Raw genomic sequence first — 72,089 nt, 5'->3', positions numbered from 1 at the left:
GACTTGAAATTTGAAAGGTATATACATCTTACGCGCAACTAATAATATATATATATATATATATATATATATATATATATATATATATATATATATATATATATATATATATATATATGAAAAATACTACGCAACGCCTATAGGCGAAATGAACAATGATTTCTCCTACCTCCATCACCGTCCAAAGTTCATCACGCAGTCACGATTGTCTGGTAGTATTTTATTTCTTATTATTTTTTTTAAACTCAAAATAATCTGATATTTGGAGCGTGTGTTCATCAAAAATATGAGAATCTATGAAAAATATCAAAAAAATATTTTATATAAGATAAATTGACCAAAATACCCTAAAAACGTTTCAGGGGTATTTTGATAAAAAAAAATTTGTGAATTATTTTCTTATATTTTTATTAGGTACACCTCACTAAGATGTACACACGCTCCAAATTTCAGATCATTCTGATTTGTAGAAAAAAAAAATGAAAAATAAAATACTACCGACCAATAGTGATCATGCGATGAAGTTGGACGGTGATGAGGGTAGACGAAATCACTACCTATAAGCGTTGAGAAGAATTTTCCATATATATATATATATATATATATATATATATATATATATATATATATATATATATATATATATATATATATATATATATATATGATTTCGTATGTATGATTTTGGGGACAAAACCCTATTTAAGGGGGAATGATGTAAGGTCCCAGACTCTTTTGCATGAAATTCCTAACCATCGTGAGTGTAATTCCTGCCAGACCGTCGCGAGCGTAATACATGATCTCTCTGTGTATGTAAATTCTTGACTATTGTGAGCATTGTGTATGCGTTTTCCTGGCGCTATGCGTGTTCTGTCCAGCCACCGTGCGTAACGTTTTACCGCAGTGTGCGGTTGAATAGGGGGGTCCAGGGGGGACTTCCTCTTCATTTTCTCCCCCTTCTTTTCCTCACCCATGTGATGCCACCTCACACACGTCACCTCACCCATGTGATGCCACCTCATTGCCACCTCAACTTTATGCTGCCACCTCACTCATGTGCTGCCACCTCATTGCCACCTTACGCCATGCATGTGGCCACCTTCTCTCTCTTTTTTTTTGGAATACAAGCCACTTGGCCTCGTATGCAGCCCTCTCTCTCTCTCTTCCCCCCCCCCCCCTTAATTTATAAAAAGTCCTCCCCCAGCCCTTTCACATTTGGCCCTCTCTCTCTCTTTCTCACCCACGTTTTCTCCTTTAGACTTTAGAACCTTAAGCACTGAAGCCACTCTAAAGATCTTGACAAGAGAAGGAGTTGGAATCTCACGGTGCATGTAAGTAGGATCTTCTCCATGCTTTCATGCCTGGTGTGATGGATGTTCAATCTATTGCGTAAGTATGAAATTGATTTATGTTTTTGTTTTAGTGATGCATGCTTGATTTGTTGGTAAGAACATGAAATTGAAGTGTGATTATGTATATGTTTGTGAAAATGAGGGTGGAGTTATGTTGTCTAAATTTGGTTAAGAATGCCTGCAATTTTCCAGAAATCTGCATTCTCTGTAAATTACACTTTTCATCAACTTTATATGTCCAAATGAGTCCAAATTTGATTCAAATGAAATATGGGTGAGTTCTCTTCAATTGTTCTTAAGGTTGCAGAGTGATATTTTTTATGAATTGGGAGATAGGCTATATTTTCCAAAAGAGTGTCACCTGAAATTTTGAGATTTTTCAGAAAACTACACTCTCTGTACATTGTACTTTTCACTAACTTTTATGTGTCCAAATGAGTTTAAATTTGATGAAATATGGGTGAGTTATCTTCAATTTTTCTTAAGATTGTAGAGTGCGATTCTAAATGAATTGGGATATAGGCTACAATTTCTAAAAGGGTATCACCTGAAATTATGAGATTTTCTAGAAAACTACACTCTCTGTGCATTGCACTTTTCAAAACTTTTATATGTCCAAATGAGTGCAAATTTGATTGAAATGAAATATGGGTGAGTTCTATTCAATTGTTCTTAAGGTTGCAGAGTGAGATTCTTTATGAATTATGAGATAGACTATATTTTCCAAAAGAGTGCCACCTGAAATTCTGAGATTTTCCAGAAAACTACACTCTCTGTGCATTACACTTTTCACCTACTTTTATATGTCCAAATGAATTCAAATTTGAGTCAAATGAAATACAGGTGAGTCGTCTTCAAGGTTGCTTTTGGTTGTAGAGTGAAATTCTTCATGGTTTGATATTTATGCCACTGATATAATATATTTAATGTTTTTGGGTCGTAGGAGCCTTGGACACTTTTGTTAAACCTTGGAGCTTTAATGATGGTTTGGAATTAATTGTCTGGATTTTTTCGGGTGGTTGTGTGTGTTTGGTGTTTTGCTTTCTTTCGTGGTTTGCACTGATTACTCCAACCTGAGTGGCGCTCGCAACCTCATGATCACTCCCGCACCCTGTTGCCCTCCGGCTATTAAAAAAAAGAGGGGCAGGAGGCGGGGTCACCCATCTTTTATTTGAATCAAATTTGAACTCATTTAGACATATAAAAGTTAGTGAAAAGTGTTATTATAGATAATACAGATTTCTGAAAATTTGCATGAATTCTTAACCAAATTTAGACAACATAGCTCCACCCCCATTTTCACAAGCATATGCATAATCACACTTCAATTTCATGTTCTTACCAATAAATCAAGCATGCATCACAAAAAAAAATACAAATCAATTTCATACTTTAGCAATAGATTAAACATGCATCAAACAAGGCATGAAAGTATGGAGAAGATCCTACGTACATGTACCATGGGATTCCAACTCCCTTCCCTTGTCAATCACCCTCTCAAGAGTTTATACACTCTCTCTCTTTCTCTCCCACATTTTTGCCCATCAGCCTTTAAGAGCCCCAAGTTTGAGACTCTCCATTGGAAGCTTGACCTTGGAGGAAGTTGTGTAGGGGACTTGGAACTTTGCTACAAGTAAGTAGATTTCACTTCCATGCTCTCATGATGCATGTTTTTTGTTGATTCATCCAAATATGAAATCATGTGTGTGTGATTGTAAGTATGAGCATGAATGTGCATTGCATGAGGCTTAAGTTTGGTTATGGATGAAATCTTACTATGCATGTGGTTGTATGTTGCAAAACTATGCTTGAAGAGGGCCCTGTTTTCCAGAAAAATTGGGCCTTCATTGTATGATGATTTGGAGTAATGAAATTCTTTTGTTGGTCATGAAAAGTTGTGAATCGAAAAAGATGTGAGTCTAATCTGAGATTAAAGAGGATTCATGTGGTTGTCTACCATGAATTGGGGGTTATTGATTGTTCTTTGAGGTATGCCATGAATAACACTGTGAATTTCTAGGAAGTTTTCATGCTTTTGTAATGAACCCTTGAGTATGTAAATGGTCCAAACGATTCCAAATTACCACCATTTGAAATATATAGGTGTCTACTATAATGTTCATGTTTAAAACTTGTTCAAATTCTTTATAAATGAGAAGCTATGCTTCAAATTATGCAAACATGTCACTGTTGGCAGTTTTCACTAAAATTCATATATGTTGCATCTGTTTCCATAAGTTTTGACTAAACAAATAGAGTCCAATTTCTCTCAAACCACTACTATTTGAAATATCTATGTGTATACTTAAAGTTGCATGTTGAAATTATTTTGAAATACTTTCTAGATTAAACGTTATGCTTTGATATGTGAGGATATGTCACTGTTACAAATATTCAGCAGGTTACAGAAAATATATCCCTATTGTATTGAGTTTTTAACTACCCAAATGAAATCTAACTACTTTCAAACCACCCTCATTGAAAAGATACGTGTGTCTAGTGTAAAATTAATCTTGGAAGCATGTCAAAATTTTCTATAGTTGGGATATATATATATATATATATATATATATATATATATATATATATATATATATATATATATATATATAAGAAAGGATGGGATTAGCTCACTAACTCATATGAACATATGAGCCCAACAGCCCAGATTGAATATGGGGCGATGTGACGATCATGGATGTTTGGTAGTACTTGAATTTTATTTATTTTTCTACATATTCAAATTACTTGAACTTTTAGGTGTGTGTTCTTCTCATCAAGGCGCACCTAATTAAATATAAAAAAAATTTATTCGTAAAAATAATGACCAAAATACCCCCCAAATCTTTTCGGGGGTATTTTGGTCAATTTATTTCACGTAAAATATTGTTTTGAAATTTTTTGAAGATTCATCTATTTTTTATGAAATCACGACTAAAATTTTAAGTGATTTGAATTTGTAAAAAAAAAACTAAAATTCAAACACTATCAGACATCCGTGATCGTAAAATCAGCCCACAATCTGGGACGTTGGGCCCATATGTTCATATGAGCTAGTGGGCTAATCCCATCTTTTCCCTATATATATATATATATATATATATATATATATAACATACATGGCAAACACATATAAGTACACCTACTTCTCATTTCTTGGATTATAACTTTTAAGGCAATTTTTAGCACACATGCTGCTGACCCATATCAAATATCTTTAATATATATATATATATATTGAATAAAAATATTTTAAAAATATGTATTGAATATAGTGAATCTGCTCCATTGTCAAGTGTCTTCTGTAATGCATGTTAGATGTTAGCTTAGATAAGTACATAATCATCTCGTTTTCTTTATAGGAATGGTTCTCTAGAGTTCTCTGGAGACAATTTTTTTTCAAAAATAATTTCTATCACATCACTAGAAACTTCAAGAGTCTTGACTCTTGAGAAAGAATATATGAACTTATTTTAGATTTGCATCGCAGTAGCAGAGCTAGTGGGATTGGCAGGAAAGCATAGTCATGGGTTGGGCTGTCCAACCTTTCATTTGGAGCACCAGTATGTTAAGGGATTACTTGCAACCAATGGTTTAAAAAACGGATCAGTGACTCAGATCGGGCTTCCAAAAAAACGATCCGGATCTGCGAATCGACGATTCGGATCGGGAATCGGGTGAATCGGTCAGAATAAAGCTTAAAAAAAATCCGAAAAAATTATTAAAATTCATTATAAATATTGTTTTTTAGGAATTCAATAAGAAATGAGGGTACTCCATTAAGAATTTTCATATTTTTGAATGAATATGCGAATATTGATATGTTCTTTCCCTGCATGAACCGCCATTCAGCATTTAATTTACATCACACAAAAGGATAAACATATAATTATCATGGAATAAGTATATCAACATACTTGGACTACAATAAAGCATAAAATTAGTAACATATGATCTAAAAATAAAATGATAGACGACGTTATTGTTCTTCTTGGTCACACTGGTGCCATTAATTGAATTCGTTTAACAATTCATTGATTCGATCTAAAAACGAATCATCGATATTAGCAGGCGTCTGACTATTCCCAAATCCCTGAGTCTTAGTGTTTTGTCGTGTTCCCAATCTAAAATCCCCGAAGATTGTCCATCCTTCATGCTCACCTGCACTGTCGTGCTCATCCCTACAATGTTGTTGTTGAGACTCGATATGTGAATAATATGGCTGGGATAGTGTGGCCTCAGAATCATCATCTCTCTCATTTTCTCTTTGAAAAATATGGATTAAAAAAAAAATAACAAATTTTCAAAAAAAATCGATCATGGATTAAAAAAAAAAAAAATCACAAAATTTCAAAAAATTCTATCATGGATTACAAAAAAAAATTCGATCATGGATTAAAAAAAAAAAATCACAAATTTTCAAAAAATTCTATCATGGATTACAAAAAAAAATTAGATCATGGATTAAAAAAAAAAAATCGCAAATTTTCAAAAAATTCAATCATGGATTACAAAAAATTCGATCATGGATTACATAAAATTCGATCATGGATTACAAAAAAAAACAAAAAATTCAATCGTGGATTACAAAAAAAGAAAAAAACAATTTGATCATGGATTACAAAAAATTCAATCATGGATTACAAAAACTCTATCATGGGTTACAAAAAAAAGCAAAAAACAAAAAATTCGATCATGGATTACAAAAAAAAAACAAACATTTCAATCATGGATTACAAAAAAAAAAACAAACATTTCGATCATGTATTACAAAACATTCGATCATGGATTACAAAAACTTCTATCATCGGTTGCAAAAAAAAAACAAAAAACAAAAAATTCGATCATGGATTACAAGAAAAACAAACAAACATTTCGATCATGGATTACAAAAAATTCGATCATGGATTAAAAAAATTCTATCATGGATTACAAAAAAAAAAAAAAAAAAACAAAAAATTCGATCATGGATTACAAAAAAAAAAAAACAATTCAATCATGGATTACAAAAAAATCGATCAAGTATTACAAAAAAATCTATCATGGATTACAACAACAACAACAAAAAAAAAAAATCCGTACGGGCCTCGCCGATTCACTGTATGGACTCGCCGATTCCGTACAGTGAATCGGAGAGTCACTGTACAGAATCGTCTCCGATTCGATCCGTCCATGGCAATTCCCGAGTCGAACCGGGCGAGTCCGGTTCGACTCGGCGTTTTTTTAAACACTGCTTGCAACCAATTGTAAAAGTTTTTCTTTAAAAGGTGTGCCCATCAAATTAACGCGCACCTCCCAATTTTATTATAAATGTAATTTTGGTATAAAAATATCTTAGGATGACCTAAGAATCCATTTTCATATTTAATTATAAACTTTTAAACTTAAAAAAATAGTTCAATAGATATATAAACATATGAAAGTTTTGAAGATAGAGGGTCCGGATAATGTGTTATAAGATACGCTCTTTTTGGAACTCAAAATAATTTTTCTTTTCATATTCTTACATCTTGATGTTGAGATTATCAATTAGAGGGTTTGCCAACATCAAAACAACCTCTCCATGATGGATTTTTTAGTTGCATCTTAATTCTACATTTTAAGATTGCAACCTTATATAAAGTTTATCCTTTATTTAATGCCCCAATTATGTAAGAGGAATCTCACGGTGGATTTTTCACAATCCAAGATTTGGGTCCTTCCATCGTTTGGCATTTTCATAATCTTAGGTCGTGAAATCTTGGTTTAGACCAAAAAAAAAAAAAGGATTTCAGTTGAAAAAAATCCTCATAACAATATCCATTTGAAAATATTTTTTTCCGTAAATCTATAGCGCATTTTTTTGTTTTTGCGACAATTTTTTTTATTGTGCACAGTATTTCTATCTATTTACTTTTGCTGTAAAAAGAATGTACTTTATTGCCAAGCTTATCGAATCAGATGTATTTCTTCTTCTTCTTTTTTCGATATGCATAATAAATATACCGTACGGACTAAAATCAACTTTTCTGTTTTTTGTATAGACATGCTTTTAAAATGGATGGTTCTTGAAATTAGGTTTTAACATGTTGAAATGAAATTGAAGAATAGGTCCGATAAGCTTTCCAAATGTATGAGCTTTCATGGTGTGAATATGGTGTGAAGATTATTACTGGAAAGGGCTACTTGCTAAGAAAATACCTAGGGTTTTTTTATCTTCCTTTTCTATTTCGATTTTTTATACTTAAATATGGCAAATCTGGGAGAACGTTTTGGAGGACCGAGAAGCAATTACAACCCAAACATGGCATCAAGATGAACGCCACAGATACTGAACCCAAACATTGCACAAAGAAATGGGTAGACCAAAATGTCGGTAATAAAGCGATTTTATTTCAAATATCGGAAGAAAAAATCGGGTAAAAAATAAATATAGCTAAAAAAATAAGGTAAGTTATAGAATCGTGAATATTTTGGATCTAGCACCAAAAACTGTAGTGAAAAAATCGGATATATAAAGATGACACAAATATAGGATTATCATTTGCAGGTATTTTACATAGGAAAAAGTTTATACAAGGATGCTCCAAAAAATTCCATTGGAAAAGGTAGTTTTAATGTTAAAAACCCTTTGATTGATCATCTCAACATCGAGATGTATGACTATGAAAAATAAAAAGATTTTAAGTTTCAAAAATAGTGCATTTTACAACATATTATCTATACCATCCATTTTCAAGATTTTCATATGTTTATAGATCTACTTGATTTTAACCATTTTTTAAATTTAAAATTTCATAATTAGATATAAAAATAGATTTTGAGATAATCCTAATAACATTTTACATCAAAATTATATACCATGATAAAATTTGAAGGGCACCGTACCTCTACACCTACGGAAGCGTTTGTATGCCAACCACACCCTTTTACATATATATTAAACCATTAAACAATAATTTTATAGCCTTACAAGTGTCATTAGAGTAATACTTGATAATTATTTATTGAAACTTTCAATAAATCCGACAACAATGCTTACTATGTTGTCACAACACAAAACATATTGTAGATTTACTGGGTGCATAAAATAAAATAACAACAACAATACTAAATACAAGAAATAATTAACAAATAACAAGAACTATGAAACAAGGTATAGGATTATTTTTAAAAGAAATAAACAAAAAACACTCTCAAAATATGATTGAAGTGAATTAAAATAAAATGCAAAGACCCAAATATGAAACATAGTGGTCCATCCAAAATGCTATTTTGTATATACCAATGACGTAAAAAATAAAAAATAAAAAATGAAATTAATCAAATTTTTTATGCATAAAAAAAGCAACAAAATGCTTAAGCAGATTTGAATCTTGTACTGAATTCCTAGCTACCTAAATCTTTAGTATCATTGAATCTCCAGCTTGCTTTTTATAAGGACGCTCTGGGTTTAAAGAAAAAAAAAAATTCCGTTGGTTACGCTTCTACTAATTCTACCTATTATTCTGACATATACAAAATAATATACAGGTTATCATATATTCGCAATTCCACTAAAACTTGAGATGATTTCATAGAAACCATGGAGAATTTGGAGAGAAACCGAGAGAATTGGAATTGCAATATATATTTTGGCAAAGAAGTATGCCTGCTGCTCAGAGGAAGCAATATATAGAAGAAACATTGCACCCACCCAAAATTCTTGCATACACAAGTTGCTCCATGCGTTCATAGAACTATGGATTCTTTGAGAAACCTCAAAACGACAATTCAACAAAAAAAATATAAAAAAAAATTGAAACTCAGGCTCACCATGGAGCAGCACCAGAGATGGCGAAGAACACCACTGAAACGCATTGCCATCATCTCTCGAGGCAAAGAGAACTATACATTATGCCACGTCACATATTTGAAAATTTTATTGCAGACGTACTCAAAAGTTTGTGAATTCTAGCCCCACGAGGAATGGGACCAATTTTTTTGGTAAAAAAAATTAAGAGGGAAATATTAGGAAGACAAAAATTTTCATAGTTAGGGTTTCTTATAAAAATGAGCCTTTCTTATTTTTTTTTGTAGGAAGAGGTGAGCCAAAGAAATTATATGAAGATGTTGAAGTCATTTGTTTCCCTCTCTAGGTTTTTGATGTGTAGAAAAATTACAAAGGATTTTTCTTCCAAAAAGGTTTCGGGTTTCAGACTTCCCATAATAATTGAAGCTGGTGTTCTCCTATTAATGTTGGAAACAAGTGATTCATTCAAGGAAGGGAAGGAAAATTAAATTGATCCCACAAAGATGGCCCCATGTTTATACCTTTTTCATGTTCCTAATTATTAAGTTGGAATTTGTTAACTTGGGAAGATCTATTGTAAAAATAATAATTTACATAGTAGATTTCGATTGTGGTGTCCCCATGGTATTTTTTTCTTCCTTGAAGGGTTTTCACATATGATGTTCAGATTGTTTTCTATTTCATGTAAATCTGCATATTTTTATGGGATTGTATACTAGGAGACTATTTATCTTTCTCACAAGAATGTCACAATTACTTCTTGCCATTTGATGTCGAATTGAATGGCTAAGGTTTATCATGAGGAGAAAAAAAAATTTAATTATGAGTCTAGTCAATGACATGCTTACAACCGCATGATTTGAATTCTAAAGGACAATAATGACTTGACATCCTTGGGCTAAATGTAAATGGCCTTTGTATACTTGGTTTTGTCTTGGGTATTGTTCTTTGATTCCATGTTCGTGGGAAGGTACAGGCACCCCAACAATTATGCGTTTGTTCCAGTTGTGGCATTTTTACATTCCAATCGAGGGTTTTCTATTCGCCAAAATGCTGGATGTAAATTGTAATAGCCTGCGAACTCTCATACTCTTGTTGGAGTTTTGACTGTGATTTCGTGGATATCTCTGGTTTTTTTTTTCTTCAGTCTCAAATTTTAAAAAAAACAATCCATTAAATCCACGATTACACGCATCAGACCCTCTCTCACGTGCCTCTAATACTATCAGTTTATAAATCCCGAGTAAATTACGTACGGAACATGTTGGGTCTATTACCATTTGGTGCAACTCTAAATAAGTTATAAGTTCTCCCCTATCCAGTCATCTGATTTAGATCAAGTGAGCCAGTGACGGTTTGATATAGATCGATTTCAATTTTAGTGTTTTTTCTATAAATCATATGAATATGAAAGTTTATACTTGACATCATCTCAATGGGATGCATCTTAAAACAATATAAAAAAATATTCTCGATAAAATAAAATTATCAAAATATCTATAAAATTTTCAAAGATATTTTGGTTATTTTATTTTATATGGAATATGTATTTTATATTTTTTTGCAAGTGAGAAGTTAAGAGAGGAGTGGATGCCAAAATTTGGTATCGAAATATTTTAAAAATAAATAAATTAAAAATAAAAGAGTGTAGAGGCCGTACATTGTGATTGGGTCCATCTCAGTCGTCCTTTCATATAGGACAAATGGATTGGGGGATGTATATAACTTATATATAATAGAAAAAGTACGAAAATTTTTTCCTTATTTTAATTTGACAGTTCAGTACGAATGAAACTTCAGACATTATGTTATGACACCCTACCACGCCGACCACTAACGCTCAAAAGCTAATCCTCTTATACATTTTTTTTTTTTTTGACAAGAATTCCTCTTATAAATTTTTATATAGAAAAAAAATTTATTTAAGGTTGCAACTTTACATTATAGAATCAGGGGCACCTCAAAAATCCAATTAAAAAATAGCATTCCAAAATTGAAAACCTTCCAATTGATCTTTTCGACCTGAAATTGTATGGATATAGAGAACAAAAAGGATTTTAAATCCTACAAATAGGGCATCTTGTAACAAGTTATTTGGACCGTCTATTTCCAAGATTATCAAGTGTTTATAAATCTACTTGATCTGCATTAGTTTTGCAATTTTAAATGTTAGAATATGGGTTCGACATGGATTTCAAGCCATTGTAAGGTCTCTGACATTGGAACTATATCTTCTAGGAAAATTCCAAGGTATGCCTTACTTGTATAGTATAGGTGGGCACCATACATGAACCTCACCCTTTTTATAGGGTTGGCATTGCGTGCACGTTGTGGACACTTAAAAGGGGCACAAGCACCTTTTAATGGTTAAGAGTGGACCAACCCTCATCTAAGGGCAAAAAATGAATTTTTTTTTTTATTTTTTATTTAAAAATAATATTAATTTCAAATTTAGGTTTTAGTATTTTTTACAAATAGAATTAATTCAAAATAAAAAAATATTTTGAATAAGAATAGGACACAGTTTCTATGTGGCCAAGCCTGCATATGTAGAAATGCAGCCTATTAAACACTAGAAATATTAATTCTAGTAAGAAAACATTTGGACCGTTAGTTTTCATTGTTTTTAAATAAAACGCCTACTTGTATCCATATTTAAGATGGGTGCTATACACTTTTTGGACCGCATACATAGTTATGCAGTCCAGCCCGCATGAAACAATTTTCCATAAAAAAATCTTAGAGTATTTTAATTGTGGGTGTGGTTTCTATAAAGTTACAACCTTAAACAATCCAAATAAGGTGCACCTCTAAATCTTATCATAATGTGTAATTTTAGTATAAAATTTTTTAAGGTTATCTGAAAATCTACTTTCATACTAATTATAAAATGTTAAACTCTAAAAATGGTTAAAATTAAGTAGATCTATAAACATATGACAATCTTGAAATTGGACAGTCTTGATAATGTGTTGCAAGATGCACTATTTTTGGGACCCAAAATCTTTATTTATATATATATATAACATTAAAACAACCTTTTTCCGATAGATTTTTGAGGTGAGCCTTTAATTCTACATTTTAAGGTTGCGACTTTATATAAATTTTTCTTTTAGTTATTTTTATTTAAAATAATTTTTGTTTAGTTATCTTTTGTAAAAATAAACTTATGCCCTAAGGTTCCGATAAATATTTTATTTAAATAAAAGTAAAAAATAAAAAAACAAAATTAATTTATTGCCATTATAATTGGCCTTTTAAAATCTCAAACCATTAAGGATGCTCACCGTCGGGAAGGCACTCTCATTGCCATAGGATGGAGATTTTAGGTTTTTTTTCCAGGGCAATGTTTTGAATCTCAGATTGGTGGGGCAAATTGTACATCCCACAAATCCATATCAGATTATTAGATCAACGATCTGAATCATTCGAATCGATAATCCAATAAAATAAATAAAAATAAAAAGTAGGGTTTATGGGATGGGGATTTAAGATAACATAAAAAATCATTAAATAAGCTTAAAAAGAGAATAAAAAATATATATATAAAAAGGGGAGTCTTAGGGTGGAACTAGGTCATGGGCCATACCATCCCAGAATTGATTTGGTCCCAACATCTGAAAGAAATCGCAAGAATTTAAAAGAGTGGACTCTTGTTCCCTTTCCTCAAACTCCAACAAGGGAAATTATTACCTTCACAACATCACAAAGATTGGTGGCCTCCTCTCAGAATTTCTATCAGGGGTTAAACATGTCACATAGAGATTATTGAGCAAAAGAGTCCAGAAAAGCATTCAAATTCGGAAGAGGGCCTTTAAATGCATACACCACTCAGAAAGCGATGCCACATTTGGAAGCATCCTCTTTCGAAACAAAAATCCTTCATGCCATTATTATCCTGTCATTTCATTTCCTTTTTAAGTAGAAAGAACAAAAATGTAAAAAAGATCCAAGTTAAATACAATCACGCTCTAAAACGGGCCGCTCTTCTCCGTTTCTTTTATATCAGCCGTTTTAGCCAATTCTAGACAATCCGTTATAACGTGCCCATTACATTTGAATTTCCCGCCAACGCTCCATTGGGTCACGATCCTTTTCTATGGAAAGCCCTATTCCTTAAAAACCTTTTGTTTTTATCCGAAAGATGCCCGTTCCGTACACCATGGAGACGTGACGTTTTGCCACGTCACATAATAGACACGTGGGCCATGTCCACGGTTCACGAGCCTCTGCCAGCGAATAGCATCTCGTCACGTGAAGCCACGTGAACCGGCCGGCCAGGTTACGACCGTTACGCCAATTTTTTCTCTCTCCATGCCGGAAACTTTCTCTCTCCTTGAAGGCAGTCGATTTCGCGCCCCCCCCCCTCTCTCTCTCCCTCCCCCTAAGGGGTCACCTCATGTCCGCAATTGTTTCTCTCACAAGGGAGTCGAGTATCTCGCGCTCGATATCGAACGCGAGCCTCTCTCTCTCCTCGACGGCGTTTGCCGCCGTGACCGCCTCCATATCTCCGGCGATGATTCCGTCGACGTCCTCCATCGACAGGCACGCGCTCGCAGGAAAACCACAAACTTCCGACCATACCTGCCGGAAGAGCTCTTTCCCGGTGACGGGTTTCCTGCATGGCGAGACCCACGGCCTCAAGTTGAAAAAAGGCCTCAGCCTTCGTTTCAAAATCTCGTCCAACAACTGAAAGACGAGCAACCGAACGCTCCTATTAACCGGACCCAGGCGCGAGTGGGCTCGAGCAGACTCGAGCCGGCTGAAGAGATCAGGGTCAAGTGGGTGCGAAGGCGAGAACCAAGATGTCAGAGAAATTGGTGAGTCAGGGCTCACGCCTGATGATTCGAGGATGGCTTTGATGTAGTCGTAGTGAGGGGGGTTAGGGTTTTGGTTTCGGGGTTTTAGGGTTAGGGTTTTGGGGTTGTGTTCCACATGTATGGTGTCGAGGTGGAGGGATTTGTCGAGAACAGAGACTGGGCTTAGTTGTTGATGATTATGGTGATAGGTATCGTACTGTTGTGATGATACAAAATGTAGGTGGGAGAGGGGTTCTTCGCCACTCGATGTTGGAGATTGCTGAAATCAAAACAAAAAAAGACCAACATGCATTTTGGCTTCAAATACGAAAATCTTATTTTGGGAACAAGGATTTGCAGTAAAGAGAAACACAGCAAGGTTAGGAATAATGTAGAATTAAAAGACAAGAAAAATGTACCAAACAATTGGAAGAGAGAGAGAGAGAGAGAGACTATTAAACTTACAGAAATAAAAAACCAAGGAAAAATTTGGGTTGCAGAACCCTTGAAAGCAACAGAAGAAAAAACCACTGGTAAAAATACGTTGGTTAACATTTCTCAATGGTTGGGCCATATAAAAAAACGATCACAGGGAAATAGCAGGTAAAAAATGAGAGAGAGAGAGAGAGAGAGAGAGAGAGAGAGGTGATGAAACTTCTTACCAGTTTGAAAAGTTACAGACAAAAGAATTGCAGGACCCGTGAAAAAAGATCACATACCGGTTGAAAGGGCTCAGAAGAGCACTGCTTTCTGATGTGTAGCTTCTTCTTTACTGGAACAACAGGGCGCACAGTGAGAAGCTTGTCTTCTAATCTTTTCTCTGAAGTCGCAGGCTTTTTTCCTCTCACAAAAGTTTCCTGTATAGGATGAAGCTTGTTTCTTCTTGGATTAAGCTTCTCAGGCTTGGGTTTCTTGTTCCTCATGGCTACTTTCGATCTGATTTTCTCACCCTTGGATGGTTCGGAGAGCTTAGGCGAAGTTGGGTTTTGGAATTCAGAGAGTGAAAGTCCTGTTTTGCCCCTGATTTCTGAGAGAGACCCACCTTGTTTGTTGGGTAATTCAGAGACAGAATGTCCATGTTTGCACTGAGATGAGGACCTAAGCCTAGGTGAATTAGAATGGGTAGAATGCTTGCTTTCAGAGCTGCTGCTTAAGCTTTCATCCATGGCTTTTGAATTCAGTGATAGGTTTTGCAATCTAGGGCTCGTTCTTCCCGAGTTGCTCCCAGAAATGGCGTTTTTCTTATTGTAATTCTCTGCAATTTCTTGCCCTGTTTTTGTACTGATGCTTTCCCTCACTTGTTTTACGATCTCCTTGGAGTAATTGCCTGGGCTTCTGCTTTCTCTCTCTAACGCCATCTTCCTCCCCAGCCGTTTTGGCGACTCCAGTGAAGAAGTAGAAGTATTGAGAGGTGCATTAAGAGAGTTGGGTACCTCTAAATTTAGGTGCAGAGGGAGAAAATCCGATCTTCGTGTTGTTTTCGAATTGTTTCGCAGGTAATTGAAATCCACGTTTTCTTTGGGGATTTGGAGGGAGAGTCTTGGATCTGCATCAGACCTTCTCGCCGATGAAATTCTCGGTGTTTCAGGCAAAGAGCGAGAATGACAGCACTCATTGTTGAGATTATAGTCCATTCTAGAGCGAGAAACACAGCATTCACTGCCCAAATTATGGGTATGATTTCCAGATAGACAAGCGGAATGCTCATTGCTCAAATTGGGATTCCTACTCTTCAAGGCCTGTCGAAACTGGCACTTGAACTCTTTGAGCTGGTTCTCTTGTGGATGGCGCTTTTGTGTTTTGCTAGAGAGAGAAACATGGCGATCATGGCTCGATGCAGGGTTTAATGAAGGTGAGCTTCCATGGCGATCCATTGATGGAGTTATGGGCTCATCCGGTAAGATATCTAAGCCCATGAGGCGAGCCACCACATTTGAGCCTCTGGGTTTTTGCATCAATGGCTCAGAGAAACTTTCACTGTAATGGCGATGACCTCTGGTGTCCTTTCTCGTGGTTTCAAACCCGGTTACCTTCGAACACCGTATGATACCCATCTGGAAAGTTAAGGAACCAAGAGCTCAGTTAGAGAGAGAAAGAAGATGAGAGAGAAAGGAACACAATTCTAATTACATGATGAAGTGTAAGACACTGTAAACAGTGGTGACTCAAGAAAGTGTATGGAACAGTAACAAAGCAATCATTAAAAAGAAAGGTTTGGCGCTGCTTCTTATCGTACTTGAATCCCTTCTTCTCCTCTTTCTCTCTCTACTTCTTTGCTCAACTCAAGACTGTTCCTCGGTGCTTGAAGCCCTGCACATTTCACAAAATAAACCTAATCCCTCTTCTCTCTCTATCATTATCACAATAATCAAAATTTACAGTCTATTCTCTCTCTCATTACAACAAACATAAGCTCAAAAATAGATTTTTGATCTCTGTAGAATATATATTGTCTCTCTAAAATTGTTTTTCTTTGTGTAAGATTTTGCTCAGAGGGCTGGAATGAGCAGCTGAAGCAAAACAGGATACAGAATTGCTTAGAACCCAAAAGAGAACAACTTTTATTACGAAAAGTTTCATGTGGTACCTTCACAGGAGGAGCCTTCCTCTTCTGGTTTTTTGAACCCATCCCTAACTCCACTGCCATCGCTGCTACTGCTGCTGCGATTTGTGGCGCGAAGACGATGGAAATCAAACAACTGGAGCACAGCACTTATGCACCCCGGCCTACCACCCTCTCTCTCTCTCTTCACTGACCAGCTCCTACCCATTTCACTCTCTCTCTCTCTAGAACAGAAGAAAACCAAGAAAAAGAGCTCAAAATTTGAGTCTAAGAAAAACACAGGCTTCAAATTCGAATTCTCTCTCTCTCTCTCTCTATCAAATCCACGAAAGTAAACCTAAGGCTCTCTCTCTTCTGAAGGGGGAGAAACCCGGGAGGAAGAAACCAGTGATGGAGACGGAGAAGCAGAAAGAGCTTGAAATTGAAGATATGGAAGAGAAACAAAACCAGAAGAAGAACCTCAAAAAAACAAAACCCTTTCAATTGAAGCGGGTCTTTCTCTCTCTACACTACAAAGTGAAGCAAGGAAAAGGAGACGAAAATGGTGGGTGGGTAAGAAGGGCAAAAGCTTCTAATTAGAGAGGGGCGGATTTATGGGAATGGCGTGGCGGAAGGTTTGAATATAGGCACGTAACGGGTCTGAGAATGCGAACAGATCGGCGGGCGGCCGGCCGGACGTCTACATGCGATACACACATTTTGAAATATGAAGAGGCCGCCTTTAACCGGCCTTCCCCTTTCCAAAACCCCCTCTCTGTCTTTCTCTCTCTAGATCATGCATGCCAAACTATTATTCTCTCTCTAGATCATGCATTCCAAACGATTACTCTTAGCAATCTTAAAAGTATTATTCTCTCTCTAAATGGATACCAAGTTCGGTTTTTCCCCTCTCTAAAATCTCACTTTAAAATGTCGTGTTTCTCTCTCCTCTTTCTTTATGCATATTAAGGTGGCAGTAAAAGCGAGAGATCCTCACTTTCTTAAAAAGGGTTTATGCCCCCTCACTCTCTCTCTTAAAAAAGCGTATATACGATTCTCTCTCTCTCTAAAAAGGTTTGCGGAGACCATTTTCTCTCTCATAGTCGAGAGGGCGCATCGGAACTTGAAACCGCAGCCGGCATTAGAGGACGTATATATCGCACGAGACCCTATGCGCCACTCCCACTTCTGCTCCATCACTCTGTCTTTTCCCTCTATATATCCTTCTCTTATCTAAAATATCCTAGAAGTCCCTAGCTTTAAGATAAAGGCGAGGACTTCTAAAGCTAACGACGTCTTCAAAAAGAATGAATTGTTTCATGCGGGCTGGACCTCATTTCTATAATATGCGGTCTATAGTATTGAAACATCTATTGTAAAAATCGATGCAAATAGATAGTCCATCTAAAAAACAATTATAATTAACCGTTTAAATATTTTTTTAATATAATTATTATTTTTAATTTTCAAACTTTTTTCATATTCATGATCTTTATGTTAAAAATTATATATTCTCTAAAAATTAGAATCAAATAATATTTAAAAAATATGTGCCAATCCCGCATTCCTACAATATGCAGGCTGGTCACATGCTAGCCGCATCCTTCTCAAAAACAAGGAAAATGGTTTGATGGGGCACCAGCCCCATCAAAATAATTAGAGCCTCACCTTATAACTCATTGTAAATTGCAATTCAAGCGTTGAAAACTTTTTAAATCGATCATCTCATATTCAATATATGATTATGAACAAAAATTAGGATTTCAAACTTTACAAATAGTATATATTGCAAGAAATTATCTAGACTGTTTATTTCAATCTAAAAATAAGTATTCACTAATCCATAAAATCTCTACTATTTTTTAGTTTCAAATTTTATTGTCCTTGTTGAAAATTGATTTTAGGGCATCATGGAAATTTCGAGTGCCAAAAGTGCTTTCCAAACCAGGGATGAGGCTTTATTTTATTCTCATAAAACCTAGGCCTTATAAAAACTTGATCATTCTGAAAGACTATTTTGGTATCGCTAAAAAGCCGCTCGTGGAAGTGTTTGAAATTTCGGTTACAACTTGCAACTAATGAATTTGGTCAACCATATAATATAAAAATTCAGCTAATAATTTGAATTTTGTGGTAATAAAGATAGGGAAAGTTCTCTAAGCACGTGTCAAGGAAGCCTATACGCTTTTATATTCTTTTTTAAAAAAAGTGGTTTGATAGGGCCACAGTTCTATCAAAATAAGTAAAGCCTCACTTCATAACTCATCAACCATAACAATTCAAACATTAGAAAATCATTACATCGATCGTCTTGGCTCAAACATTATAGTTGTTGAAAAAAATTAGCATTTCAAGCTCTCAAAATAGTATATATTATAACAAGGGAAATGATCTTCTATATTATAGATATACTCATTACTAACAAATTATCTAGAACGTCAAGTTTTCCCTAAAAATTAGGTTTATAGATCCGCAAGATCTTTATGATTTTTTTAGTTTCAAATTTTATTGTTGTATTGGAAATTGAATTTAAAGCCCTTATAGAGATTTTCATTGCAGAAAGTGTTTTCCAGACAAGAATTTGACGTGAAGCTTTATTTTATTTTATTTTCATAAAACCTAATCCTTGTAGCAACCTCGCCCTTTTTTACGTATGAAAGATTTGCCTTTTTACATTAGTTTTTGTCCACATTAATTCAGTATTCAATTATTCACCGACTCAAAAGAAGCATTGATTGTTGATAAGTTTGGGTGCAACTTGGTCTGAATTCATAAAGAAGAATAAAAGGGGCACATTTTATAATTACCTCATTCACCTTTTTTTTTTTTTTTTTTTTTTTTTTTTTTTTTTTTTTCTTTTTTACAAGGTGTAATAAATGGTAGAAACTAGAACCAATGGTACTAGTACAATTGGTAAAAATTCTGTATGAGGTGTAAACCTTATAATTCATGTAATATGCACTTTAAAAAAGCAAAAGCTAATCAGAAAAGGCTGTTATGATATTGCTAAACCTTCCAATGAATCATATATAGGAATACATAAAGAGAAAAAAGAATTCATGTTAAAAATTATATATTTTGTAACGTAGTACGAGTTTTCGGCACCAAAATTATATCTTTTTTAAAGATTTAGATGACAACACTTGCCATCAAAAGAAATTCTAGATATACATTTAACCGTGAGTGAAATGGAAATATCATATCAAAGGATGTGGTTTGTATAGAGCCGAGGCTCTAAACAATCAAAGTAAAGTTCATCTTCAAATAGTATCGAGAAATATGGATTCAACATTATAAATCTTTGTAATAATAGCCTTGAAATATATTTTCAACTTTAATTATAAAATTTAAAGCTTTAAAAAATAGTGTAGATCGAGTAGATCTATAAAAAAACTTAAAAACCTTAAAAAAATATTAGTTAAAAAATAAGTTGTAAGATAAAGTATTTCCAAAACTTAGAAATCTTTTTTTATTCGATATTTGAGCATCAAATCAATGAAATTTTTGTGGTGGGCACTATAGCCACTTCTAGTAAAAACCTGTCCTTTTTTAATGGTAGGGAGGGGTGTTTTAGTCATGATAGAAAGAAACAAGAACACGGACACACGTGTCAACAGGTTGGTATGACTGAACGGCGTTTCCTACTCGTACCATAACTGACTACGATATTATGGAGCAGGGAACATTTATATATACGGTCATGTGACTACACACACTTATTGTTTGGCTTGGTCTTCTTGGGATAAGTTTGAACGCCACCATTGGTTCATATCCGTACGCGAATACGTAAGAGAGAGAAGGAAAAGTACTTTATGAGTCGGAGGACTCATAACCACATTTGTGTCCGCGTGCATCTCGGAGGACTCGTAACCACACTGGTGTCCGCGTGCATCACACACACATCCATCCGTAGAATCCTGGTGTGCATAAAAAAAAAAAGTAAAAAAATCAACTGGTTTGAAGATCTTTTTTCAAAAATTATTTTAAAATTTTTAAAATTTATTATATTATATATTCGTGATCTGGATTACATGTACCTAAAAAATTAGATTCAAAATCCATTTTAAAAACGGATTAAAAAAAAGGGGACGCATATCTAGTCCTATTGACTCATAAAACAATATCCATGAGAGTCATTTATAAGGCCCATAGATCCTCAGCTTTAAAGTCTACATGATATTTATGTGCTAAGAGAGTTACAAGAACACGTAAGGGTCATGTTATTTGCTCCCACCAAAGCATAAAATTTGTAAGGAAGATAAATAATCGTTTTGGTCGGTAGATCATCACATCTAAAGGTTAAATAGTGTCACCTCATTATTTCAAAACCCTAGATAGTTGGAGTGGATTACCTTTGTTTGTGTAAAATCAATCTAGATAGCTCCAAATTTACCATCTACGAAATATTTTTAAAAAAATTGAAATAGAGGTTTATAAGGAAATCTAAAAAAAAATATCAGATAAACTTAACAGAAAAAAATAAAAAAAAGTACTAATCGTGATGAGCGATACGGGTGCTACTGGAAGGAGTTAAAAACAATATTGGAAAGCTGATAGAATTAAAAGACAAAAATGAACCCTAATCTCCTAGTGGTGAATGGGAAAGAGTACATGGGACTAGGGTTGTTGCCTAAAGGACCGGCACGCGATTAATACTCGTTTCGTCATCATGTACAATTTGAGGGCACGCGCGCGATTTATACGGTCCAGGGACAATTTAGTCATTTTCGGAAAAGGGGTGTTTATGTAATTTCGATATTGTGGTATACGGACGTTTGAGGAGCGTCTGACGGCGTCAGACATAACGGCTTTTGATTGGGCGCGTTGTCTTCGAAAAGGGAATGATAAGAATGCGTGGGACAAGACGCCGGTTGGTGACGTATGCTGACGCCGTTAAACTGGCACTCAAACGTGGCCCGTAATAAAAGAGGGTCAAGGTTTTGCAATTGAATTTCCAATTACTACCCCGGAAAGGTCGGGGAGAGAGAATACGGCCAATCATTTGCGGGCTTGTTTAATCTCTCTCTACTTTCTCTCTCTTATTCTTCTTGTCTTTTCCTCTCTCTCCCCTGCATTTTGGCTTGCGCCCTTTTTTTGTAGTCTTTCCTTATTATTGTACGAAGCCATTGAATGTCCATGTTGAATCGATGGACGACCGACCATTCATGAGCATCGTATGGTGGGGGCTAGAATTTCAGGGAGGGGACTCTGTGTGCTCAAAAAGAGGACACACAGGTATGGCCCTTGGCCCCTTGCCCTACGGCTTGCACCATGGGCCCTTGCTCAGGGCTTCCACCAGAGTATGTCCCTTTTAGGGCTTAGAATGGGTCGGATCCGATTCGGATCTTAAAAGTCTACATAGGATCTAGATCCAGAGTGGGTTTCGATAGGAGATTTGGATCCAAATTCAAAAGTATACATGGATTTAAACCTGATTGGATTTAAAAATATTTTATATATTTTTTTACTTCCATAAAATACTATATAACAAAAAAATACTATACAACATATATGCCTATCTATAAAAGAATATATAATATTTTTAACAACTGGGTCATATTTGAATTGATTCCACCTATGCTCAGATACAATCTGAATTACCATTCAGATCCAAATTTTGGATAAGGATCCTACCTGTTGGATCCAAATTCTGAATCCATACCCGGATCTATATAGGGTCCAAAATTGGGGTTTCGGATTCAAACTAGGTAAATTCGGAGCGCTTGTCCCCTTCCCTAAAGGAACTTCAATTTAGGTTTCAGGCTTTGAGCCATTATGATTTGGGCTAGATTTACATAAGATTGCCTTCTTTAAACTGTAGAAGTAAGGCATGCTTCTAAATTTTGTTTGGAGATGTAGTTTGAGTGTTAGAAACAATATGTTGACTTGAGAATTTGTATTCGATCGTATTTTATAAAATTGAAAAGTTTAAAAATTGTACAGATCAAGCATATCTATAAACACTTGAAAATTTTGAAAATAGAAGGTTCATATGACTTGCTATAGATGCACTATTTTTTAGAATTGAAAATTTTTTTTTTCTTTATATTCATACATCCCGACATATAGATGAACTATTAGAAGGTTTTCCAACTTCGAAACACTCTTTTCTACAAGATTTTTGAGGTGCACCTTACTTGCATCCTTATATAAAATGTTTCCTTATAATTTTCCCTAGAGATAATTCAACTTAGTTACTTTAATTGGTTATATCCCCCTAGAAATTGATACTTGGGTCTGAGGCCTTAAGAAGTTGGCTAGGTTGGGGTCATTGTGTTAAGGGCCTAAGTCTAAAGATCATCCATGTGGATTTAAGAAAAACTTATTTGCCTGGTTTTTTTGGGACAAGCTCCAAGGGTTCGATCATTGACTACCCTCACTGAAAAGAATATTTCTGTGTACCTCTATGCCGAAGCGCAAGGCAAATCGTAATGGATGTCTGGACATGAATGATGACATTCATAATTCAATTGCCTTCAATTGTGGTTAACATTAATTATTACACTGTAAATAGAATCACCTCTTCTAGTCTCCTTCTCAAAGACAAATAAATCACCTCTTTAGTCTCCTTCTCAAAGACACGTACATGGTTTGTAGCAATCGATTCAAGGCTGGCATCAAGAAGGTTTTCACAGGCATGGGACCGATATAGTTCCTTGATGCAGAGAGGGAACTTCAATTTTGAATTTTTCAGAAGAAGGGTAAAGGTTGACAACAGTGTTATGGTGTCCTCGCACGCGTACAAGCACAAAGGATCGAGATAGATCTTATACTGATCATAGGCGACAAACGTGCTCGTGTGCAATGAACATATGCACGCCGGATTTCTTATTTAGTAACGAAGCCACCTACTGAGCTTATCTGTCTAACAAGCCTTCTTATTTAGGGGTCTTCTTAGCAGTAATGGCGATGCCTGTCTAGCTTCATTGTCCTCATTCTATGTATTACTTGGAGTGAGTCTAAAATATGCACCCTCCAGCTTAGAGTAGGTGAGGCATGACAATGTACTTTATTGAGGACTCTTGGGCATTCAAAAATCTGGTTGAGAAATTGCCTAAAACATAGATCATTTGGTTATTTGAAGAATTAAGGTACTCTTTTGAGTATCCTTATGCTGGCATGCTTATAGAATTTCATACAGCTTCAATTGGTTCACTTAATTTGTTTGATAAAAATATAACACAAAAAATTGTGATTTTTGTTCTTTTACAGAATTCTAATCATGCACATCTGGATCTGGCAACAATATCCATTCTAGGGATCTAAGTTAGAGGGACCCATTCTAAATTTCAGTGGTCCTTTCCGCATTTATAAAATTCATGTAGCTTATTTGGTTCAAACTCCTTCAGCATATAGATTAAAACTTATATTTGAAATCGCTCAAGCTCATATCACTGTAAAAGTGATGATACATATATCATTTGAGTGTAAAAGAGAACATCAATGAACAATTTAACAGGTTGGTATGCTAGATTTTACTCTGCTACTGAAACCAAAAAATGTAGGGAAGCAGTAAAGGAATATGCAGTGACAGGGGTTAAATCCATAACAGGAAGGCAAAGATTGTTGGAACTTTGTGGTTGTATGATTGAACCTTAGTTAATAATAAAGTAAAGGACTATTTCATGATAGAGAGTTCCTTGCTAAAGGACAAATGCTCAAAATTGCTTGAATATATAGTAAATCATAATTTGACAAAAAAAAAAATAGAAACCAAAAAGAAAAAAGGAAATTTCCCAAGGTTACCAAAGGATGTTATTCAAGTTATTATATGAGAATAAAAACAACTAGCTAGATCTCAGAGCATCCTAAGTGGGATATTCAGGGATAGGTGTAAGCATCCTTAGCGACTTGACACATTTATCTATAATCAAGTTTTGACACACTGACTGTAACAAAAAATATTTATTTTTCATTGGGTACACAGGAGATACAGTGAAGTTTTAAATTCCTCAAAATAGAGAATATTGTAAAAGGAGTCACGAAGAGAATTTTCCCTTCTTCTCATAGAAGAGAATTTTTAAAGGGGTTTGTTAAAATTGAGAGAATGGTTCTACAAAATAGCCATTCCTTTTTTTGGGTACTTTAGTGGGGATGGGCTCCCCTAGCTGTGGGAGAAATAGAACTCAATATGTGATGTTGTGGTGACCTACCACCCTGATCACCTAGCCTTGAGCCCTCTGTACAATATTGCCATTCCTTCTAGATGAGGCAATGGGTCGGCCCAGACAGCTGGACTCTGAAAAAGTAGGGCCTGGGCCACAAATTGTGGCCTAAGGGCTGGGCTAGGGCCAGTGACAGCTCGGTCATGACCTATTTGTTTTCTTGTTTTTTCTTTTATTTTTTTTCATTTGCTTTTGGCCTGGCTTGGCCTTAATAGGGCTTGGGCCGGCCCTAGGGAGACAAAATGGAAGTTTATAGTTCATACTAGTATATACAAGAATTTATAGGTACAAATAATAGTTTCTAGCTTCTTCCTATATTTCAATGCATCCTTATTACTAAATGTAAGTGCTAGAACTGAATTGGACTCTTATATCATCATTTGATTGTTTCAACAGATAGGAAAAAGTGAATGTAATTCAAATGTAATTTTATTTTGAATTTTAAAAGCTAATTAAAATGCATTGAAATAAATCGCATCAAAACTCATGGTGCCAGGGCCATGCCCCTGAAGCAATACTATCCTCTTCAAAACTAGGAAACACAAAACCAGTGAAATATGTGGTTGTTAGTGATTCATGAATCTAAATTTAGGGAAGGTTTTCTATTCTTCCCTTACTATATGGAAGATATATATTTCCCCTATCCGGCCATCTAATTTTGATTAAGTGAGCCACTGACCATTTCATCTTGATCCGACATTTTAGAGTTTTTTTGAAAAAAAATTATTTACAAATTATATGAATATGAAATTTGGTACTATCATCTCAATAGGGTGCACCTAAAATAAATATTAAAACAATATTTTTAGGTAAAATAAAATAACCAAAATATGCACAAATTTTAGAGCTTTTTTGAAAAAAAATTATTTACAAATTATATGAATATGAAATTTGGTACTATCATCTCAATAGGGTGCACCTCAAATAAAATAACCAAAATATGCACAAATATTGTAGGGGTATTTTGGTCAATTTATTTTATTAAGAATATTTGTTTTATATTTTTTTTGATAGGTGTGAATCTAATAGAGGATTGGAGACCCAAAAGTTGGTGCCAAAATGTTTGATAAAAAAAAATTAAAAATAAAATAGTGTAGAGGTGTGACATTGTGATTTGGGCCATCTCCTGCCATCCATTCAAAATGGACCGTTGGATAGGGGGATATATAAGTTTTATATATTAGTGAAATTATAGAAAGCTTGCCCCTAAATTTAAGTAGTGATGTAAAACCATATTTTAGGATACTTTGGCGTTCTTTGAGAAAAAAAAATGGTTATTTGACCCAAGACTTGCCATGGCATAGTTCTTGCTTTCCATTCTTAAAGATATATGTCAAATGACCCAAGGTCATTCTTGCATTAGCTAAAAGAAATAGATTTTGTATGACCATGATTCCATGGAACATGGTTTTTCATATAAAACTAACAAATGACCCTAGCTAGCCTTAGCTATTGTTAGAGTTTGGTTCCGTCATATAGTGCTTTATTGTAAACCATGTATTTTGCTATTTCACTCCTACTATCTTTTATTTTTCTCAGTCAACCATTGCTATTATTCTACCATCCATTGTCACCATGTTCTTCCTCCTATTTAGGGCTGGCAACGGGGCCAACCCTGACTCTAGTCCCAAGAGGGCCAGCCAAGGCACGGCCCGGCCCTGTCTGGGCTGGGCCAAATAAAATTGAAAAAAAAAAAAAAAAAACAAAGAAAAAGAGGGTCGGGCTGGGCTGAACCGTTCGATCATGGCCAAGGCCCAGCTCGGCCCTAACCTCGGGTCGTGGTTGTCCGGCCCTGGCCTGGCCCTCAGGCCATATTTTTTTGGCCCTTGTCCTAAGCTTTTAGGGCAGGGCTAACTAGGCTGGGCCAGGGCTGGCCTATAGAAGGCTACTATATTGGGTACCTTCCATTTCTATATCATGAATGCATGGGGTTCACTAATATAACAAGGATCACCCAAATGTAAAAGGAAAAGTGTACCATACACCAAAGGAATATTGTACATTGTACACCCTAGGGGCATCTACCATTCAATCCTTATAACTGTTCCCAGGATTGTGGGCATTAAACGTACCCATACCAATGTTGAGTCCAAAAAGTCATGAGAATTCTCCGTTGTCCATGATCACGAACATGTTGTTGATGCACCATAGTGCAGCATAACCGTGAACAATGGTGCATGATATGCGATATACTTTCGTTCGTAAAATGCGAAAATTTGACCCACGATTTGATCCATTCGGATTTACCAACGTGTCAAGGGAGCATGTGAAATGCATGTTTTTATTGTTGTGATTAAAATCTCAAAATTTTAAAATAAATAATTTTCGAAAAATAAAATACCCTAAATTGGGGGATCGGCATCCTCAAAATAGGAACTGATCTCTCTTTATCTTCATTTGGATCTAAAATATTTACTCCTAAGTTTGGACAAAGATAAAGTATTTATTTGAGAGAGAGTTTCATTTGCTAATCACATTTCCCATCTTATATTTCTAAATAAAATGCTAACAACCATATTTATTCCATGAAGAGATAGATATATAATTGGATTTGGTGCTAAGTTACCCAAAACTTCAACTTTGTGAGGTCCCTTCTAGTGGAACCCCACTCAAAAGTCATATTCTCTAGAAGTGAAGGGTGTCATGAAGCCCGTTCATCAAGCCCATATGTTTAATAATAAATATTGCATTAATGGAGGAAAAAACCTACAGTCCTCTAAGTACAGGAGAATACTAAGAATAGAAATCTGTAATCAACGTATGACAATACCAGATCAAAACATATCAACATATGACAATACCAGATCACTGTTGTTATTACTATAAGATGGATGTTAGGCAGTCAAGAAACAATATATCGATAGAAAGAGCATGGTTGAGATGGATGAGTGGTAAGAAAATAAATGATAGAATTCAGACTTTAATGTATCTAAGAGAACTTAAGGATAGCTCCAATAAGAATTAAGATGAGGAAAAGTAGACTTAAGCGGTAGAACATGTGTAACATCAACCTAATACAACACTAACTAGGAGGGGTCTGTCATTCAAGTGAAAGGCTCTAAAAAGGCGAGAGGAAATGTGAAGACATATGACGACCATTGATCTAACTGAGAGTATGGCCTTGAAAGAGCGAAATGGCAAAACATGTTGATTATATAGCATAAAATGTTGATGATGATGATTATCATTACTATTATCATTATCATCATTATTGTTGTTGCTCTATTATTATTATTATAACCTAAATAGAACCCTCCTAGATAAATGACGCCTAGTTTACATGAGCAAGGTCTAATTGCTCTTTCTTTCATTACTTTCCACTCTCTAAACATATGTTTTATTATTTTAGGATGATAAGATTTTTGCATGGGAAATGTATCAAAATGAACGAGATTAACTATATAACATATTATATTTAATTTCAAAAATCCAATACACATGATTATGAGTTAGAATAGTTGAAAATAATTTAAATGTACTTTGATAACTTCCCCATTCTTTTATTATTAGCATAGTTGAAAATGATTAAAATGTTAAATAGCTAGTTAAGTCAAAGTTTAATTTGATAAATTTCCTTTCTTTCGTTAGTGTTAAATTCCAAATATTTTTACTTTATTACCATGTCTAATTTCGTCCTTTTTATTTTTTATTTTTTGGAAAGTGACATATTTCATGGTCATATGCCTGCTGGTTTCTTTTGGCACGAGACCTTTTCCTTTTCTAAGAAAAGTTCCTATTCCCAAAAACACAGATCTGTGTAAAGCCATCTCTCAGTTGAGAAAACACCATGGGGAATTTCGAACTTTGTCCATTAAAAGCATCTTGTTTATGAGGTTTGTAGCTTCTTCTAAATGGAAATATGAGGCTTTTTGTTGCAAAAATAGCTTTTACTAAGAGGACAGATAAAATACCTTGCTGACACCAAGGCTTAGAGGGGGATCTTTGAAGTTTCAATCTCTTTCTCTCTCTCTCATACAAATTGTATAATTGAAATTGGATATAATATGGAAAGAGAAGAGGTATGGAAGATCTCGAGAAACAATAGAATAGCTTTATGGAGCCTCATATAAAAGCCTGCCACCCATGTTTGTGATTGCTAACATTGTGACCATGGATTAGCCGACATGCAACTGAACCATGTGGCAGGACCAAAAGATAATAACAACACTGAATGGCCTCGAAAAATTCTTCTCTCAAGGTCCGAAATCAGAGGAGAGAGAGAGGGGCTTCAAAATGGGCTATAATAAGGGATTAAGAGACATAATTATAGTGTAATCACATCTCAAATCCCAAAATACCTAGAGAGAGATTAGAGAGATGTGAGGTTTATCGGACATATGGGTCATGAATATTAAGATCAAAAGTATAATATTAATTAATAATCACATCTCAAATCCCAAAACAACCCTATAATAGAGAGAGAGAGAGAGAGAGAGAGGCAGGGGCCTATAGGATTTTGGGGAAACATTACATAAATTATAAGATTAAGAGATAAAATTATAGAGTAATCGCATCTCTAATCCCAAAAGACCTCCCTCATGCATTAGAAAACCTAGAGAGAGATTCTGAGGCCAAACCCATTCTTTTGAACTACGGGAATCTGTGGTGGGTTCATCTTGCTTTTGGGAGTGGGTTAGAATCGTAGATAAAGTTAAAAAAAAACAAACAATAAGTTACATTCATTCACTAAATTCCTGAATGCAGTGGTTTTTCTTGGTAAAAAAAAAGCGGCCAAAAAAGTTATAAAGAAATGTAAAATTCTCATGTCAAGGTACATTCAAATATTCATAAATTTGGGGAAATGCGGTACCCCATTGGAAATTTAAATAGTTAGCACGTAGTTCATATTTATGGTTGCCTTTTAATATAGAATATGTATGGGGGTGGTTACACGTAAGGGAAAAGATACTTTTTAGTCACTTAACATGAGGACCACCTTTGTTCTCAGATACGGCCTGCGTCGTTCAGAAGATGCTTAGGATTATGCCGTGGGATTATTAATGTTTGGGTTGGGTAGACCCTATGCATCAGCATTGCTACTATTGGTAGTAGAACCACAGTTTGAAATTCTAGAGAGAGAGAGATGTGTTTATGTGAGAGAGAATGAGAGCCATTGTGTGTGGGAGTCAGAAGAGAGAGAGAGGAGATTTGCTACTACTGGTACTTGAGCTACGGTTTGAAATTGTATCACGTATGTATGTGTGTGAGAGAGAGAGAGCAGAATTGCTACTATTTGTACTAAAACCACACCTTGAAATTGGATGGAGAGAGGGGTGTATGTGTGTGTGAGAGAGCAGAAATGCTGCTATTTGTATTAAAACTACATCTTGAAATTGGAGGGAGAGAGGGGTGTATGTGTGCGTGAGAGCAGAAATGCTGCTATTTGTACTAAAACTACAGTTTGAAATTGGATCAAGAGAGACGGGGGTGTGTGTGTGTTAGAGAGAGAGATGTGGGTGTGAGAGATTAGAGAAGTATGTGTATGTGTGGGTAGGAGAGAGAAATGTGTGTCCATGTGTATGAGAGAGAGCAATGTGTGCGTGTAAGAAAGACGAAGGTAGAGAGAGATAGGAGGGTAGAGAGAGAGTGAAAGTGATAGTGCAGGTGGGTTGATGGTACCAGTGCAAACAAACTCCCACGCAAGGGCAAAAGCCCCAATCGCTCTCTACGAGGGGATGATTCTCTTTTCAAATTTTTCTTTATATTAAGTGTATGTGTGTGTGTTATCCCCCTTGAATCCCGTGCCCAAACGGTCACTAGGAATGCCCACATAAAGTTCCATTTTATATAATATCCACCCATTGATTTTCTTCTCCTTTTGTTTAATTGTTCTTTATTATCTTACTGACCCAACCAATTGATTATTCAGTCCTTTTGTTTAACTGTTCTTTATTATCTTACCGACCAACCAATTGATTATTCACTTTGCCTTCTCAGTTAAGAGCTGAGCCACACTGTAACTTTATTCTTTCTTTTTTATATAGGTATAAAGGATCAAACAAAAAAGCAAAATTAAATAACCCAAAAATGCCAGTTTCCTTTATCTTTTACTGCAATATTTGTTAGGAAACCCAAGGTGGCTTTTGGGCTACCTGAAATATTTTGGGGTTTTAAGCCTAAAACCACCCTTTGCCCTAAGCAAACTAACTTCAGTTGCATTTGTGCTTGAGGTCATTTCCCTTGTCTTTTAGTAGAGTTCTTTATTTTTTCCTAAACCACATGATTATGCCAACTAATATAATATTGGAAATAAGCTGAGTCCCACGAATCTTTACAGGTGTCAAAATCTGAGTTGAAGTCATTTTTTAGATCTAGAGCTACAATGTCATTTTGGATATGTATGAAAAAAAAACTGGCAAGTTGAATGATAGTTCTAGTTACTTGGGAGTTAAGAAATTAAAAAGCTTGTTAATGTTGGCAAAAGAAGTGAAAAATTTGGAAAAGGTTAACAGAAACTCTGGCAAAAAAACGAGTCAGTATATATACCAAAGGGATCACTAGAAATAAAATAAGAAGAGTAATTTCAGGTTAGAAATGAGAGAGAGTGAGAGCTCTCGTACGACGGAAGGATGGAGGTGAATCTACAAAGGATACAAATTCCAAAAGAGACACATGGGACTCATCAAGAAACTATTTCACCAGAATAGCAGAGCTTTCGCAAGAACATAAGTCATACATCATCAAAGAAATCATTATAGAAACATCCGAGCAAAAGAAATGCACAGATGCAATGAATGACAAATACATTCCTCAAGCAAAAATCTTCTGAATACATACCCAAATAGTGGAACTAAATTTTGGGTACTTTCTTTTGGTCTTGGGCTACAAGCAAAAGACACCCATTATATCATCTCATGTCATGCCCTTCCATCCACATCAAATCCAGCACCAGTCCATCCAGGACCAGAAGGGCCCCTTCCTTTCTGCAAAATCAAGTTGCCCTTACCTCTTCCCAAATTCACATTCCGCATCTTTTTCCCTCTAACTTCTCCCTCAGCGGTTTGGGATTGATGCAGATTATTAGGACCAGATGCATCACCATCCTTACCATCAGCATCCACAGTATCAGGGCCTCGAGCCAGTGATTCAGTTGTTTTCTGATTTGGAGCTGCATTTGAAGCAACGATGTTGCTCTGAGCTTGTATTAACTTTGCATCCTAACCACATCAAGAGTCCATAAGAAAAATTATAAAAAATAAGAAAAAAAAAAACAAAAACCAATTCAAACAAGAGCATGTAATAAAATTCAAAACTCCATATCTAGTAATTTTCTATTTTGTAAACCTACATATTCACAAGAGAACGGGGAAAAAAATGTGTCCATAGAGAAGAAAGAGAAGATGATGATGATTTAATAAAAGAGTCTCACTAACAGATAGATCACATTGAGAAACTCTGCTTGGGTTTAATGCCTCTAGTCGTCTTTTCAGCTCCTCTAGCCTTGTGAATTGGGAGGATGTGCTCTCTTGAACCTTCAAGAGCCATAAGAAAATTCAGATATATTCTTAAGTAGCTCCACATTGATCATAAATTAAATTCAAGCAGGCATGTACCAGATGGTTAAGGTCATCACATAGCTTCTGCTTGTTTGCTTCCTCGTCCTTTAATGCCTTCAAAGCAGCTTCCCACTCCTGAAATGCATTAGTTCGTCATCAACAATCTATAGACGCCTGAGGAAATTCTTGCAAAGTAAGCATATTATTGATGTAGAAGTAGTTAACGCATGAAATGCATTTAGTTCGTCTTCAACACTCATACAGACAACAGGATGAAGGGCCATACCATCAGTAAGACCAAAAGTCACCACATCTAAAATTTATGATCTCTAAATACAGAATGAACCAGTGGCAGAAGTACCATGTAATTTATAATTTCAAAATTGTGTGTTTTTCCCATTTGACACTTTTCCAGTCTCCCACCAAGAGTGTCACACTACAAATATTTCTAACCCCCAACACCCAAGTTCAGCACATTCCCAACCAACCAGCATATCCATCTCAAACCTTAGCATCTTAAACATAATTCGTCACTGCAATCTCCCTCTATTATCACATCACAAGCTGCCAAATATATTCAAAGATGCGAATATGACATCCCAAACAGGTCCAAAAGGATTGAGAACCCCCTTTCCACTAACTAGATATGTCCTCTTCATACACACCAACTACACTGCACCACCCCACAAAAAAATGACAAAATATAACCCCCACCTTAAAGAGATTTTAACAGAGAGCATGGAAAATTTAAGTTCAAGCCCATGAGTTCATTCCCAGTTCAAAATGAGTTTCTTTGCTCCTTTGAACTGTCTTGGTAGCTGATTAATAATCTCATCAGCTTAAGGTGGTCATCTTATTGCATTAATTCTAATTCGGGATGAAAATGTTTACAAATTTCCAGCCCTTTAGAAGCTGATAGGCATATGTCAACCCACACAAGTTCATGGACCTTGTGGTCCCAAAATATAGGTGAAACCTTGCAAAATTTTCTAAACTGTAATATGTAAAAAGGGTAGATAAAATTTAGGGTTTTCAAACATCAGGCTTGGATTTTTTGGGATTTTTGAGACAAGACAGTTGTGTCCCCCTCACATTGCCTTTTGTCATTTCTTATTTTCTATTTATTAACAACTAAAAATGGTTTGTCATTTCTTATTTTCTATTTATTAACAACTAAAAATGGCACATGTAATGCAAAAATGCTCCTGCTGAGAGATTTGATGAAAAATTAATTTCTAAATATTTAATTAAAGGGATAATATATTATAAGACCATTTAAATCTGACATTTTGGGTGCACCACAAAGTTCAAAAAAAATTTATTTTAACTTCGAGCCTAGTTTAAGAAATAAACCCAAGCCACCAAATTTCAAATCCAACAGCTGAAACTGAATTTTCGTTTTAACTTTGAGCTTGGTTTAAGAAATACCCCAAGCCACCAAATTTCAAATCCAACAGCTGAAATTGATTCTGACTTCCTTGTAACAAAACCAATATTGAAGAACTTGGCTGGTTCCACCCAAATCCGGCCAAGTTGCCTACTCGGGCACATGGGAAAGCGTTAAAAAACAAAGGCGGCAGATTTTTGCCCCCTTTTTCCATCTCTCTCTCTCTCTCTCTCTTTCTCGCTCTCTCTCTTTCTCTCGATCTCTCGATCAGTTCATCTCTCTCTCGTTTGGCAATGCCTTGTCTCTTCCCCAATATATTTCCCCATATTGCTATTTCTCTAATGTTTTAGGATTTTTGTTTTGGGAAAGGTTTCTATGCTTCCCCTACAGCATAGAAGTTCTATCCTCCCCTTACCATTCAGCCGTCCAATTTTGATCAAGAGAGTCACTCACCGTTTGATCTTAGATCCAACGTCTCAAAGTATTTTATTTTTAGTTGTTTTTATAAAAATTGCAAGAATATGAAATTTCGTACGTGCCATCTTCTCATTGGGGCGCACCCATAAAAAATATTTGAAATAAGTTTTTGATAAAATATAATGACCAAAATACCCCTTGAAATTTTCAAGGGTGTTTTGGTCATTTTATTTTATTGAAAATGTTTTTTTCATATTTTTCGCTAGTGAGAGTTTAATAGAGGAATGGACATCCAAAATTTGGTGTCAAAATAGTTTATAGAAAAAAAAATTAAAAATAAAATAGTGTAGAGATGTGACATTGTGATTGGGGCAATCTTAGCCCTCCATTCAGAATGGAGGGTTGGTAAGGGAGAGGATAGAACTTCTATGTTGTAGAGGAAGCATAGAAAGCTTGCCCTTTTGTTTTTTATTTTTTTAGGCATTTGCATGCCAGTACAGAACTCGCACAAGTGGACTCACCCAAGTTACTCAGCTTGGACAACGGCAAGTCCTAAGCCCGTGCCAGGTATTCAAACCTTAACCAAGAGTAAACAGTCCTTAAATTGCAAAGCAATTATTTTTATTTCATTTGTTTTTCAATTTATAAGATATTATTTTAATATTTAATTTTCTATTTAACCTTAGTTAGATTCTTTTTTTCTTTTTTGATAAGTTAAATACAATTGTAGAAATTCTTATTTTTATGATTCTTATTTTTTAATAAGAATAATTAGAGCATGTAAAGGTCCTTTCTAAATATTTAGGTAAATTTTTGCTTTATGCTTGCTTCAATTGCTTCTCAATAGGAGATTAATCTTTTAAATCAAGATTAGGCTAAAACTCAAAAGAAATTTCTAACGAGAGACAAATATGCGTTTTTTTTGGGCATAGTTATCATTGGATTTATATTAAAATCAAAGAGATTTTCCAGCAAAGCAGTTTCAGGGATGAGAGTTTAGAGAGAGAAAAAAAGCAGACAGCTTTTAGGAAATTGGAAGGGACAAATAAGAGTGTTCATAAATTTAAGAGAGCCCCATAGTTATATATATATATATATATATAACCTCTAGAAGAAATCATTTCTTTCATCCTCTTTTTTTTTTCTTTTTTTTGTTATAGGTAAGAATGCATAATAACAAGTTCAATTAAGAGGAAACTGAGTCATTAATAGACTCTTAGACATGTCCATGAGGTAGATGAACTTAGAGTTTCATAGTCAAGATCTACTTCCTAGTAGAATGTTAAAAATCTGGAATATATACTCAAAAAGTAAACTAACTAGACAAACCTTTCTTGCTTGATCTTCTTTCTGCTTAGCGACATGTATTCTCTCTGCTGATAGCTCTATCTTTTTCCTCAAGTGCTCAAGAGCTACAGATTCGTCAAACAAACAATTAGCAAACCATTGCCAAGTCTACTTAACCAGATCAGAAATCAAACTTTTTTCTGGAGGAAATTGCAAAAATCCAAGTACCCAAAAGCTATACCTGCCTTTTTAGGTCCAGCTGTGAGCTTCAACTCCAGTGTGAGATTTGCTAGCTCCCGTTCCACATCACGAATCTTAGAATAGTTCTCTTCAATGTACCTGAGAAACTTATGATTATTTCCTTCAGAAATATGCTAGTATGGGCTATCCATGTTTCTCTAAAGAGCAGTAAGAAGCATTTAGAACCATAAATTAAACTGAATGAAAAGACTCATAACTATGTTAAATATATCTCTTGCATGTTCATGGATCAAATTAACCACACAAGCTACTTAGCAAAGTAAAACAATCACATCAATATCCAATCATGCACGTCAACCCAGCGAAACAATTGCTTAAGCCATTTCATCATCATCAGATCATCCCAGTTTGTCATCCCCCCTCTCAAAGTATTAAGTATTCCAGTTAATATCCCCTAGGGTCAGTCCAGGCAATCATACATAGTTATTATATTATACTTCCTAGTTCCTTCATCACGGTCTCCCTCTAGCTTGCATGCCATTTTGACGTCTAATAATCGACTTTATGTTCACTATGGGGTGGATAAATAACTTGTTTTTCCTGTTGCAAAGAATCCCACGCATCCCTTATTAAAGAAAAAAATTCACATATTTGTGCATTAATGATCAGTAGTCAAAATCAATTTGTGAATTTCAAAACTGCTACGGTCACCAACTTGCAGGAACTAGTTATTTTTTGATCTAGGTGTTATTTATGCCTGAGAGGCAGAGCATCACATTAGATAAAGAACAGCCTTCTGCCATTGCATTGGACATAGATCAGTTCTGATTCCTTGAAAGAAGCACATTATTATAGGCATGGGTTATCTTCGTCCTCCCTAAGTCTTAATTGCACAAGGTGTCAAACAGATACCTGATGGGAAATTAATAAGTCCACGTGTCTGTGTTAAGCAACTATATCGAATTATGTGATTAAGAACAGTCAAATTAATAGTTCTGACTCCTGACTGGCTTTGTAAACTGAATCACCATTAGGAATCTGCATCTGAAATATTTGACCAAGTGATAATCAGATTTAAAGTCCTCCAACCAGGCATAGTTCAATGATTCAATCAAGGATGCAAATAATCTTCTAATGAGGGCTGAACACTATGCCCTAAATGAGTATTCACTACCTTAGTGACGCACAAGATATGAGTTCATGAATATGGTTCCAGCAGGAAACTATCATAGGCCTATCTGAGTGAGTAAACTCCCACATTATCTAGGAAATACACCTCTAGAAAACAAACAAGTATGGCAATCAACTGCAATCCGGTCCCCTATGTGCCACAAATGCAGTGATAAATCAATCAACCACTGCCAGATCCTGTGAAAGCTATCTCTCAAGCAAATCCCTAAGGGTAGTTTGTCCATGTACTACTTTTTCAGTTAGCAAAATAAAGAAGGGTACTTCAGATAGTGAAGCTACACAAATGCCTCCTCATGTAAATCACCCTTATGAAAAGCACTCTTAATGTCCGCTTGTGATAGAGCTAACCCTCGAAAGAGAAGTAATAGTAAAATTATCTCAAGCTTAGCAACTGGAACAAATGTCACCTCAAAGACCATGAAATAGGCCTAAGTATGTAGAAGTATGAGAATAGGGTGCCAGTTACCAAAGTTCTCACCTTATTCATCCACTTACAGAGAGGGGGTTTACCAACTACAAGTGAAATAACATCCTAGTTCCAATTTTGTTTGACTGCTATAACTCCCTTTTTATTTGGCTTTTCACCCTAATCACATCATGTGACTTATTTGTAAGAAGATCACTCGTGACAGAAGAAAAGCCAGAAGAGCATAATGACAAGCAAATAAGACCAAAGCTCAAATAAGGAGCAGCCAAACACCGTACAGGTAATGGAGAAAACTAAAATAGAAAACAAAAAGACTATTAACTGATGAGGTTTAGAAACTTCATATTCAGTTTCTTATGCAGTAGACAATGACTTAACAAATCTTTCAACAATGACCTGTTGAGCAAAGATCTATTTAAGAACTTGAACATTCTACTCAACCAATTACGGTGTTTTGCTGGTATTGTCAGAAAATGAAGGAAATGAAAGTTTCACTAATAATAGGTGATTATTCAGTAAGTGAAGTGTGAAGGAATAGCTTTAAGAAGACTAACAAGAAAGTAGTGAACAACATTTACTTCTAATATCTCAACAATGATTTCCCTGTTAATTAGCATATACCAGAAGAACACATATTTAGAGTAATGCAGACAACTACAAGCACTCACAAGAACAGATTGGCGGAACACAATCAGAACTCCAAAGACATTTGGAATTATAGATGCATTTGTAAGATATCAGTTAGAGTAACACTAGAGATACAGGTAACAAGGTTGTAGTCATCAAAAGACTCTAAGTACAACTAGCTTTAGCAGAATTTAAATAGGAAAGAAGACAAAAAGGCAGAGCTTCTAGATTCCATGGAGCTTGTAGATTCCATGACATCTCTGTTTTCCCACTTGGAAATGGCATTTAGTTTAATCTTGAGCCATGTTCTTTAGTCAAGCATGCCGTGAGATTCAAATGTTCGCCACCCAAATAAAATTACAGATTTTTAATGGGTTCTTTTTTTAATCACATTATGAAATCAAGAATATTGGCAAACTTTGAAAATAATTTCATCAGATATAGCCAAGCGAGCATATAAAATTCATCCTCAAAAGTATATAAGCATATAATGATCTAACTTTTGTTCGTACCAGGTATGAACCCAAACAATCAAAGTGCACAGTATTAAACAAGAGTTACAATATATAATTTTATTATCAGAAGAATGCAAAGACAATGTTGAGAATTTAAAATTTGACAAACAAAGCCGTTGCAAGAATTTGGATGATAAAGAAAGTCACCAACTCCATCTGATAATTTTGGAATTTGGAGTTATTTCAGCAAAGGTGATGTGTTGAAGGCTCCCGCGAGTTATCTTAATGAAAAAATAACCAACTTTACAGCCTCCACTAATTAAAATTCTTGTTAAGAGAAACTAAATAAAGCATTCAATACAAAGGAAGGAATATTAAAAGGGAAAGGTTTCTATACTTCCCCTACAGCATAGAAAAGATATACTTCCCCCCCATCCAGCCATCCAATATAAATCAAGTGAGCCACTAATTGTTTGATCTAGATACGATGCTTTAGAGTATTTTATTTTTAGTTTTTTTCTAAAAATTGTATGAATATGAAATTTGGTACATGTCTTCTCAATGGGGCGCACCTAAAAAAAATATTAAAAATAAGTTTCAAGAGGTATTTTGGTCATTATATTTTATTGGGAATATTTGTTTTATATTTTTTACAAGTGCGAGTTTAAGAGAGGAGCCCAAAATTTGGTGTCAAAATATTTTGTAAAAAAAAATTAAACTCAAATAGTGTAAAGACATGACTTGTGAATGGGGCCATCTCAGCTGTCCATTCAGAATGGACGGTTGGATAAGGGGAAGCATATAAGTTTTATGTAGTAGGGGAAGCATAGAAAGCTTGCCTATATTAAAAATGTGTTCAACAACATGTCCGCTAATGAAAATATTACCTCGATATGTCGAAATAAACAATCAAAAAAGAAAAGCAATGAATCTCAGGACAAATAGATCCAAAGAATCTAAAGATAAATAGATCCAATTGATTCATAAACAAGCGAGATACAATCACCCAAAACAAATATGAATCCCCTAAACCAGGACAAGAACAAGACAGAAGATGAGAATTGCCCAATGTAATTGGAAGCACCAAAATTTAATAGCCAAAGTATTATAAAAAAATGGCGAGTAAAATCTACCGCAGAACTGCACAAGAAAGGAACTTGATGCATCCATTTCAGTAGACAACATAAGAAGCCACCTTATCATGGTAAATAAAGGAATATCATATGGCAGATCCACAAGTTTTCAGAACATCATTTAAGATACTGGACAATGGACATAGACACGAGAGTTTGCGTACAACTTGTACACTTTGTACATGGATTGCTCCAAAAAAATAGGTGACATGCACGCGCCCACAAACACAGAGTGATTAAATACGAATAAATTCATAAAAGTTAGATATGCGTGTTTAATGTATGGATGCATTTTCCAGCCACTAGAGGAAATCCATATCATGGATAGATGTGTCTAAATCATGGATATACAATTTAGGCATGTGTCCAGATCTGAAAACATATCAATTCTTGACACATTGAGCTTAAGTGTATGACATGAAAAAATTCAAGACACACCAGATGACACTTCCCAGAAAGTGTAGACTGGCATGTCTGAGGTTTCACCATGTGCTAGTGTATGTTTCAGTGTGCAACATGCCGAAAATGGCCCATACATATTATTATTACACAATTAACAATCCAATCCTGAGCAACAACTGTTAAAGGTATGTATCTGCTAATTTAATAGAGCAAATCAACTTTCTGCTTCATTACATCGAACTGCACATATATGCTGCTAAGTCTCTTGCACTTAATTACTCCTATTTTATGACCCTAAAAGTGTTGGGCTCTAACATGAGTGCAATGCATCACAGCTTGAACAATGTTTTGGTTAAGTTGTTACTGTCAGACAAATGAGGCCAATATTGTCTACTTAGAAATCAAATCAGCAATGCTGTCCTTCAAAACTGGGAAAGTAGCATGGTTGAAGATAGAAGCCTTGATATCCTCATAATCAAGGAAGAATTCACAAGAATAGATACCAAATACCCTATGTTGCAAGATTAGATATAAACTCTTGCATCAATAGTAGAAGTCAAATTCATTAACAGTGTTATCTATTGTTAGCCACATCCATGAGTGTTAAATGAGGAGTGGAGTATATGCCATTAAGGGTCCTTACATCTTGAAAATCTAGCTGTAGAAAATGAATTTGGCATTGCTTGTTTGACGATAAACAGTGCAGATGATTCCAAGCCAACTCCCACCCTCCACCCCACACCCCCCACCACGAGTGTTAATGAGGAGTGGAGTATGTGCCATTAAGGGTCCTTACATCTTGAAAATCTAGCTTTAGAAAATGAATTTGGCATTGCTTGTTTGACGATAAACAGTGAAGATGATTCCAAGCCAACTCCCACCCCACACCCCGCACCTCCCTCTCTCTCTCTCTCTCTCTCTCTCTCTCTCTCTCTCTCTCTCTCTCCCTCCCTCCCTCCCTCCCTCCCTCCCTCCCTCCCTCCCTCCCTCTCAAGACGTACAATGTTTATGGGATTGGGTAAGTAATGATCCCCTACCCCCTTTCTTGTAGTAAACAATGTTAAACAAATCTTGGAATTCAACTAAACAATATTGGATATGCTGCTGGTGCACCAAATTATCAACTTAATATTTGGTAGTTTTAAGTTCAGAATTGACCAGTTCAACTCCAGTAAAATCAATACCCTAATTATGATAGTTTTTCAAAAGTGAAATTTTGGCAATACATGTGAAGGTTTGGTATTATGGTTTTTTCATCTATAGATTTTTTTCCCCTTCTGTGTTTGTAGAAAATTTTTGGTGAAAACACATGTTTTCTCTTTCACTTTTATACTAAGTCACATATGAGCGTATCTTTAATTGAAATGCCTTTGAAAACTCATTTTTCCAAGGCACTAATGCCAAACATGCATCTCAGGGAAATGTGATCTCCCAATCGAAGTAGGGGGCAATAGTTATTCATAAGTTGGTCCAGGAGTTGTCAAGAGACTATGGGAGGTCCCCTTAAGCAGGATGTCAAACTATCAGCACACAGAATAGAACCACAAGAACCTACCACTTACTGTAAACTGGTTGAGCGACTCCTATCCTAAAATTAATTTCCCATACACGGAAAAAGTTTCCCAGCAATACCAATCTGTCTGTTTTTAGTACACAATTCCACATTCCCATCATTTACTTCTATCATAATTCATACAAAAAAAAAAGAAAAACACAGACTTGTAACTTAAGGGTATGTTTGGGTGTAGTGTACAACTCGGCATGCTAAACTGCTCTGCTCCACATAAGGGTAAAACATATTTTCTGTAGTTTTGCCTTTATACCTAAAAGTAGTGACTACCATATAAGCAGGGCCAATATGTTCTAGATATCTGCGCAAAACCAGAAATCCAAATGTGTGGGCCTATCATATAAAGCCCCATTTTCGCGAGTTATACACAATCCAAACATGTCTTAACCATCACTACCAATAATTCGTAAGACCTATTCCATCTATGCATACAAAGTTAATTTGCACATAACGAACTTTTATTTTTTAAAAGTAATATACTATTCATTTATTTTTTCTTTTTTTAAATGTCTGCTGTTGAATTATAAAATGTACCACTACCCCAAGGAACTTTGACTTGCGATAATTTGAAAATGATCAAATAAATTTATCGTGATATTAATAACTTAAATTATAGCTAATATCAAGAATGGTCTCAATATGTTGCAGTGTAAGACGTGTAAGGCATGGGCACCATGACAAAACAAATAGTCAAAAGTCACAACAGCACCAATATTAGTGACATACAGATTTGTTCATGTAGTTGATTTGTCTTCTATAAATGGATTTACCTTTGCCATTTGTAGACATATTAAAAAACACAAAACTAGCCTGACTAAATGCTGCACCAAGACCGCAACATTAATTCTTCTAAACCCTTTTTTTTATAAATCACCGCAATGCAGAAACCAGATTACCAAGGACCTCAAACTTCACAGTTTACACAAACTGACAAACCTTAACAATTCTCAAATGGACCTCTCTAAGAATGCTTGGGCTGAGGCACACTCCAGACATGCATGTGTGAGAGCCCTAATTTGGAAACAGACAATTGAGAAAGACAATTTGCAGTTTGATACTCACTTTAGGGGGTACTAAAATAAACGCACAAAACCCACTAAGAGTGTTTGAGCAAATTGGCACTTGCTAGGTTTGAGATTTTGTCTACAAGCATTATATTGCATCTTGATTGTAAGGAGATGAGAAGAAAAGCAGCTAAAATACCCTGTAGTAGTTGCAATACCATATATAGAATGTAAGGATAAAATATGGAGAAACAGTTGAAATTGATGTTCGCAACTTTGCATTGAACTAGAGCCTAAACCCAAATTCAGTATATATACATGAGCAAAATATGTACTGAATGAAACATGACTCTAGAGTCTAGATCGAATGCTTTTACCTAAAGTAACAAAATATAGCAATAGGCTGACTATTAACAAAACTACATATGTTTTTACTTACAAAGACAAAGGTAAACATAGAAATCAGAATAAAATAATGTGAAGGTGGCTCAAATTTTGCGTGTGCCTATCACAAATATTGTTTTCTACAAAGATTAATCTCCTTGGTACTTACACTTATGAACAAACACAAAAAAGGTCAATAACAAGCCTCCAAATTCATCAATGCTAGTAATAAAGAAATTGCCCTCATAGAACAGTGAGTTGGATCCGCACGTACTCTAATCATTCTTGGTTTCATATATAGGTTACATTACTGTGACGTTCTAGTGTAAACGTTGATAAATTACACATTTCAGAGCTGTCACATGTGAAATTAACACAAATGAAATCTAAACAAACAAAACAAAATTTGAACTTCATGCATAAATCACTGCAAAACCGGACAAGAATACAGAGAAAACAATCCATTACGGAACTAAGAAGCAAATTCCAGACTCAGAACGTGATACATTTGCATAATTTATCATACATACTTTCTCAATTGAAGTTGCTCCTCTGCAATAATCTGTAATCACACAAAAACACAGAAAGAGGGAGAATGTTGATTCACGAGCATCTGAGGAAGAAGAAATTAAAACAAGAAACTGAGAGATAGAAAGGGTGGGTGGACATACCTTTTCAGTGTAAGCGATAACAGGAGCCTCTCTTGCAAGACCATCAGGGCCGATCTCTGGAACTAGAGAAGGATGTGTCGCCATTGCTATGAATCCTTAAGAGACCTGATTATGCAATGCCATGGGAGAGAGAGACATTAAGAGGAGAGAGTATAAAAGAGAGGGAATAGGGAGATCCATGGCCCTCTATTTACAGGTTTTCGAGCCGTCACGTTGGGATCCTGGCCTGCAGCGTTTCCCACCGCTAAAATATGATTTCGACAGTCAAAAGACCTCAAAAATATGGCTGTGGTGGTTAGATAAATCAAATTATCAATAAATTCTTACTTTAGAAACTCCCATTTCGTCGAGTAGCTCCTTTGAGGGATGGTGAGTCTAGTTTTTAGTTTTATTTCATGTGGGCACCTCCTCAAATATTCCTAATTAAAGTAACCGCATTTTGGACGAATAAGGTATTTTAATAATTTTATTTACCCTTGATAAATAAAATACCCTTGTCTTTTGGCCAGGGAAACTTTGGTAGGTCAAGTTACTAAAATGGGCTATGCTTGATGAAGATTCTTAATTTGTTCTTGATGAAGAGTCTTAATTTTGAACAAAGACAATTTAACTATGTAAAAATAAGTAATAGAGGCATTTTTAATATATTTTTGAGAGAGTGCCCCAGTAAAATAAACATTAAAACGTAAATATTTTAATTTGTAAAAAGTGTTTTTTAAAGTATCAAACTTTTATTATTGAAAAAGCACATCACAAAAACCTATTGGAAAAGGTTGTTGTGAAGCTAAAAAAATCTTTAAATTGATCATCTCAACCTTAAGATGTATAGATATGGAAAAAATTAAATAAATATATAATAGAGGTTTTTATGTCCTGAAAATATTAGCATTTTGTAACATATTATCTAAACTTATCCAGTTTTTTAAAAAAATCATCGTATATAGATCTGCTCGATATGCATCATTTTTTTAGCTTTAAATTTTATTATTAGAAATGACAATAGATTTTCGTGCCATTGCAAGTTTTTCTAGTACAAAAACTGCATCTTTCAATATAATTTTGAGATGTTCGTGTAATGAATAATATAAAGTTGACCCCTTATACAAACCTTACCCATCTAATATGAATTGAGATGTCTTGAATTGTGACCCTTTAATGCTGTTTTTTAATTAATTATATATCTATAAAATCCCAAAATACCATGGTTCTCAGTATGAAAATTGAGCAAATAGGTATGTTGGAAATTTTGACCCGAATTGAATGGCCCAAAGTACATAACATAAATACCATAAATGCCCCTTCTTGTTTCAAGCTATAAATTCGGAATGTGCCTTTGTTAATGAAAATATGGTTTGAAACTCAAAATCAATAGCGGGCATTATTGTAATTTTCTTAACTTGTATCATAGGTCAAAGTTTATCTGCTTCTCATGATTTGAAACCTAGAATTAAAACAACCATTTTGATAAATTAGTTGATTTAACTACCTCAATGTATCCTTAAGCAGTTTCACCATTTTAATGATATTTCACCTTTTTTATTTGGGTAATTATCGCTAATATACCTATATTTTAATAAAATCGAAAAAAAAACCTCCAACTTTTCAAAACCTCGCCTACACGTTTTTTCTCAATTATTGATTTTTTTTGGACGAAAATATCCTTTACGGTAGTGTTTTTACTATAAAGAACATTACGGTAATTTAAATATTGTAATGTACATTACGGTAATCTAAATACCGTAATGTACATTATGGTAATTTAAATACCGTAATGTGTAGAAAAGTCCATACGATAATTTATATACTGTAATATTTCACTCACCTAGATAGAAAAACACATAGGCCTCATCCATGAAAATTACAATAGGAAGACTCGCTTCATCTTCAAAACCGGGGGCTTCGCAATCTCTCTCTCCCTCCTCCATAAATCTAACAAAACGCATCTCTTCAAATCACAGTCTCTCTCTAAACATCTGTCTCCCTCTTGCCCCCCTTTCTCTTATCTCAATTACTCATCAGTTGCAGATAATCCATCTTTCTCTCACTAGTTGCATACAAAAAATATTTATCTTACAACTGATTCAAAATGCCCAACGCAATCATCGCACTCTCCTCTGCTCCTCCCTTCTCTCTCTCCCAACCAATGCTCCACTCTCTTCCCCCTCACACCTCTGTAACTCAACAAAACCCTGCGATTGACCATTTTCAGAATGCCACCCAAAAATGGCAAATTCAATATGTTTATTAGAGAGAGAGAGAGAGAGAGAGCGATCTCATATTAAAATCCCTTGGATTTCACATGGAGAAAAACCTCTGTGGAGGGGAAATCTCATCATCTAAAAAAATCATTGAGAAACCAGTTACAGTGCTTAGCGCATGAGGAGATGGGTAGGCTTGATATTAGCTTCGGTTTGAAGCTTTTCAACCAATTACGGTAATAAGAATGGTGTGAAGAGTGTATTTATATATTACGGTGTATCCTAATGTCCTTTACGGTATTTAAATTATCGTATTAAATATCCTAAGAATTACGGCATATAAATTACCGTATAAACTTTTTTATATATTACGGTATTTAAATTATTGTAATATACATTACGGTATTTAAATTACCGTAATGTTATTTACGGTAAAAAGACTACCGTGAAGGGTATATTCATCAAAAAAAAAAAAAAAAATTAAGAAAAAGGGTGTAAGCGAGGTTTGGAAAAGTTGGGTATTTTTTTTCTAATTTTATTAAAACATAGGTATATTAACGATAATTACCTTTTTATTTCCATTGATTCAATTATTTTTTGGAAATCTAGCTTGAGAATATTCACCCTATATTTTCTATAAATGTTGAAATATGCCACCCTATATTTTTTTTAAAATGTTGAAATAGGTCATGAAACCTATTTTAAATTAAGTACATTATACACAAGTGGTGTATGGCATATGGTACAACATACACTCTCATTCTTAATGTTAATTATTGAGTTTAATGTATCGGATAAATATCCCATTTAAGAATTGTGAGAAGAAGATCTCCTCAATTTTTTTTGTATTAGGTGCATATACCTTTTGTCCATCTTTCTCTTTTTTTTTCCAATTTTACCCTCATTTTGGAGATTGGAAATCCAAAGTTACTAGTCATCTTTTTTAAAAAAAAGGTATTTCTCGAATTCTTTTACTGAAAATCCAAAGTCACTCTTGACTTCAGATTTTGAATATCCGAAGTTGTATTGTAATTTAGTGACTTCAAATTTTGAATATCCGAAGTTGAATGAAACTCTCAATTGCAAAGCAACTTCGGATATTAAAAATCTGAAGTCAAGAGTGACCTAAGATTTCAATTTCGAAAGTGATTTCGGCCTTTTCCTAAAAATGTCTTAAAGAAAAAAAGACAACAGATATCAAAATCCAAAATTATTCGTGACTTCGTGTTTACAACCAAAATCTGGGAGAATTTCGAATGCAACTCTTTCTGATTCATGCTTTCAACTAAGCTACTAAATTTTAGTAGAACTATTATGGTTTAAAAACAAATCCAATTTAGAAAACCAGCTTTATTGAAGAATGGTCGGCAATGCCAGCTTGAAATAGCGCAAAATCAAAATAAAGAAACTAAAAAATAGGAAGGAAAGTGAATAATGTAAAGGATTAAGAATTAACAAAAAGTTAAACTATAAGATAAAAGGAAAAGAAACTTACATGAAATACTCGGAGTTGGGGCCTGTATCAAGAGTACGGGTAGCTTTACGCATCATCATTTTCTATTTTTCCTCAAAAAATTGGCTTGAATTGGTACTAGGTAATGTTTTCCTAGGTTTTTGAATTTAGGTTTTAAAACATACGAAGAATTTGGTTTATAGGGAATTAGGGTTTCAAAACCTATTTTTTGTCTAGCCTAAGGAGATTTATTGTAATATCCGAGGATTTTCTTAGGATTTTTTATGTTTTTGTTGTCTAATTCCTAGGGATTTGCCTAAGATTTTTTAGGGATTTTCTATGATTTTAGGATACGAAGTATGGGAGACTAGCGTATTGGGTACTACCCTAATTGAGATTAGGATTCCTATATTTAAATTTAGAATCCGAAGTCCAATAGATTAGGCCTCTAATGCTTTTGATTGGGTCAAATCCATAGTCAAAATTGCTTCCATAAAGTTATAGAAAGCCAACAGAATGCCCCAAACCATGTCTTAAAATTTCTAGAAAGTTTTGGACACCCGAAGCTCTTAGTGATGTGTATCATGTTGTTGAGCCCACTGGGCCTAGTGAGGCACCCCGCATCACTGAGCTCGGCTCATCTCTAGATGAAATTAGAGACTGTCTAGTTCAATCCGGTGGCAATCTGATTCAATTCTGAGGAAATTTAAGTCATGTGATCTACAGTTTTCTGAGATTTCTGTGTTGTTTTAGATAAGACCAAACATTTTCTTGATCAAATTTAGATGATAGGCTTGAATTTGTAGATTATGGACTTTGAGTATGATGCAATATGTTTCACTAGGCTAGTGTGGTCCTCAAGGTTCAGGGTTATAGGTTTATAGGAATTCCCTTAGCCAAAATTTCAGGGTCTTGTCTACACTTCGAACATTCAATGTCAAAGTCAAGGTTAAAATTATACATGACCTTCTGAGAATAGAAGAAATTCATTAGAGACAGAGATCATGAGAAATGGTTGAAAGAGGGTGATCGGAATATAATATTCTTTCATATTATAGCCAATGATAGGAAGAGATCCAATTCTATTCAAAGTCTTAAATTTAAAGGGGTTGACTTTAATGATATGAATGAGGTAGAAAAGGCTATTATTGAACATTTTTCTTCAGCTTTCAATGCTGAAAACTTGTTCAATCTCCCCTTTGACTCGGTGCCTTTTGCCAAGTTAGTAGAGGAGTCTGCTATATAGTTGGAAAGAAGATTTGAGATGAAGGAAATAAAGGATGTTGTCTTCGGTCTGGGTAGAGATAAAGGATAGTTATCCTTTGGTATTATTTCAAACCTTATCTTCTAAAGGATGATTTGATTGCACTATTGGAGGAATTTCATGATAGAGGAAAGATCAAAGTGGCAATGAGTTCTACCTTTATTGCTCTCATTCCCAAAGAAATAATGATTGAACAAGTTAAAGATATTAGGGCCATTAGTCTGTCGAGTAGTTTGTATAAAATTATAGCAAAAGTGTTAGCAAACAGGCTACGATAGGTGTTCCACATAGTTATAGAAAGCCCTCAATCAGCATTCATCAAATATAAGCAAATTATGGATAGTATCCTTCAGGAGTCTAGATCCAAAGAACACAGACTAGGTCTCATTTGTAAGCTGGATTTCGAGAATGCCTATGATAAAGTCAATTGGCAGGTGTTATATAAGATAATGGGCAGAATAGGTTTTCGGTCAAGATGGAGACTATAGATGTTAGGTTGTCTTTCTACCATGCATTTTTAGATTTTATTTAATGGGAAAGCATGTGGTTTTTTTAATACCTCAAGAGGATTAAAGCAAGAAGACCCGTTGTTGCCTTTTATTTACATTATTATAGCTAAAAGCTTCAGTGTTAAGCTCATGTGTGTGGTGGATTGGCGACCTATATCTAGATTTCAGATTAGTACCAATGACTTATCGGTATCTCATTTGCAATACATTGATGATACATTTATCTTTGGATTTTTTTGAAATGCATGGAGCTGGCGACAAACCTTACGGTTAATCCATCAAAGACCTTTCTTATTGGAGTAGGGTGTGAGTATTAGGTGGTGGTGTGGAGAGTTTGTCTTGTAAATATTTGGGAATTCATTTAATAGATGGCCATCCTCCTCGTTCCATCTAGGAACCTATGGTTGAAAGATTCAATATGAAATAAGACTTATGGAAGTCTAAATGCCTTTCTCTAGTTGGGAGAGAGCAATGCTAATTAAATCCACCTTCTCCAATTTACTTGTTTAATATATGTCTTTGCTTCAAATGTATGGAAAGGTAGTTATATATGTCTTTGCTTCGAATGACTGGAAAGGTTGGAAAGCATCATGAGAGCATTCTTGTGGGGGAGCTTTGACAATTCCAGGAAGCTACATCTTGTTAAATGGGGTCAATGTTGTGCAACTATTACAGAAGGAGGCTTAGGTATTAGGAAACTTAAAATTACGAATGTCATGTTTTCTCACAAAATGGTGGTGGAGAGATGTCATGAAAATAACCAGTCTTTATGGTGTGTTGTCCTCAAAGAAAAATATGGTGTTAATGAGATGAATGGCCTAATCAAAAGCATAAGGAATAAATCATCTTTATCTTTTGCTTGGAAAGGGATTGATTATTGCATGTCTATTGATCTTCAACAACATCGTAAGGTAGTGGGGAATGGGGAAAATACGTTATTTTGGTACGGTAAATGGCTGAGGGGTTTTTCTTTGCGCTACCTCTTCCCTGAGGTCTTCTCAAAGGTTTGTAATCCCCTAGGCACAGTCAAAGAGAAAAAAGGGGAGAATGATTCTCATGGTGCATGGTATATTCTTTGTAGATATAGAAGGATGAACGACAAGTTTATTGATGAATTCCAAAATCTCATGTTAATGCAAAACCAATTACATTATTCTCTTTCTATGGAAGATCACAATATTTGGGATTTAACCACGTCAGGTGATTTTACTATGAAGTTTGTTGGTAGTTCCTTTGGAGGTTAACGTCAATCTTCATGGAGATTAGAGAATCTATAGTGTCTCAATCAGTTGTGTTGCACCACACTTTCAGGGAGTCCAGTATTGAGGCAGATTCTCTTGCTAAAAATAGTGTTCACCATGATTCGTTGGTGATCACTAACTTTACCTAATTGACATGTATCTCTTGGTTTTCTTCTTAGAAGTTAGTAAAATGTTAATATAAAAAAAAAAAACAAAAAAGATAGAGAGAGAGTAAAAGGTAAAATTAGAATTAAAAAAAATGACAGACAAAGTAGACATGCATATATACATACAAAAATTAAGGAAGTTTTTATAAATATAATTTTTAAATAGATATACAGACGAATTTCTCTTGTTACAAAGAACTATGATTAATTTCCAAGAATATTATACAAATATGATATTAGGGTATTCTTACTAGCATACACATCATGCTAGTATTTAGTTATGGGAAAATATCTCCATACCCCCTAGTTTTAGGTTTTATTTCATAATAGATCGAATGTTTTAAAATATATCTTAAGGCAAAAAAATTGTAGATTTTATTTCTTCTAACTCCCTGAGCTAATTTAAACATGTTTTTTTAAGCCAAACAAATCTAAAAAGACATGCCTTTTCTAAAAGCTATCCTCCCAAACTTCTATCTTTCTCTTTCTCCCCGCACCCTTTTCTCTCTCCGTCTTTCCCATCTCTCTCCCCTCTCTCCTTCCGTTCTCTCTCTCCCCTCACTCTTGCTCCTCGCTTCTCTCTCTCCATATTTCTTATCTCTCTTCTCGTTCTCTTTCCATTTCTCTCTCCATGTTTTTCATCTCTCTCCTCCCGTTCTCGCTCTTTATGTTTCCCATCTCTCTTTCCTTCCAAATATACAGTATACAGAGAGACACTCCAGTCTTTTCTACTCTCTCTCCTCCCGTTCTCTCTCTGCATGTTTCCCATCTCTCCCCTCCCCACATCCCTTTTCTCTGTCTTTCCCGTTTTTCTCCCCTCACTCTCTCTCCTTCTGTTCCCCTTTCTCTCTCTCCTCTTATTCTCTCTCCATGTTTCCCATCTCTCTCTTTCCCCTTCTCTCTCTCCTCTCATTCTCTCTCTATGTTTCCCATCTCTCTCCCCTTTTCTCTCTCCTCCTCTCAAATGCAATACACAGTATACATACAGATGCCCTAGTCTTTCTCTTTCGCTCAATGTTTCCCGTCTCTCCCCCCTCTCACTCTCCTCTCAAATACACAATATACAGAGAGACGCCCCAGTCGTTCTCTTTGGTGCAAAGAAAACCCAATTCCCACAATTCCTAGATTTGCCAACACCTCTCTCTCTCTAACCCAGTTCTCATTTGCCAATAGAGAGGGAGACTTGTGGAAAAAAACCCAATTATCATCTGAATTAAGAGAGAAAGATTTCAACACCTCTCTCCCTCTCTCTCTCTGGTGGTAATTGGTAAATATTTCACTTATCTTAAGGTATATAAGTGAAGAGATAGAAAGGATTGGGTTGGATTTCATAGAGGTGAGAAGTTATCAGGAGGAGAGAGAGAGGTGTTTTGAGAAACACGAGAGGAGATAGATAGTGAAACACAGAAAGAGAGAGAAATAGATAAGTTTCGGGTATATAAGTGAAGAGAGAGAAATGATTGAGTTTAAAAAGAGCATGTCTTTCTCATATTTATTTACGTTTAAAAATAGGTTTAAAGTAGTCATGGATTTGTAAGATATCTTTTGAAACCTTGGATTTATCAAAAAACGAAACTTAAAAGTAGGGAATATGGAGATATTTTTCCTTTAGTTATTCTTACTAACATTCATTGTCCGTGTCATAGTTTTATGGGCCATGGGGTTAAGAGTTTTTTTTTTTTTTTAGGGGGGGGGGGGGGGGGGGGTGGGGGGAATATTAAGAGTTGATAACAAAAAAACGAAAAGAAAAAACTATAAAGTGGTCAGACAAGTTATCAACCATTGTCTTTGGATAGATAGAGAATGATGTTGGGTTTGAGCATCCTATTCCTTACTCATGCCAAATACAGTCCCTACTTTATATGCTCAGTCGTTAGGATCTGACAATGTAATACCTCGTATGTATCTATACTATCTAATTAAGCCGAAGTTAAAAGGTGGACCTATGTCACAAAAATAAAAAGGATCCTATCTTTAGAGAGGATGTAGGGCATGTCACCTTCAAAATAGAGAAGTGTAGGGCATGATGTAGGGTATCTTTTGATTATTATTTTTTAAATCCTATCTTTCTTATATGGAAAACGTTTATATAGAGCCTAGGCTCTAAACAATCAAATTTGATCCTGCCAAAAATTTCACTAGAAGATTTGTTTTGATGTCCAAATATCCCCAAATTGATCATCTCAATATCAATATTCATGGACATGAGAAAAAATGGATTTCAAGTTTAGGAAATCGTGCATCTTGTAACGCATTTTTTTACAGTCAATTTTCAAGATTTTCAAGTTTTTATAGATATGCATGATTTACACTGTTTTTGAAGTTTCAAATTTTATAATTAAAGATGAAAATATATCTTAAGGCTATGACAAAGATTTTCAGTATTGAAACCACTTTTCTCAGTGCTATTTGAAAGTGAGCTTTAGTTTGATTGTTTAGAACCTCGGCTCTATACAAACCGCACCCTTTTTATATTGAGAGATATTTTAGAATAAGTTCGACAAAATCTAATCTCTAAAAACAAAAAAAAAAAGAAAAAAATTGAGAAAATATACGTACTTCTAGAGATTTTGGGAAAGAATATATTAGGTGCGGAATACATATTATTAAAAATATAGAAAAGTAAAGTAAAATATATTCTAATGCATATTAACCCATTTTTATTAAATATGCAATTTTTAAATGAAAATATTAAGTTACGACTAACATATGACCAACGGAATATATTCCACTTATAATATTATTAATACAATAAATAATAACGTGTAATATTATATTAATAATACTATATGATCTTATTATAGTATAATATTATTATATTATATTATATTATGGTATTATAATATATAATTACTAATATAAATGATGATAATGATGATGTATTTCATAATAAACATCTATTTAAATAAATATTTAAATAGTCATATTTCATTATAAATATTTCAAACATAAATAATAATAATAATAACAACAACAATAATAAATGTTAAATATGAATATTATAACTATGTAATAATATCATTATTGTAATAATTGTAGAATATTGTAATATCATAACATCAATTTTAATACAATATTACAAAAAAAGCATTTCATATACCAAGTTTTTTTCTTTTCGTTTTCTAAAAGATAATAATAAAAGAAAATGAAACTAGATAAAACGTACATCTGTTATCAATAAATTACTAGATCTTAGGGGAGAGCGAAACATTACGTGTATACTTTAATTTAACTGTTAAATATTACTAATAAAATAAAATTATTCTGATTAATATTGTAATTATATAATTATAGTTATAGTGTGAATTGCATTACCGTAGTTAAATTTAGTTATACTGTAGTTAAATTTAGTTATAATAATTATTTATAACTAATTATTGTTGTTATAAAGTATTTTTATAATGATGTAATAAACATAATATATATAATGAAATAAGAATTCCAATAATATACTATTAAGAAATTGTAATAAAATAGTAAATTATAATCATAATTGTATTAGTTTGCTATGAATATACAATCATAGCATAACTTTCAAAAACTTTCAAAACTTTCAAAACTTTCGTCATATATAATTATGTATTATAACTTACATATTAATTTAAGGGAATTACATATTAATTTAAGGGAAGAGTTTGTATAGAGCGGAGGCTCTAAACAATCAAAATAGAGCTTACTACAAAAATTTCACTAGAAGAGGTTGTTTTGATGCCCAAATATCTTCAAATTGATCATCTCGACATCAAGATACATGGACATGAGAAAAAAAATAGATTTCAAGTTTTGAAAATAGTGCATTTTGTAACATATTTTTTTACTGTCAATTTTCAAGATTTTCAAGTTTTCATAGATCTATCGATCTACACGATCTTTTAAGCTTTAAACTTTATAAATAAATATGAAAATATATTTTAAGGCTATCACAATAATTTTGAGTATTAAAACCATATTTCTCAACACTATTTGAAGTTAGGCTCTAATTTGATTGTTTAGAGCCTCAGCTCTATACAAACCACACCCTTAATTTAATATTTATATATGAAAATATTAATACCTGGGCCTTACCTTCTTTAATACTCTTAATATTGCACTATAATAATGTCATTCTCTAATTTTCATTAAAGAAACATATCACCTTGTTGAAAATTTAGATATGCGTCCCCACATTGTGTGATCCATTTTTCAGAGGGTGTGGTTTGTATAAAGCTAAGGCTAGTAGATCGCACCTTCAAACAACATCGAGAAATGTCGTTTCAATACTGAAAATCTTTGTGATAACCTTAAAATATATTTTCATTTCTAATTAAAAATTTAAAGCTTAAAAAATAGTGTAGAACGAGCAAATCTAAGAAATTTTGAAAATTTTGAAAATCTTGAAAATTGATGGTCAAAAAATGCATTACAAGATGCACTATTTTGAAAACTTGAAATCCATTTTTTTCTCATGTCCATGCATCTTGATGTCGAGATGATCAATTTGAGGATATTTGAGCATCAAAAGAACCTCTTCTAGTGAAATTTTTGAGGTGCCTTCTAATTTGATTGTTAAGAGCCTCGGCTCTATACAAACTTTTTTCCTTTTTAGATGGATTTTGGACCTAACTTTTTAGGTATATGTAATCTCTAACATAGAGGATGTGAATATGGAATAAATTTAAAAAATTTAAAAAAATTGAAAAAAGTCTAAACCATCAATTTTGTTTGTTTTTAAGAGACCACAATACTATATGCATCTCGAAGATGGACTTGGGATGGCCCAGGGACCCAAATGTAGTTTTACATCCCCAAACACAGAAACCACTTAACCTTTTCAAAATGGCATATGATATACATATTGTACGTTTACTGTGGCCTTAATAAAGCTCTGGACCTCTTTCTTCTTCTTCCCCTCTTCTTTTTTTTTTTTTTTTGATAAGTTAGTAGGATCTCTTTCTTCTTCTTCCCCTCATTCTTTTTTTTTTTATAATTTAGTAGGGAAGTCAGCCCCTACCCATTTGTTCAAGGGAAAGCTTTCTATGTTCTCCTTACAATATAGAAGTTCTATCCTTCCCTTATCCAACCGTCTATTTTTTAATGAAAGGTTAAGATTGCTCCAATCACAATGTCACATCTCTACACTATTTTATTTTTAATTTTTTTCTATAAACTGTTTTAACACCAAATTTTGGACGACCATTCCTTTATTAAACTCGCACTAACGAAAAATATAATTTTTTTTCAATAAAATAAAATGACCAAAATACCCCTGAAAGTTTTAAGGGATATTTTGGTCATTATTTTTTGTCGAAATATTATTGTTAATATTTTTTATAGTTGCACCCCAATGGTTTAAAAAACGGATCGGTGACCGGGATCGAGATTCCAAAAAACCGATCCGGATCGACGAATCGGCGATCCAGATCGGGAATCTGGTGAATCGGTCATAATAAAGCTTAAAAAAAATCCGAAAAAATTATTAAAATTCATTATAAATATTGTTTTTTAGGAATTCAATAAGAAATGAGGGTACTCCATTAAGAATTTTCATGTTTTTGAATGAATATGTGAATATTGATATGTTCTTTCCCTGCATGAACCGCCATTCAGCATTTAATTTACATCACACAAAAGGATACACATATAATTATCATGGAATAAGTATATCGGCATACATGGACTACAATAAAGCATAAAATTAGTAACATATGATCTAAAAATAAAATGATAGACGACGTTATTGTTCTTCTTGGTCACGCTGGTGCCATTGATTGAATTCGTTTAACAATTCATTGATTCGATCTAAAAACGAATCATCGATATTAGCAGGCGTCTGACTATTCCCAAATCCCTGAGTGTTAGTGTTTTGTTGTGTTCCCAATCTAAAATCCCCGAAGATTGTCCATCCTTCATGCTCACTTGCACTGTCATGCTCATCCCTACACTGTTGCTGTTGGGACTCGATATGTGAATAATATGGCTGGGATAGGGTGGCCTCAGAATCATCATCTCTTTCATTTTCTCTTTGAATAATATGGATTAAGAAAAAAAAATAACAAATTTTCAAAAAAATCGATCGTGGATTAAAAAAAAAAATCTCAAATTTTCAAAAAATTCTATCATGGATTACAAAAAAAATTCGATCATGGATTAAAAAAAAAAAATCACAAATTTTCCAAAAATTCTATCATGGATTACAAAAAAAAATTCGATCATGGATTAAAACAAAAAAATCACAAATTTTCCAAAAATTCTATCATGGATTACAAAAAAAAATTCGATCATGGATTAAAAAAAAAAAATCACAAATTTTCAAAAAATTCAATCATGGATTACAAAAAATTCGATCATGGATTACATAAAATTCGATCATGGATTACATAAAATTCGATCATGGATTACATAAAATTCGATCATGGATTACAAAAAAAAACAAACAAAAAAAAACAAAAAATTTAACCGTGGATTACAAAAAAAGAAAAAAACAATTCGATCATAGATTACAAAAAATTCAATCATGGATTACAAAAAACTCTATCATGGGTTACAAAAAAAGCAAAAAACAAAAAATTCAATCATGGATTACAAAAAAAAAAAAAAAAACATTTCGATCATGGATTACAAAAAAAAAACAAACATTTCGATCATGTATTACAAAACATTCGATCATGGATTACAAAAAATTCTATCATGGGTTACAAAAAAAAAAAAAAAACAAAAAATTCGATCATGGATTACAAGAAAAAAAAATAAACATTTCGATCATGGATTACAAAAAATTCGATCATGGATTACAAAAAAACAAAAACAATTCGATCATGGATTACAAAAAAATCGATCAAGTATTACAAAAAAATCTATCATGGATTACAAAAAAAACAAAAAAAAAAAAAAATTTCCATTCTGGACTCGCCTATTCCGTACAGTGAATCGGCGAGTCACTGTACAGAATCGTCCGATTCTCTCTAGAACCGGACGATTTCCGATTTTTCAGCCGATACGATCCACTTTTTACGATTTCCTAGTCGAACCGGGCGAGTCCGGTTCAACTCGGCGTTTTTTAAAACACTGGTTGAAATAGTTTAGGAGTTAGTTTTTTTTAAGGTGTTAGTGGGGAAGTATAGGTATGAATGAATACCACAATGTAGTGACTAGGGCATAGAGGTGCTTTTACCGCGACCCAAGCCCTTGCCCCTTTCTCAAAGCTATCGGCTTAGTGAGAGATGACTTGTCATTTCAATAAATGAACAAAGTTTATAGAAAGGTGAATCCCTAAATAATAGGAAAATATAAAATGAGACAATGTACCTTTGATACAAAGTGGTCAAATTAATCTTGACCATTGGATGTACAATTGGTGGCTGCAATTATTCTATTGATGAAGTTCACACTTTAAAAAAAAATTTATCGAACTTTGTGACACATCCAAGCTATTTAAGGAATTGTGATCGCCTTGTATCAAAGGTAAATGGTCTTATTGTATACAATCTCCTAAATAATTAAATTAATACACACCTCAAAAATTTACTAGAAGAGGTTCTTTTGATGTTTAAAATTCTTCAAATCGATCACCTCCACCTCAAGATCTATAGACACGAGAAAAAAGGATTTCAAATCTTGGATATAGTGCATTTTGTAATACATATTCTGGACGGTCAATTTTCAAAATTTTCAATTCTTTATACTCCATGTGCACTAATTTTTAAGCTTTAATTTTTATAATTAGAGATAAAAATAAATATGGGTGCGGTTTCTATAAGGTTGCAACCTTAAACAATCTAATTAAGGTGCACCTTGAAATTTAATCATAACATGTAATTTTGTTGTAAAATATTCTTAGTATTATTTTAAAATCTATTTTTATATCTAATTAGAAAATTTTAAATTCTAAATATGGTTAAAATCAAGTAAATTTATAAATATATAAAAATCTTGAAAATGGACGATCTAGATAATGTGTTGTAAGATGTACTATTTTCGAGATTCAAAATTTTTTTTTTTTGGTATTGATAGATTTTGATGTCGAGATGATTGATTAGAGGCTTTCTTAACATTAAAACAATATTTCCCACAGATTTTTAAAGTGCATATGTGATTCTACATTTTAAGGTTGCAACCTCATGTAAACTTTTCCCAATAAATATTCAGGCCATTGCCAAGATTTTTCAGTTCAACGCTTCTTTGGATACTATTTGAATACAAACTCTCCTCGATAAATTGGAGAGCATTTCAAGAAATTGCAGAGAGGGAGAAAGAGAGTTATGGTGAGAGAGATGGCCGCAGTTGCAGAGGCACAACAGAGCAGGCAGGGTGGGCGACCTCTTCCACCTCCTCCTCAACCACGCATGGGAGGACCCCCTCCTCCACCCTCTCGCCCTCGTTCGGAGCCTGTTGATAGAGAGAAGGTACACGGCATGATTCTTCTCTCCTCCAACAAATTTCCAGGGATTTCTCATAGGCCTGGCTTTGATTTTTCTTATTCTTATTTCTAGTCCTGCTCTTTAAACTTCTTAGTACACAAGGTCAGGAAACTGAAATCGCAAGTTAAAAGTGGCATTTAACAGGAGGGCCGTGATTTCCAGAGCCTCTATATTCATGTTTTATTTTGATTCTTTCATATCAATTCGATATGTGGCTTCTGTATAGTGATTGAGGTTTAGGGTTGGGGTTTAGTGCTCATGAATGGTTGTGGTGGAACACTATGAATTTTTTTTTTTTTTTTTTAAAAGGACTATTTTCTTTGTAATTCGTGGGCTTGCAGGCTCCTCTGGTCATACGTTCATAATAACCTTGATAGATATGGAACTGACCCTTAGATAGACCTAAGGAAAACAAACCCACTTTTTTGTTTTATCTTTTAGTTTTATTTATTTTATTTTATTTACAAGTATTTATTATCCTTTTCATTTTCTATTTTCCATTTATTGTCATAAATAAAATTGCGACTTACATTGTCCAATGGCCCCATCTATCATGATAAACTATGCTCTCCAATCGGCTCATGATAAATTATGCTCTTCAATTGGCATGTTAGAAAACTGGCGCTGCTTGATTAGTTCCTTGTTTGTTGCTAATTTAGGTTACATGTGAGTTTGCAAAAAGAATAGCCTTTTGATGATGTATTTTCAGCAAATGGAATTGATATTTGTATGGTAAATTTGCAAGGACAGTACAAAGTATAAGAATCGATATATTATGAATTGATATGAGTAAATATTTAGCTCAGTGTTATCAAGATCGGACCGGTTGCCAAACCGGTGACCAGTTGGTCTTGTCAAAACCGGTCCAACGACCGGTCGAACAGGTTAGCATGGATTTCAGATAAAAGGAAAAAAAACAGATATATTAGTTTAAAAGCATATAATATATATTTTTTTTTTTCCTAATTACATTTAGATGGTCGAACCGTTCAAAACCGGCTGGTCCTACCAGTCAAAGATTGGTTTTGACTGGTTTTCGACCTAATCTAATTTTTACCTTGGACCAAACTTGCCAAGGCACCGGTCAATTGTCCGAATAGTTGAACCACCGGTCGGCCCAGTCTTCATAACTATGATTTAGCTTATCTCTTAAGAATAATTCACTAGGTTGGGATTGAAGTTTGGGAAATTGCTATCTTGCTCTTGAGCAAAAAATTATGTAGTACCTATTAAAATTAGATGCCACTCTTTAGGTGGAATAATGAGCTTCTAAGAGGCACTAAGAAAGATGTGCTTCTAAGAAGCCACATGTCGAGTGAAATGTGAACCTAGTATGTGTTGGGATTGTGATGCAATTATCCCCTTTGATGCTTTTGATAATCCATATTAAGGTATCATCATGCAATAATAGAAGATAATGTGCTGATTAACAAGATAAGAAAATCACCATTATGAAAAATTTGGTAGCTGGTGTACATTTCCAATATAAATGGGATCACACTTGGCTTGAGATGGAGGTGCGAAAATATTCATGGATTGCCTCTCTTATGATGTGTTGCACCTTTGCTAGTACATAGTTGTTGGAGGCGGGAGTGGGATTGGTTCGGGATCCACCGAACTGCCCTATAGTGGAAGCTCCCTAGAGTTAGGATCAGTGTTTGTACAATGAACAAGACATGGAAGATCCTTAGGTTATGGGAGCGAGATCCGATGTCAATGGCTTTGATGTTTTGACCAGCATGAATCTAAGCTCCACTATACAAAAAAATGAGGTTGTCAAGTAGAGCTAGTATGAGTTCCCTTGGTTAAGGAATTGATGTTTAGTATGTCATATAATGGGGTTACTCTTGTTTTAATATCGAGATTCTTAAAGTATAGGAATCAAGGTCCTCAGCTGATTGGCTTCGAGGTTCGCAAGTGCCATTTACTAGGGATCCCTTATCAAGTGCCCCCCCCCCCCCCCCTTAATTGTGGTGGGGTTCCTGAATTGTATTCACTAGCTGTTAAGGTGTTGTCTCAGAGTGTCAACTCGTCATGTGTTGAGAAGTGTTGGAGGTTATATTCACAGTGTTAAGCGGGACATGTTAAATGGTCAACTCTCCAAGACATTGGTTTGTGTTCGCTACAATGACAGGTTGATAAGTAGACTGCGATCAGACTATGCAGAGATGTACAAAGGATGGGACTTTCATCCTAATGATGGCCGCCTCAAGGGTGATCTTGGGGCATTAGAAGCATTAGGCGATCGCCTTGATGTTGATGATGAGGCTCGTCAGAGTGCTCCATTACCAAGACCTGTCCCTCCCACTACATCTTCAAATTGTGACACAAGTTTGGCATGCACCATTTCCTTTGAGTCCCCAACAACCCAAAATCCTACCACTCAAGGGTCATCTTCTTCGAATGTAGTCTCCTTTGCTTCCATTGTTTTTGAAAGACTGACTCTCTGAAGGGGCAAGAGGACAAGATGAACTACTTTCTCTCTCTTTGATGTAAAATAACTTAAGAAGCTTTTTAAAGCTGGAAATGAAAGCATATATTCTCATCTCACCACTAGGGGTAATCATCATTGTGATTTAAGACTCTAAAGCAATAGGACATCATAAATATGAGATTTAAATAAAATATATGCTCTCACAACTAAGAGGGATTGCTTACACAGTAGGACTTAAATAAAACAATGGGTCACTCTAGACTATGCCTAGTTCAAATTAAGAATCTAAAATAATAGAACTTTGTGCTATGCAAAAAAGGAACTAGAATTTTTATTTTTTTTGAGTATGTTAACTATTATAAATATGGGTAAAAAGTCATAGAGTACAATGATATCGAAAAGAGAGAGAAAAGGGGGAGAGTGGCTATCCGCGCACTTGGATAGCTTGAGTACAAGGAGCCTTTATAGAAAAAAAAAAAGGGGGGGGGGGGGGAGGAGAGAACAAAATCCAAATACCTTCTTTTTAAAGATTACAATGAAAAATTAGAGCAACCAAGAAAAAGAAACTGATCCAAAAGTCGATTCTACAATCCATCATGGGCTGCTGCCTCCTTGGCCAGAGTGTCGGCTGCTTGGTTGGACTCCCTCCAGATATACTTCCATGAGACGCTCGGACCCCTGTAGAGGTGATAAATCTCATAAAAAATGTGAGCTAGAACCCAAGGAGGGGGGAAGAGTTGTTGGCCCAAGCAATCACGTTCTTACAGTGGAGATGAATGAGTTTGAGTCCCTCGAGGAGTGCCATGGCCTCTACCTCCATAGAGTCAATTAGGGCAGGCAATAGTAGTTCTCGAGTGATCCTTAAGGATCACTCCTACCCCTGCATGCCTTGGGTTTCCCAAGGAACACCCGTTGAAGTTCAACTTATGTTGACCCAAGTCATGTGGTCTCCAATTTGCCGCCCGAGGAAGGCGCCTCGTGCGGTACTACAAAGTGGTTACCCAGTCCTTGTGGAAGGCTGATGGAGGGACCCCTTTGAAGCTTTTGTGGTTCGTAGCCCAAAGTACAAGCTTAGATTTAAGTTTAGCGAAGATCTCGTGGGCAGGGGAATATTCCCCTCAAAAAATCCTTTTGTTGTGCTCCAACCATAGTGACCAAAGCGTTTCGGCTACGGCGGATTTCCAAAGAAGAATTCCAGCCTTAGGCCAAGGGAAAGGTTTGATAGCACTAGGGATCAGGGGAACTGCATTTGGGAGAACCCACTAGACTTGAAAGAGCCTGAGTAACTTCCCCCACAACTGGTAAGGATAGGGGAATGACATGAACAAGTGGGGGTTTGACTCCTCAATGTTAAGGCAAAGAACACATCGATTGGGCAGAGAAATGCCTCGCCTTTGTACCGTGAGAACCTTTTGTGAAAAGGCAATCTACAAGAAGACCTAGATCCTAGGAGGGGCGAAGGATGACCAAGCCTTGGCCACCAAAGAAAGGGGGTTATGTGGAAAGGTAGGTGGTTGGGTGAGATTGAGGTAGGAGGAGACCGAGAATGTCCCTTAAGCGTTAGGGGTCCAGATGATGCTGTCTTGACCCTGATGGGCAAGAAAGCAAGAGTGAAGGATGCCCGCCATCTCGAAAAAAAGGGGGATCTCGGAGTCAACAAGCGCAGGTCTAAACACCGGGTTTTAGGCTCTAGAGGAGCCAACCAAAGGCATTTCCTCTGCCACCGTTGCTCCTTGTAAACTTGCAACCGAGTAGATTTCAAGGAATCTCTCCTCGAGGGAGTCTTTGACCTAGCGAAAGGTCAATGCCAGAAGAGGACCCTGTTTCCCTCTTCGGGATGGAACTGGATGCAACTTTTGAAAGACTGTTAGGTGGAGCATCTAGAGTTTCAAATTCCAGAGGATCTATAGTAGGTTTTGCTAGCAGGTAACCATGGGGATTGGGGTATCCGATATTTACGCATCGAAATGTCTATCCATAAATGTCCCCTAAGAGTAAGTAGGCGCCGCCACCACTTACCAAGAAGAGCGACATTCTGCATTCTAAGGTTTTTGATCCCAAGGCCTCCCAACCTCTTGGGGAGGCAAAGTTTTTCCCATTGGATTAGGTGGTGCTTGTGGTTACCAGCGTCTCCCACTCAAAAGAATATGCGGATTAGCTGCTCGATCCTATTGCTGACTGCCACAGGCATCCGATATAAGGACATTTGGTAAACTAGGATGTTTGTCATTTGGTAAACTGGGCCACTCTAGACCACCACTTACCAAGAAAAAGGGACTAGATTTTAACATCATAGAACTTATGATTCCTAAATAATAGGAACTTCGGACAATGGCAATATCTAACTTGGTATCATATGCTAATGAAAGTATAATCCACAGACATGGAACCCAATATTTTAATGTACCAAAACCTTGGACAATGGTTGATGGGAGGGGGGATGTATTTCAAAATGGAATTGGATTCCACTGATGGATGGAACATGGTCCCCTTTTTTGGAGCGAGATCCCAAAATAAAAAAACGTGGGTCCCCACAAGATCCCTTTGCAAGAACTGTGGGATCGAGGTTTTGGAGCGGGATCGTCACCCTACCCACACCTTAACTATGTGCTAGTATACCAGTTACGGTCAGTGGCAGCAGTGAGAGACATGACAACAATGACCTGTTGATGATGCTCAGGAGTATGGGAATAGTTTGATTGATTTTATCAATTCTAGGTGGAACTATTAGGCTTATAGTAGACTCAATAGATAATAAGTATCATTAAAGTACAGAGGGGCAAAGTGAGAGTATATCTCTAAAGCGAAAGTATGATTAGGGTACAACAATAGGGATTCAAGCACCTTACTTAATGGTTATGGTATTAATAACTGTACTTGATGGTGATGGTAATGGTATTAATAACTGTACTTGATGGTTATGGTGTTAATAACCGCTTCACAATATCCAAGTTGGGAATCCCGCCACCGAACTACTCCCCTTCCCTCCCACCCACCACCCCCCCACCCACCCATGGAGCGGAAAAGGGCATGAAGAGGGAAAAGAGACAGAATAAGGTTTGAATTTGTAGCTTTTTGGAGCCACAATTTGAGATGTAGGAGGTCATAGATGCTAAATTTGGTCTTGTTCGAGGTAATGCTCCTCGTTTTGATGTTTTTCTATGGCTTTCTTCCATGATTTATGGCAGTGTGATGAAGGTGTTTGTGGAATTCTTTCATAAGGGAGGCTGAACCCCTTAAGGATTGAAGGGGCATAAGGCCTTAAAGATCAGCGATCCATGAGTTTGGTGAGTAGCATATCTCATATTTTCTAATGTGTGCATGTGCATGCCTGGGAGTAAATTTGTTTGGCAATTACCACGAATTCACTTAAGGTTGGAGAAATGGTCAATTTGCAAAGGGAAATAAATGCTCTACATGTAATTGCATTTTCAGGAACCAACGGCTAGAAACAGTGATGATATCTCCATGCACCTTAAGGAAATTGATCGTATTCTTCAAAAGAGTCCATGGCTATAAATATCTAATATTGGAAATGACAAAAAAAAGAAAAGAAAAAGTAGGTTGGAAAAGAGCCTTGTTCTATTCTAATTTGGTTGGACAAGTCAGTCTAGTCCTCTGTTTATAAAGTTAAGCGGTGAATTGAGAGACTGATAGAAGTGAAATCTTATGGTTGTTTACCTTAAGTAGTTTCTTTTTAATGCAAATGCGCCAACCTTTGTAGTTTTGATGCTTTTTGATCGGTTAGGGCAAAATATTCAAAAAGCAGTGAAAGCCGGACTGTGAATGCTGGATAGGTCAACTTAGTATGGTCTGGTGGGCTCAATAAAAAGGAGGTAGAAAAGAGAGAAGAAAGAAATTTATTGGAGAGAATTACTGGAAACTTAATAAGAGACCTATACTCACAGTTTCTTAGAGAAATGATTGAAAGGTATTAAATGTGCTACCTTTCTTGGGAACTTGATAAAATTATAGCTTTCTTACCAACAATAGATAGCACATGACCCAAGGATAATAAAAGTAAAAATGACAATGTTTCATCCTTTTCGCCTTCTTATTTTTCTAATTTGTAAAATTTACCTGCCATCTGTTTCCTCTAGGGCATTTAAACTGTAATCTTGTTATGTGGCTCCATAGGCTGGTGCGGAGTATAGTCATTGTGTTTTTAGCAGTACTTAAATTCATGTTCAATGACTTCGATCAATGTGCTTTTAGCAGCACTTTGTACTTATATTCATGTTATGTAAAAGGAAACCATAAGAAAATCTATTGCATTTTTTTGCTTGCAAAGGAACAATCATATTCTGGTTATAGATTGCTTAGTATCATATTTTTGAAGCTCTGAGCAATCTTTTAATGTGTTATGCAAACCTTGTTTTAATAACTTGACAAATATTTAGTTCTTTTGTACATGCAGACCTGCCCTTTGCTACTTCGAGTTTTCACTAAGGTATGCTTGCTCTTACATTTATTGGGAAAAGGCTATGATGATAATGATGCATGCTATTACATTTATTCTTGTACCTTTATTTATAAGAATTGTTCAAAGAGTCTTAAATCACATCGTTTCGCATGGATCATTTACTCTCACTATGGATGGATTTTATGTTTTTGTTTTTAAGAATGGTTAACTTTGTAAAGGAGATAATTTTATGTTAAATATATAAAGTCAGTACTCATCAGACTATGAGTACTATACGACAATGCAGTACATATAAATGTTTCTTTATATCATCAGATTGTTGTGGATTACTGAAAGCAATGTATTGTCCTTTTATGAAGTTTTTATATCTTTTAGAAATCCAAATTTTGGTTGTTGAATGAATACTATGGCAATGATTATTGTTACTATTTTATTTAAATCACTGTGATAAATCACAGTGCTAGTTATAGTAGCATAGTGTGATTTAGACCGGATAAACGGATCCAGAAGAGCTTAGATCACATCCAATCTGCATTCCATGCAACAAGTCCTGCCTAAAGATAAGAAGATAAGAAGATAATGAGGCCTAGGAATTATCTAATTTTTCCACAACATCACTGGCTGCCTGACAAATATAGCCAACAAACTTGATACTTATCAATTGTAGCAAGTCCTGTATCTACTTGAAGACATGTTACAGCTGCGAAGGTTATGTTAGAGAAGCCACCAACATAAACATTTGGTCATGATATGGAACTTGTAACTCAAGAACCACTGAATCCTCCATCTCTAGTGATATTGAATTGCAGTGCAGGGCCCTTCCTTTGGTATCCTTGAGAACTCCTTCAGAAACTTGGTTTCTCCCTATGTGAGCAGAGAAGTTTTCAAAATTCAGTTTGAGGCCACCCACAACAGAGGAACCTAAGGTTGTGGTTGCATTGCTGTCTAAATCGTACCTCTACTATTTCTTCACCCTCTTGTGTGAGAACCACAGCAATTTAATTATCATCTTTACTTTCTGAAGTCTGAACCCCGGTTGTGTAGAAAATGCTGGGTAGTGCCTATTTGATAATGGCTGGAGGAAAAATAACCTATTATCCCCTTATTCTATGACTTTATAGGAATTGCAGCCACACAGTGGCCATCCAAACGTGCCCTAAATTTGTTGTACTTGGTTTCTGCAAAAACCTTGTTCAGGCTACTTTTTTATTTTTTGGTGGGGGCGTGGGAGTGGGGAATGCTTCTTAGAGCCCCCATTTGATTACATTTAGATTCCTTATCTAGGAATCTTCTAGCAAGGAGACAGGCAATGTGTTTAGTGTAATTAGACATCTCAAATTACTATGCAATAACTTCACAAAGGCTTCCCATAAGGATGATTTTTTCTTCCCCCCCCCCCTCTGTGTGTGTCAAAACTAAGCTTCAGACTTCTCATAGGAAGCACCCACAATAATCTTCGTATCTCGCATCAGCTCTTCATCTGTCACCCCTTTGAAACCCTGTCTGACAAGTTCTTTTGTAAGGTGATTTTTTCTAGACGCCCTTTGCTGCTAACATCCACTTTATGACCTCTTTAAAGTTCCCATTGTCGGCACTTTCTGAAATACCTCAAAAGCTTACCAAAAAAAGAAAAAGAGGAAAACACCTTAAGAGTTTGCTAATGGATAGCCCCATAACTCAAAGAAGAGGTTTGCAAAACCAGGAGTCAGCCACTGGATGAAGCCCAGGGTGCCACAGAGATCCCACAGATCTAGATAAAACCTAGCAAATTCCAATTGGATACAGGGATGAGGTGCTTCACAGTCTTCATTATCTGTTTGTGCGTGACATAGATATTGGTGAATTGATAGGCCTGTCCTATGTTTTGTATCCCATTAGGATGTTATCTCTAAAATCGGTCAATTCAGACAGAAGCTCCTATTTTCAGATATGGTTTACTGCGCTTCCGACCTTCCAAAGAGCTCAGGTGGAACCGACCAGCCCTACTAATCTCTCTGGTTGTCACTTAGAATATTGTTCTGAGTTATTTGAAATCCAGATTCAACAAAATCTCATTTTCAAGTATATAAAATCAAAAAATAATTCAAGTATATATATTAAAAACACATTTTCATTTTCAAGCATATAGAAGATAATGTTTGTATGTTTTGTAAACACAAATGCAGATTGCCTAGTCGACTAGTGGAACTTTTTATTTTTTAAAGTTCGTTATTAGTTAATATATGATCAGTGTCAAAAATCTCTTGGGTTCCTGCAAACTGTGCTTAACATTATTCCTAAAGTTTGTGGACCCAAGATAAATATTTTGGTTTTTTAAATTTCACTATTTACTAGTGGGTTTACATGCGTTGCACCTAGAAAGTAAATAGGCGATGGCGTAAATATTATGGTATATTTGCCATAGTTAGAGTACATGCAATGTAATAGTATTTTGATATGCGATAGGTCTTCTCACAACTAAGCACATCTTCTTGAAATAGGAGATTTCATAGATGTGCAATGAGAATAGAAGAATAACAAATATTTTAAGTAGCTATAGTAAGCAATAAAAGTTGTTGACATTATAAAGAAAGTAAGAGAAGTTTAAGTATATTGTAACAAATTAAAGAAAATACATGAATTCCGAAGTTCAACTTTGTGCTTTAGCGTTTTTTTGCCTTCTGGCCTTCAGGAATATCTGATATGCTTGTACCACATATTTCATTGATGTTTGGTTGCGAAAAGTGTTGCATGCATTTCAAAAAATTTCTCCGTTTTCCGAATTTTTTGTATGGCATGTTGCATAACATCAACGATATTGCGCTGTAGGAATATACGAATATTAGATAGGATCTATTATAGAGTAACTATTTTTTCTTGAAATTTAAAATTTGAAATTAATATATTCACTTTTTCTCTTCAATGATATTTCTCTCCAACCATATGATACCGTTAGGCTTTCAATCAGAGAGTGTGAGAGGAAGAGTGAGCAGAATATTCTGGTGTGATTCTGGCTTGATTATGCATTTTTTTTTATTTTTCTTATTTTTTTACAATTTTAGTTAGATAAATAGAATAAAGGATAAACATCAAATGCATAACTATAACAAAACAAAACAAAAAAAAAATAAACGGTATAAAAGAATTTCCTTTTTGAATATTGGGTTTTTACTTATTTGCATTTTTTGGTTTTATCAAACATTTAATGTATGAAAATATTTTTTCTGGAAATGCAAAAATGTAAAACAAAAAGATCATTGGAATTATTTTTTGTTTGAAATTATTCTAATTTTTAGTATTTATATTGTTTGGATTTTCCAAGGAATCAAAGTAAAATATCACAATAGAAAATAGAAAAGAAAAAACAGAAGTAAATTTGGGAAATTTACCTTTTAAACTTTGTTTCAATTTTATTTTCAGAAAAATGACAAAAAAAAAAAGAAGAGGTAATGATTTAATTTTTTGGGGAGATTCAATTGTGATTTTGCCATGATTATGCATTTCTTTTTTTAATTTCTTTTTTTAAATTTTTTTTTTAATTTTTGTTTAGTAAATCCAAAAAAGAAATAACTGAAAAGATTCTAAAAACATATAAGAAATCGAAATTCAATTTCCAAAAAAAATAATTCTTTTTTTGGAATCACATGCTTTTAGTATTGCATGCCTTGGAATAACATACTTTAGTTGTGATAATATTTTTTTCCATTTTATTTCTATAAGCCTTTCAAGCATTTTTCTATATAACTTCCACCTAAATTGTGATGCTAACGTTCAAAAACTAAAAGTTGAAGATAAGTTTATTTAGCAAACAAATTTTATGATTAGAATGGAGGACAAAATATATTACGACATTGGAAGAGATTAAAGAGGTATATTGCTTTTAAGTGAATTTTTTTTTTAATTTTATTCAATATTAGTTGATATTATAATATTTTAAATTTGAGTGATTCATTAATAATTGAAAATCTAAAAAAACCAATATCATATTCTCAATCTATTCTCAATTTAAAAGTAGCCACATCAAATAATTTTAATTTAGAAAATAGCACAATACTTAAAAATTAAAAAGGTTCGAGTTAAATTTTTTTATTTTAATTTTGATAATTACACAATACTTAAAAATTAAAAAAGTTTGAATTAATTTTTTTTTAAAATTTTATTTATTTATAATTTTGATCAATATTTCAACAAAATTAAAATTTTAATATAAAAAAGTATTCTAAGAAAAACGCTAACGGTTCAATTATAGCCATAACGATAATATAAGGAGAAGTGATCGACTTAATTTTTTATGATATTTTTTTATTGGTGGCTTATTTATAATCCATTCTTATTTGGTATCTCTAAATGTTAGAGGTAGGATTATGCCTTTTTTTTAAAAAAAACGATATGGTCTCTAGGCTTTCAGTCCTCTTCAACAATATGTTCTAGAGGCTTCAAGTCAGAGAGTCAGAGAGAGAACGATATGATATTGTTCGGCTTTCAGTTTGAGAATGTGAGTTTGATGAAAAATTGTAATTAGTAGAGAAAGAGAGAGAATGAGGAAAGATAACATCGTTATATGATAGACACGCATGTTGGTAGTTACAAGAGATTTAAATTTTATAAATAACAAGCACTTTTTCATTTTTTTTGGCAATTTGAATTTAGAAAGCTCACATCTTTTCACTAGCTCTCACGTATCTCTCTATATTTTAATATCTCTCAACGGTCAGAGTAGTTACCCCCCTTCGCCTTTGGTGAAGAGATTCTTTGGAACTCTAGTTTTCATAGGCATTATTGTTTTTTGTGGCTTCTGGGAATTGTGTGATGCTTTATTTGTCCAATCCAATTTTATAGTTTATATTTATTCAGTATTTGGCAAACATGTGGTCATCATGGAAATAAGATGACAAATATATTCTTTAAATTTTGGTTTCAATGTCTCTCATGACTTTTGCAGATATTGCTGACAAAAATTTCAGAATATTGGAAAAGATTATTTCTATATTTTCCCACAAAATTGGTTTCAATAACTGCATATGTGTGGTTCTTTAGTTGCTTGAATTTTGATGGAATTCCAATGACGAAGACACCCATTATATGGTAGAGATTGATTTTGAAAAAATATATATTATTCCACCTGAAAACTATGGTAAACCACCCAAATGCTCATGATTTATCTGAATCTAAAAAATTGTAGCCTGAAAGCCACTCTCTAGGTTTGTAAACCAACCATGCTCATGTTTATCATTTGAAGTTACAATTTCGTGAAAACCCATTTTTTACTCAGCCCAAAAATTTGGGCTTCCAATAACCCTATTTGAAAAATTATAAAATTACAAAAAAATAATTTTTTTTTAAAAATAAGAAATACGTAATCTTAGCTCTAAAAATTATTACACATACCAAGTAAGAATAGATTATGACCACCAATAAAAAATATCCTAAAAAATTGCAACAATCACTTTCTCTTATATTATCATTATGGCTATAATTGACCCATTGATCTTTTTCTTAGAATAATTTTTCATATTAAAATTTTAATTTTGTTGAAATCTTACTCAAAATTATAATAAATAATTTTTTAAAAAAATTTAATTCAAACCTTTTTAAATTTTTAAGTATTGTGTAATTATTTGAATTAAAACAAAAAAATTAATTCAAACCTTTTAAATTTTTTAAGTATTGTGTTATTATCTAAATTTAAATTATTAGATGTGGCTACTTTTAAATTGAGAATAGATTGAAAATATGATATTTGTTTTTCTTAATTTTCAAATAGTAATGAATCTCTCAAATTTAAAATATTATAATATTAACTAATACCGTATAAAATAAAATAAAAACCATTTAAAAAGAATATACCTTTTTAGTCTCTTCCAATGTTCTAATATATTTTGTCCTCTATTCTAATCATAAGCTATGTTTGGTAAATAAATTTATCTTCAATTTTTAGTTTTTGAAAATCGCAATTTAGGTGGAAGTTATATAGAAAATTTTAGTTTTTGAATGTTATCATCACAATTTAGGTGGAAGTTATATAGAAAAATGCTTGAAAGGTTTATAGAAAAACAATTGAAAAAAAAATTTATCACAACAAAAGTATGTTATTCCTAAGCATGTGATTCCAAATAAAGAATTATTTTTTTTTGGAACTTGAATTTTGATTTCTTATATGTTTTTAGAATCGTTTTGGTCATTTCTTTTTTGGATTTATCAAACAAAAATTATAAAAAAAAGAAGTGCATGATCAAACCAAAATCACAATTGAATCTTGCCAAAAAAGTAAATCATTACCTCTTTCTATTTTATTTCTTGTCATTTGCTAAATATAAAATTTGCCAAATTTAATTCTGGTTTTTCTTTTGTATTTTCGATTGTGATATTTTACTTTGATTCCTTGGAAAATCCAAAAAATATAAATAATTAAAAATAGAATAATTTCAAACAAAAAATAATTCCAATGATATTTTTTTTTTACATTTTTGCATTTCCAGAAAAATGTGTTCATACACTGAATGTTTGATAAAACAAAAAATGAATATAATTAAATACCCAATATTCAAAAAGGAAATTCTTTTTATAACGTTTATTTTTACTTTTATAACATTTATTTTTATTTTTTTTGTTTTGTTTAGTTATTCATTTTCTGTTTATCCTTTATTCCATTTACCTAACTAAATTTGTAAAAAAATAAAAAAATGCATAATCCGGCTGGAATCACACTTGAATATCATACTCACTCTTCCTCTCACGGTCTCT

The 72,089-nt window shown here is 34.4% G+C and overlaps 3 protein-coding genes across 7 annotated transcripts in view; 1 reads left to right on the top strand and 2 right to left on the bottom strand.

The window, feature by feature from the left end:
• Positions 1-13,004: 13,004 nt before the first annotated feature.
• On the bottom strand, positions 13,005-17,467 carry LOC18424249 (uncharacterized). Of its 2 annotated transcripts, XM_020676560.2 has the most exons (4): positions 16,510-17,467; positions 16,159-16,232; positions 14,642-15,976; positions 13,005-14,202 (listed from the first exon to the last, which is right to left on the bottom strand). In XM_020676560.2, exons 1-4 carry the CDS (start codon positions 16,691-16,693, stop codon positions 13,516-13,518), a joined length of 2,280 nt encoding a protein of 759 aa, XP_020532219.1. In that variant the 5' UTR covers positions 16,694-17,467; the 3' UTR covers positions 13,005-13,515. The 2 variants fall into 2 exon arrangements, with proteins under 2 accessions (XP_020532219.1, XP_011629073.1); XM_011630771.3 differs by lacking the exon at positions 16,159-16,232 and having other exon boundaries at positions 16,510-17,158.
• Positions 17,468-31,262: 13,795 nt separating this feature from the next.
• Positions 31,263-43,547, bottom strand: LOC18424248 (junctophilin-like protein). Of its 3 annotated transcripts, none has more exons than XM_088845740.1 (7): positions 43,282-43,547; positions 43,141-43,172; positions 35,458-35,555; positions 35,259-35,341; positions 32,183-32,260; positions 31,999-32,101; positions 31,263-31,786 (listed from the first exon to the last, which is right to left on the bottom strand). In XM_088845740.1, the coding sequence occupies exons 1-7, from the start codon at positions 43,363-43,365 to the stop codon at positions 31,716-31,718; spliced, it is 549 nt and encodes a 182-aa protein (XP_088701866.1). In that variant the 5' UTR covers positions 43,366-43,547; the 3' UTR covers positions 31,263-31,715. The 3 variants fall into 3 exon arrangements, with proteins under 3 accessions (XP_088701866.1, XP_006828901.1, XP_088701867.1); XM_006828838.4 differs by having other exon boundaries at positions 32,003-32,101; XM_088845741.1 differs by having other exon boundaries at positions 32,014-32,101.
• Positions 43,548-58,333: 14,786 nt separating this feature from the next.
• Positions 58,334-72,089, top strand: part of SAP18 (SIN3 associated polypeptide P18) — a 17,470-nt gene continuing 3,714 nt past the window's right edge. For both annotated transcript variants that reach the window (XM_011630637.3, XM_006828837.4), the window contains exons 1-2: positions 58,334-58,494; positions 65,361-65,393. In XM_011630637.3, coding sequence (XP_011628939.1) covers positions 58,351-58,494; positions 65,361-65,393 — 177 coding nt within the window. In that variant the 5' untranslated portion in view covers positions 58,334-58,350. The remainder of the gene's footprint in view (positions 58,495-65,360; positions 65,394-72,089) is intronic.

This window comes from Amborella trichopoda, chromosome 9 (genome assembly GCF_054954075.1).
Source record: "Amborella trichopoda isolate Santa Cruz 75 chromosome 9, AtrichopodaSantaCruz75HAP2 v2.0, whole genome shotgun sequence".
Taxonomy (NCBI): domain Eukaryota; kingdom Viridiplantae; phylum Streptophyta; class Magnoliopsida; order Amborellales; family Amborellaceae; genus Amborella; species Amborella trichopoda.
This window is presented reverse-complemented; position numbering and strand designations above follow the sequence as displayed.

Coding starts and splice junctions, on each gene's coding strand:
- LOC18424249 (XM_020676560.2), bottom strand. CDS start 16,693: ATGGGTAGGAGCTGGTCAGTGAAGAGAGAGAGAGAGGGTGGTAGGCCG. Junction 15,977..16,158: donor GAGGAGAAGAAGGGATTCAA/GTACGATAAGAA, acceptor TTAACTTTCCAG/ATGGGTATCATACGGTGTTC. Junction 14,203..14,641: donor CTTCTGAGCCCTTTCAACCG/GTATGTGATCTT, acceptor TTTTGATTTCAG/CAATCTCCAACATCGAGTGG.
- LOC18424248 (XM_006828838.4), bottom strand. CDS start 43,365: ATGGCGACACATCCTTCTCTAGTTCCAGAGATCGGCCCTGATGGTCTT. Junction 43,173..43,281: donor TTATCGCTTACACTGAAAAG/GTATGTCCACCC, acceptor GTGTGATTACAG/ATTATTGCAGAGGAGCAACT. Junction 31,787..32,002: donor TTTCTCAATGTGATCTATCT/GTTAGTGAGACT, acceptor TGATGTGGTTAG/GATGCAAAGTTAATACAAGC.